The sequence below is a fragment of the Phascolarctos cinereus genome, unplaced genomic scaffold (genome assembly GCF_003287225.1).
Source record: "Phascolarctos cinereus isolate Bilbo 61053 unplaced genomic scaffold, phaCin_HiC Scaffold_3;HRSCAF=262, whole genome shotgun sequence".
Taxonomy (NCBI): Eukaryota; Metazoa; Chordata; class Mammalia; order Diprotodontia; family Phascolarctidae; genus Phascolarctos; species Phascolarctos cinereus.
In genome coordinates this window covers 116,183,747-116,244,694 of record NW_027555736.1, presented here as the reverse complement: position 1 = coordinate 116,244,694, position 60,948 = coordinate 116,183,747, and the positions used below count along the sequence as shown (strand labels likewise).

Here is a 60,948-nt window from a genome sequence, read left to right as displayed (position 1 = left end):
GGCTGGAGGGAACTCCGCAAACTTGACACGTTACACCCAAGAAACTCGCGGTTTTCCTTTTTCAGCTGAGTCACACCAGGACCTGGATTACAGTTGCATTAAGCAAGCCCTAGAGAGGTTGCGGGGCTGGAGGCCGGCGGGGCGGGAGGTAGGAGTGGGTTGAGGGAGGAGTGGGAGGGAAAGGGACGGGGACTGCGCGAGATCTGGAGGGGCCAAGCTGCGCAGGTGGGGAGCCTATTGGCTGCCTACTAGGGGGCGGGCGGGAAGGGAGGAGACGGCCCGCAGCCTGCTTTCGGGTCACAGCTTCTGGGACTGAGAGGAACCCCCTGAAAGCACGGAGCAAGGATCGCGCAAAGCACAGCGCGGCCGAGGTGGAAGCTGCTACTGAGCCCTGAACGGAGACGACCCCATCCAACCAATCATGTCCTTTATCCCCGTGGCCGAGAACTCGGACTTCCCCATTCAGAACCTGCCCTACGGAGTCTTCTCCACCCCAGAGAACGTGAGTCTCGTAGGACTGAGAGCTGGAGGAGAAGCTTGGAGACCGGGCCTTCCAAATTCCTCCTTTTACTGGTGGGGAAACTGAGGCGCAGACATCTCTGCTTTGTCGGGTGGAGGGGTGGGGTCGGGATCTGAAAGGGTCGCGTGGGCTGGAGCCAGGGAGTCTCAGGCCCCTTTTCTATGCCATCCTACCCCGATCCCCGCCCCAGTTCTTCTCCCCGAAGCTCCCCAGCTTCAGGCCTCCCGGAGCTGAGCGCTTGTGCCGCTGATCCCCGCGCTCTGTCCTGCAAAACCTACTAGGAAGAGTCTACCGTTAGTTCCTGGAGGTCTCGCAGGCAAAAGGCCAAGTCTCTTCAGTTTTCTTTTATGTGAGCCCAAGGTCCCTCTACTTAAGCTCAGCTTCTCGGCCCTCCTGCTTTGAGGTGCGGAAGGGAATAGAGGGAGGACATTTTGGGACACCTGAACCGATTTACCTGGTTGTTATGTTCTCATTCTGCTTCTGGAGGCTGACACTGGAGACGGTGGTGGATGGCATGACTCACTTGTTGGTAGTGGGGTGGGTAACTCAGGAGCATATAGCCATGGGCCGTGGAACAGAAGGTGAAAATATTCCTAGGTGTAAGGCTAAAGTCAGAACAATCAGGGATTGTGAACTGGTCCCTTTTTAAAAAGGTGACTTTTTTAAAAAACGGGCTCATTCCCCCCCCCCTTTGTAACTGTAACTTTAAAAAGCCTAGCGTTTGCCTCTATTTTCCTCCACCTTTCCTCTTTATTTGCAAGGCAAATTTGTTATTTTCAGTTTTTCGGTCTTATCCGACTCTCTGTGACCCCATTTGGGGTTTTCTTGGCAAAGATATTGAAGTGGTTTGCCATTTTATTTTCTTCTCCAGATCATTTTACAGATGAGGAAAACTGAGGCAAATAAGGTGAAGTGATTTGCCCTGGATCACCCAGATAATAAATGTAGGAGGCCAGATTTCAACTCAGGAAGATAAATATTTCAGACTTTCGGGCCAGCACTCTATCCACTGCACCACTCAGCTAGGTGGCACAGTGAATAGAATGGCTAAGCCCTGGAGTCAGGAGGACCTGAGTTTCAAATCTGGCCTCAGACACTTAACTAGCTGAGTAACTCTGGATAAGTCACTTCACCCTGTTTGCCTCAGTTTCCTCATTTGTAAAATGAGAGAACGTCAAACCATTCTGGTATCTTTACCAAGCAAGGAGTAAATCAATAACAACAGCTATTTTCAAGGTAAACTTACCTAATCATAATAATATTTGAGATACACACACACACACACACACACACACACACACTTAAATTAACGCACATTATCTCATTTGATTTTTTCAGCCACTCTGGGAGATAGGTACTACAGGCCATTATCACCCTCATTTTACAGACTAGGAAACAAAGGCAGAGAGGTGAAGTGATTTACCCATGGTTACAGAGCTGCTGAGTGTAAGAGACAGGATTCAAATGGAGTCTCTTCAGCATCCTAAGTTAAGTATTGGTACCTCTCTACAATATTTTCTAAGTGAAACCAGACTAGGAGTAGGTGAGTTAGGCAGCCACCTATCTCACAACTTGTAGGGGAGTAGGCATGCTTTTTAACATTACTTTTTATACATACACATAATTTTCTTGTAGAAAGTTTCACTCTCTGGATCACATTAGTATTTTTTTTGTGATAATCCAGGCCACATGTGTTATTACATACATTGAAGGATCAAATTTCCTTATGGACAGGCAGCAGCAACATTTTCAAACCTTGACTAGGACTCACAAATACCTTGAATAGGTTCTGAACTGGGTTAGGCTTTTAAATCTATAAAATGTTAGAACTGGAAGACCACTTCACAGGCCCATCACATCCTATGGATGATTTCATGTAAAGGTGAAGTTTCTTGCCCCATATCACATAGCTGTTTAGTAGTAAAGCTAGGACCAGACGTGTCTTTTTCTCCCAGTCCTGTCATCGCTGCAATGCCAGATCACAAGAATAAGGGTAGCTTCCTGCCAGTCAGATAATTTCACTTTGACTCCTTGCTTTATCGTCTTTGTTTAATACAATTAAATTTTATTGATATTTTGTTTTTGCAGCTGTTTTTTTGTTTGTTTTTATGGGTTTTTTTTTAAGGCAATTGGGGTTAAGTGACTTGCCCAGAGTCACACAGCTAGTGTCAAGGGTTTGGTCTGAGGTCACATTTGAACTCAGGTCCTCCTGACTTCAGGGCTGGTGCTCTATCCACTGTGCCACCTCGCTGCCCCTTTGCAACTGTTTTTGCAGTGTTGTTTTGATATGCTCTTCTCTCTCAAACCACCTCATTGAATCCTTCCTTATAACAAAGAAAAACATTTAAGCCAAGTAGATTGGTAAAGCAAACACATCGGATGTTTCATGTTGTGTATGCAACATTCTGCACTCATAGTACACACCTGTATCCAGAAGAATTTCATTTACTTTCTACCTAGTCGGGCTGAAATAGACAGATGCTAATGGCTAGCACCTTAAGGTTGGCAAAGCACTTTACAAATATTATCTCATTTGATCCTCACAACCCTGTTGAGTAGGTACCATTACTATGAGAAAACTGAAACAGGCAGAGGTTATGTGACTTGCCCAGGGTCCCATAGCTAGCAAGTGTCTGAGAATGGATTTTAACTCAGGTCTCCCTTATTCTATAACTGGCACTTCATCCATGGTGCCACCTTGTTTTGAGAAATGCTTGATGAATGAGTGAATGAATGAATGAAGATGAAGACCATTGTTGTTATGCTAGTTTCTGTGATAATAATTACCTTGATTTTGAAAGCTCTTAGGATCATTGACTTAAAGCAGTCAGGGACCCTGGAGGTCATCTAGTCCAATAGTTGAAGAAAATGAAGTTCAGAGAGGCTGTGACTTTGCCAATATCACATGATAAATGGAAGAACTAGGATGAAAAACCCAGGCTCTCACCCTGAGAATCCATTGCTCTTTTTTCCTGTTATACCATGTTAAATTACTTCTAACTTTCCAAAACTTTCAAAGACTCTGTTTACATGGAGAAAGCCTTTGAAACCATGCCTTCTGTCTTTGGTCTCAGCATCCAGCTTTATCAACAGCATGTGAGTAGGAGCTGAGGAAGCAGATAATGGTAGAAATCCAGGGATGGAATTTGATAATGGATGATGCTCAAGGGGGCTAGGGATTTGAGAAGAGACAATGTGGAGTCGAATCGTTTAACTATAAAACACAGAGAGATGGAATGATAAGAGGTTGTGGTCAGATAGAGGAATATCAGAACATTGAATCAAAGAAGTGGAACACTTAGGAGTAAGGGTGAGATTCACAGTGTTACTGTCCCTGTGTATAGTTGAGGCAGAGTAAAGGGGCCAGTCGTAGGAGGAAAGGAGTTTGAGGAACTGGGAGTTTAGGGAATCTAAGGGAGCATCAACATGAATATTGAAGTTTTTAATATAATAGTAGGAGATAGGGAAGAGAAGAAGACAGCAAATTAGGTGCTGCACTCTGAGAAAGGAAGAATGAGCTTGCAGCCTGTATCAAATAGCCACTATGATCCTTAAAGGATGAACTTTCTTTTAGTAACACCAACTACAGAAGAGGAGAGATTGCTGATTGATAGAGGCAAAGGGAAGAGTCTAGAAATGACAGTGGGAAGTATTTTGACTTCCTTTCTAAGAACAGTGTGTTGGGAGTGTAAGAAAAGGCACAGCCAAAGTGGGAGAGGTTCAGAAAGAAGGAAAGATTGTTCGTTATGGAAATGGAACTCCAGAGGACATGGTAGAAGAGGTGGGTATAGTTTAAAGTGGGAAATGAGTGGGGTTGAAGAGGGGGATGATAATGAGTTTGGGAAGTGGCGATTGGGGATCATTTACTCCTGGGCAGCTGGTGAGTAATACAAGGCTATAAAGAGTGAGGGCAGCTAGGTGGCACAGTGGATGGAGTGCCGGGCCCAAAGTTGGAAGACTCCTCTTTCTGAGTTCAAAACTGGCCTCGGACACTTACTAGCTGTATGACTCTGGACAAGTCACTTAACCTTGTTTGTCTCAGTTTCCTCATCTGTAAAATGAGCTGGAAAAGGACATGGCAAACCACTCTAGTATCTTTGTCAAGAAAACCTCCAAATGGGGTTGTGAAGAGTCAGACATGACTGAAACGACTGAACAACAACAACAGGAAGAGTTAAAGGTGGCAGGAGTTTGTTAGCAGAGTGTAGCAGATGCATTGTGATGCTCTCAGTTTCCATGGGGTGATCTTTCAGGGGAAGGGCCAAGGCTGCTAGACCTTATCTACCTTCCTGTTCCTTCTGGTTGGGTAGGGGCAGGGTGATGTACTTCCTTTTCATCTTTGCCTTTTCCATGTATCTAGTTCTATGCAAACACTTTCTGATATCCCTCTCCCCAGTTGTCAATGCTCTATACCTCCACAAGTTATCTAGTACTTTTGTATCTGTACACTTCATACCCCACCCGCAGCTCCGTAAGATACATGCCCTTTCAGGCCGAAGACTGGTTCATGTTTATCTTTGTGAAATCAGGAGCATGTATGTTGTCTCCTCTCTTAACTTCTTCAGTCCACTGGCCTGGCCCAATTGACATCCAGATGATAAGTGCCCCTCTTTCTCCTTCTTCTTCCATGGCACAGCCATAAACTAGTGGTATCCAGCAGCATAAAGAGGAAAGAAAAGCTTTTGTTTCCCTGGGGGTGGGGTCCAGTTCTGGTGTGTTATGAGCCAGGCATTTGTATATAAAGAATATTTATTAGTTGGGAGTTCACAATTAAAAAAAAAAAACCAAACCCAAACCTTATATTGTTATTCTCCCAACTTTACAGATGGAAAAACTGAGGTATAGCTTACTAATGTATAGAGCTGGGGTCCCATACCAATACACCAATGCACATTCTCTCTCTCCATATATATAAAATATATAATATATTATTAACTATATATTATATATTATCAATGCTATATTATATATTATATTATTGATTGTGTATTATATAACAGATTATATTTAAAGAATATAGATATTGGATATAAAGAGCATGTATTTTATATTATATAGAGTATAATGTAATATAATACATATTATATATGTTGAGAGAGAGCACATGCATTGGTGTATTGGTATGGGACCCACCACACTTATATACATACATATATATATGTGTGTGTATATATGTATGTGTGTATATATGTATATATACACATAACCACAGGTGTGTGTGTGTATATATATATATACACACATACATGTATATATATAATATGTATATATATACACACATGCATGTATATATAATATGTATACACACACACACACGTGTGTATCTATATGTATGTATTTTCTGTTTCTATCATACTCATTTCTGTGGGTAAAAAACAATCCTCTTCTCACATCCTACGCCAACCCTCCCTTGTGATTGTCGTTATTCAGTCATGTCCAATTCTTCCTGACCCCGTGGACCATAGCATGGCAGGCCTTTTAGGAGCAACAATTTAGCAAAGCTATCCAGTGTAGAGACTGTATCTAAGAGTATGTACAACATTCTATCTCTGCTGTGAGGAGGGATGCATGTCTCCTCTGTTTTAAGAAACCTTGGTTTTTAAATTCATCTAAATTCAACCTCATTTTAGTGATCTCTTTTCCACTGTTCGTTATCCTTCATTCCTCTTCTCTGGCTTTCGCTTCCTCTGCATCTGTTTGTTATCCCAGTGTTCTTGGCATTTGACTCATGGAACCACAGCTTCTGGGAACCTAAAGAAACCTTAGAGATCATTTTATCAACTCCCTTCTTTATTGATAAAGAAATTAGAGGCCAGAGAGGTCTAGGGACAAGCTCACACTGTAAGTTATTTGCAGAGTTGGGGCTGGAGCAAATTCCAGGCCAATATTCCTTCTGCTGCACTAAAATTTGGCTTGTATCTGTAATATCGAAGTTGTGTTAGGGGCAGCTAGTCTTGCCTGATGTACAGGAGGGTGGCCCTGCCCATTTGGAAAAGTAGCCTTATGCTTCACCACAAATCTCCGAGAGATTGAGTGGCCAGTCTTTTCTTTAGTTCTATGAGCAGTATCAGGGCTAATTGAATGAGCACCCAAATTGTCCTGAGCAGGACCTCAGTAAATGGAGACTTGTTAAAATGGCTGGACCATTCCATTACAGTAGTTAAAATATATTAGAAAAGGGAAAAGCTGCCCAGGAAGAGGTTAGGCTAACAGTTACATCACCATTGTACCCTAGTTTGTGGTCGTTTTTGGTTGGATTTCTGATCCTAATGTTGAACACATATGTATATCATATGCAATATTATAAAGTTTATATTTTCAGTGATTTACCATTAGGACTTTTCGAAGATATGAGCTTTCTTGTTACTGTGATTTCCCAACACTTTAACTATACCAGAGGTCCTTGGGATGTTGTAATGTGACAAGAAGTTAAACCTAAATCTGACAATGCAATTCAAATAGACTACCCAGTTAAAATTTAACTTAAGTTAGCCAGACACAGGCTTTCCAAGATGACCCTTCCAATAATGAACCCTGATGGTGTCTTTTTAATTTTTATCTAAGTAAGTGGCATAGTACAGTGACCACTGGTTCTCAAGTCGAAGAATCTGACTTCAAATCTTGTCACTGATACTACCTGTATGACTTTGGGTAACTCCTTTAACTTCTCTGGATCTGTTTCCTTATATATAAAATTGAGTTTGGGGAAGTACTAGATGTCGTGAGGTCCTTTTCACCTCTAGATCCGTGATCCTGTGGTCCTAATTGGACCTAATGTGAACTCTAACCAATAAGTGGGAATCAACTGCAGGAAAACCCTTTGGAGAAGGTAAAGTAGGAGTCAAGCTAGACTCTATGAGAGATGAAGTTCTGTTGCATAAATGCCTTCATTTGTCTAGAACAACCCTGGAACAGCTTTTAGGATGAGGTCTGATATCATCACACTCCTCTGATGTTCAGGTGTAGAAATGTGCTGAAACAACAATTGAGGGGAAGCCCCAAGAGAGGAAGTCTATTTCACCTCCTTTTCAGAAAAGATTAAAAAAAACCCAATCTATATTATAGTTAATTCAGAATTTTGAAATTGACTTCCTAAGGGTCCTTGGGAGTATTAGTTACTTCTTAGTGTGATAAACAGTTATAATATGATTCTTTCTCTATCTGATTCCATGGCCTCCCTTTCCTTATCTATCCCCAAACAAAAACTAGTTTGCCTGGCAATGACCATAGAAAATGTGATATTTTTGACAATCAGCATGAGGTAACTGTTAGAGGAAAAGAGTGACCTTTAAGATACAGTTGGAAAATAGTTCTGTGGAACATAGTTAAATGTTATTTAAAGAATATTAATTCGTCATGTAGCTAAGTATTATAAAAACATCCAATGTGGAGCCAGAAAAAAAATTTTTTCTAAGTGACTAGCCTTGAAGATTTCCTCCTCCCCACCACACTGGAGGACTAGCCTGCCAATAGGAAAAAGGGAAATAGATTGGACCTCTGATTTCATTGGTACAGAAAACTCCTAGGTGAGGATTCACCCTCTACCTGCGCAGGTCAGTACCTTCTGTGTAGTTTATAGTCTTAGAGCATTCCCCAGAGCACTGAAATGTTGTGTTTGTCCCTGATCACACAGCCACTATGCGTCACACTGGAACCAGGCCTTGACCTCAGGTCTTCCTGGCTCAGAAGATAGCTCTCTATCTACTACCTTATCTAAAGTAACCTAACCTGTCAAGTGAGTTATTTACTTAAAGCATATACATAATTGAGCACTCTCTGTCTGTCTGTCTGTCTATCTCCCTAATATTGTTAAGTTTTGAGGGGAAAAGTTAAAGTATTAATGTTAACTTCATATTGGTTGTTCTACTCTGTTTTTGGTATCACTGATGAATGTTATCTTTCTGGATAGAGTTGTTGTTTTTTGTTTTTTTTAATTGGATGAGTAAAGCCAGAATTTCTAGACTTGGAACATGTTGCCCAGCCCCCAGGAAATTCCATTCTATCCTGTAGCCCACACTTAATAGTGGAACCTCTTTCCCCCTTAAAGCGGATTGATCTCTTGAAGTGACTGAGTGATCCTGTTGTCCCTGGCACTATACCTCCTATCCCTCGGCCAAGAAAGGCAATTTAAAGCTCCTATATAGAAAAGACCCTTTGCCTTTACTTTTCACTTCTGGGCCCACTTTTCGGCCTTCCTTTGGATCGTAGGCATGAATCATGGAATCTCAGAGTTGGAAGATACACATAAGGATAATAAATAATACCTTGGTAATGATTTCCACTTTTCACAATGTAGTCACTAATTTCCCATATTCACAACAGCTCTTGTCAGAAAGATGACGGGCAGATCTTGTTTTCACCAGAACGTACTGAGTCATGGAGAAGTTAAGTGGCTTGCCAAGATCACATGAGTGACCTAGAGCCCAGATTAGAACCTCAAACTAGGGCCTCTTTGATTCTTTTTGTACAATCCAGCACTTGATGGATGAACAGTGAAGATTAGAGGACAAAAGTGACTTTATAGACAGGTGTTACCAATAGCTAGGGGATGATGCTGAGCTCTGCAGCTTGTTTGTGGATTGTCCCATTAAAGCGAGTCATGGGGAGGAAAAGATGAATGTGTTTTTGGAGTACTGTCAATCATCTACTTTTTTTTTTTCTTAGGCAATGGGGTTAAGTGACTTACCCAGGGTCACACAACTCGTAAGTGTTATGTGTCTGAGGCCGGATTTTAACTCAGGTCCTCCTGAATCCAGAACCAGTGCTCTATCCACTGTGCCACCTAGCTGCCCCTCAATCATCTACTCTTAAGAGCATGAACAGGCACAGATCCTCACTGAATGTACAAAGCTGGAATCTGGCAATGAAGATTGCTGAACATAATAACTCATTTTGTTAGTGCTTTTGAGATTTAGAGAGTGCTTTGCATACGTTATCTCAGCTATTGTCACCATTTTACAGATGAGGAAACTGAGATTCAGAAAGGTTAAATGCCTTGTCTGTGGTCACATGGCTGATAAATATCTGAGAGTGGATTTGAACCCAGGTCTTTCTCACTTTAAGCCCAGGAATCTAATGCAGTATGCTGTTGACACTGATAAGAGATTTGGGCTTGAATCAAAAAGCACTTTCTGAGACTTTTGACAGATCTACAAGAAAGTATAATAAAATGAGTTTTCTTTATGTTATGGAAGTAAACTGTGAAATAATTGGGATATTCTGGTGGCCCATGGAAAGTTACAGTATAGTTCCTTGGAGTGGGCATGCCCAGCTCCTCTTTATTGTAATTGTTATTGCTGTTAACTAAAAACCACAGAAATATTTTCCCTAGATGTCGGTCACATCATGATGGCTCATTCATTATGGCAGGAGGTGACCCTGAGTTATCCAAGTTGAGATTGGCAGAATGCAAACTCGGGCAGGTCTTTGATTAGGAGACAGTATGTGTGCCTGAAGTTCAGTCTAGCAAAGTTCTGAGAGGCTCATCACCAGCACCATCTCAGGATGATGAATCTTTTGGGCACAGCAGCTTCAGATAACCACCTCACTAAATTATGGAAGGGCTATCAATGGATAGGCTCACCCACTGCTTTGGAGGTAGACTTAAAGCTTTTCCATGTGTTCTCATAAGCTCAAAATTACTCTAAAAGTATAATTAAAGGATAATGAACAGGAGTAGAAATCATTGCACTCTTTTTGTTTGTTTCAAATCTTGGCCTGATTTCCATATGGTGAACGTGCAGACAGGAAAGGCTGACAGAGAACCTTTTGTAGTGAAAAGCACCAGACAAGGAGTCAGAAGCCCCAGATTGGCATCTTGGCTAGACTTGGATCATAGAACCATAGGTTTAGAGCAGGAAGGGACCTTAGAGGCCATCAAGCCAAACCTCATTATATTATAGATGAGGGAATTGAGGCACAAAGAGGTTAAATGACTTATCTAGCGTCATAAATCTGCTAAGTGCCTGAAGCCAGATTTAAACTCAGGCTTTCCTGAATCCAAGACTGGCACTCGATCCATTATGCCATGGTGCTGCCTCTACTTATTGGCTGTATGCCTTTGGGTAAGTTGGCTAATTTTTCTGAGCCTCAATTTCCTTATTTGTAAAAGAGAGGAAATAAAATAATTATCTCTGTCTTTTCTACTTTCTAGGGTTGTTCATAGGATCAAATGAGATTGTATATGGGAGAAGTGTTCTGTAAATAATGATGATGATAGCATTTATATAGCACTTTCAGATTTGCACAGTGCTTTTTGTGTATTATATCACAATATCCCTGGGAGGTAGGTGCTATTGTTATCCTTATTTTACAGATGAGGAAACCGAGGCTGAGCAGGATAAATAATGTGCCTTGGCTTAAGTGATGTGCCTCACTTAATGAGTGTTGCAGGCAAGATTCAGACGCCAGGTCCACCTAGCTGCCTGCCCATGAGCTGTCAAACACATGGCCTACAACAGTCTTGAGTATAGCCTGAACCAGATTAAAATGTAATTGGGAAATATTTAACCAAGCAATAGGAATCCAATAGAACATAGATAATGTTACTATGTGGTTTCCAAGTCCCTGTGTGGCCCACGGAGAGCTTCGCGTATTGTATGTGTCCCCATTTCTTTTTGAGTTTGACACCAATGCTGTAAATCATGATATAAATATAAAATGTTATATTTATATATTTATTACATGCTGTTTTAATAATTATACATCTGTATTATGTATTTATGATATATAATAATTATATGTCACATAATCATATATAAAATATATAAAATATATCATCAATAAAGTATCATTATTATTTTAAAAATTAAATTTATTTTTTGTTACATTTTAAGTTCTAAATTGTCTCCCTCCCTTCCTCCCCACCCCATGCTGGACCTACATACACATATGTGTGTGTGTGTGTGTATGTGTATGTAATATACATTTGTGTGTATATGTGATACACACACCCATACATCCATACATACTGTGAATACTTTTATTTATCAATTCTTTCTCTGGGGGTGGATAACGTCTTCACAGATCCTTTGTAGTTGATTTAAGTATTTATGATACTCAGAATAACTTAGTTGTTCACAGTTATTCTTCATATAATATTGGTGCTGCTGTTTACAGATTTCTTTTGGTTCTGCTCATTTCACTTTCATTATTTCATGCAAGTCTTTCCATGTTTTTCTAAAAACAATCAGCTCGTCTTTTTTTAGGGGGGAGGGAGGAAGTAGTTTTTTTAAAAAAAATAATTAATTATTTTTAGTTTTCAGCATTCTCTTCTATAACATTTTGAGTTCCGAATTTTTCCCCTGTCTCTCTCTCCACTTCCCAAGACAACATGTAATCTGTATGTTATACATGTCATGCATGTACAGTCATATTAAACATATTCCCTCATTATTCATGCTGCTAAAGAAGAATCAGAACAAAAGGGAAAAACCATGAGAAAGGGAAAAAAAGAGAAAATAATATGCTTTAATCTACATTCAGACACCATAGTTCTTTCTCTGGGTGTAGCTAGCACCTTCCATCATGAATCTCCTGGAATTGTCTTAGATCATTGTATTGCTGAGAAGCAGCTCATCATTTCTTACAGTACAGTAGTATTCCATCACAGTTGTATACCACAACTTGTTTAGCCATTCTCCCATTGATGAGCATCCCCTCAATGTCCAGTTCTTTGCCACCACAAAGAAAGCTGCTATAAATATTTTAGAACAGGTATAATTATTATTACTTGAAGCTTTAGTGTGTCTCACAGTGGTTGTAAAACTCATCTGGCAGAAATTGAAATCAACTGCCCTGAGGTCCTAGAACCAGAGGGTAAAATAGTCATTGAAAGAATCCACCAATTACCTCCTGAAAGATATACCAAATTGAAAATGCCAAGGAATATTGTAGCAAATTCCAAAACTACCAGGTCAAAGAGAAAATACTGCAAGCAGCCAGAAAGAAACAATTTAAATATCATGGAACCACCGTCACGATTGCGCAGGACCTTGCAGCTTCTACATTAAAAGATCAGAGGGCATGGAATATGATATTCCATAAAGCAAAGGAGCTTGGATTACAACCAAGGATCAACTACCCAGCGAAATTGAGCATAATCTTTCAGGGAGGAGATGGACATTCACAAAATAGGGGACTTCTAAACCTTCCTGATGAAAAGACCAGAACTCAACAGAAAATTTGATCTTCAAATACAAGACTCAAGAGAAGCTTAAAAAGCAAAAACCTGGAAACCAAATGAGTGCCCATTGATTGGAGAATGGCTGAAGAAACTGGTGTATGAATGTTATGGAATATTGCTGCTCCATAAGCAATGAAGAATAGAAGGAATTAAGAAAAGTATGACAAGATTTCTATGAAGTGATGGAGTAAGGAAAGCAGAACCAAGAGAACAATATAAACAATGACTACACTAATATGAATGACAACACTAAAAAGCTGTGTAATATATTGGATGAAGATTCTTGGTCCTGGAAATTGAATGAAACACTCCATTCCTCTCTCCTCTCAGGAGGCAAGTCAGGGACTACAGATGTAGAATGTTGCAGATATCACTTTGTTGGCTTTATTTAAATGATTTTCCTTGTTATAAGGCAGAGTTCAATGGTGAGGGGAAAGGAAGAATTTAAAGGGAAATAAGTGCTCAAAAAGAAAAAGTAAGTGCATACACACATTATAAACGAGGCAACATGGTACAGCAGAAAGTTTACTAGACATGGAGTCAGGAGATCTAAGATTAGATCTTGGTTGTATGTTGTTTCATCCTGGACACGTCACATGTTTTAAGATTTGCTTCCTCATCTATACATTGGACGTAATGATGTCCTAATGTAATATCCTAACACTAGCTACCTCACTGGTTATGTGGAAAGGACCTTATAAATCTTAGTGTAACCTAATAACAGTGATTATAATTAATAATTAATTTGGCTCATATTTCCCAAGCATTCCACAAAGTATGACAATGAATAAATAGTAGATACTTGTTAAATTGAAATACTTATTTTCAAAGTAGATAAGGAATTTATCTTAAATTCCAATAAAAGAGCCCTCTAAGCTAAAAAAAAAAGAAATTGAAATCAATTTAAAAAAACATTTATTAACTGCCTACCATATGTCTTTAGCTTTCCATTTGGGTGGTGATTTTGTGGCTGTTGTTTTTGTTGTTTTAAATGAACCTGTGATTTCAATCTGCTGGAGACCTTTTCTGGTCTCTCCCTCTACCCCCAACAGTGCTAGTGCTTTCCCTTTCAGACTACTTTTATGCACTCTGTAGATGGCTTGTATGTACCTAGCTATTTGCATGTTGTTTTCTCCCTTTAGAATGTATGTGTCTTGAGGGCAGGAACTGGATGAGTTTTCCCCCTTTTTTTTCTATTCCCAAAGCTGGGCATGTAAGAATTTAACACATGCTTATCGTCTTGACTGATCCCTTTCTCACTGAGGGCACTCTATCGGATCAGCACCTGCTTTGTAACCTATAGTCCCAGAGAGATACCTTAGAGAACTATCAGTTAATAATAATAACAACTCCAGAAATGTGTTTTGCAGAGTATTTACAACCACATTTTTAACAGCCAAAGACCATTATGGGCTTTTTATGATATAGAAAAAAAATATTCAGATTATATCGTAAACATATTACATCCATGAAATGTTGCACCCTCTCTGTCACTTGATTTTGCTTAATTGCTTTTCTTTGCTACAAGGGAGGGAAGGAGTGTGTGTGTGTGTGTGTGTGTGTGTGTGTGTGTGTGTGTGTATGTGTGTGTAGATGACTTTGATGTAAATCCAAAAGGCATCATTGCATTTTATTATTAAATTAATTGATTCATTAGTTAAATCATATCCAGGAAAAAGTCCTGATGGCCAAATAATTATTAATGGTAATGTGTTTTTGTTGGACCTTAGTTTTTTAATCAGTTTGAACAATAATATCATTCATAAATGTGATTTAGGTTGCAGTATATCTGATTCTAAGAAGTAATAGGGACAGCTAGGTGGTGCAGTAGATAGAGTACCAGGCCTGGAGTTAGGAAGGCGTGAGTTCAAATCCAGCCTCAGATACTTACTAGCTGTATGATGATGGACAAATCACTAAACCCTGTTTGCCTCAGTTTCCTCCTCTGTAAAATGAGCTGGAGAAGGAAATGACAAACCACTGCAGTATCTCTGCCAAGAAAACCCCAAATGGAGTCACGAAGAGTTGGACCCAATTGAAATCCCTGAATAACAACAACAAAGGAGTAGTAGAAGGGCCGTATTGAATCTGTCACCTGTCATATTTTCACAAATAATACTTAACATGGGGAAATAAGATTCTAGACCTGGGAGAAAGAGACCTTAGGATCATCTTCCACGTTTTATGGCTGAAGACCCAGAAGTTGTGACTTGCCAAGATCAACCAGGAAGATAGAGATGGCGCTGGGATTAGAACCCAAGCCATCCAATCCACTGGTCTTTCTACTGTCCCATAATGAGGTAACTAGAGGGCCTTGGGCAAGTCACTTTAATCTCTTTGGGGGTTTCAATCTACTCATCTTTAAAATGAAGAGATTGAGTTTGGATAATCTCTAAGAGCCTTTCTAGCTCTTTGGATTGCATGATTGTCGGATGTACCCAGTACTGATAGCATTTTTATAGTGCTTTAAGGTTTGCAAAGCAATTTGTATATGTCACCTCATTTGATCTTCATTGCAACTGTGTAAAGTAGGTAGTATTATCCCCATTTTACAAGTGAGGAAACTGAGGTTGAGAGAGGTTGAGTGACCCTCCCAGGGTTGCACAAACAGTAAATGATTTAGGCAGGATTTAGACCCAGCCTTGTATCCACTGACACCTGTTTGCCTTAACATCTGAATCCAACAGCATAATGACCTACTGTGTGAAGTGGTGAGCTCCTCATTACATTGAGCTCTTCAAGGAGAATCTGTATAATTGATCACAGGGATAAGGGATGTTGTAGAAATGACTCATACTCGGGGTGGGAGGCTAGACCTTCAAGCTTGGACAAGCTCAAAAATTCTGACTCTCTTACCACCTAGTGAACCTGGTTCATTTCCCACTTCACAGGTACGATATCCTTTCCCTGCCCCTTCCTTCTTGCCCTTTAAAAAGATATGAAATTATTTTATCTATGCAATGTGACTTATAGTATATCTTGTCATTCAGAACATATTTGATTCATAGCACGGCTGGAGGCAAATGAGTTTGTGTAGAGAAGAGGAAAAAAATGCATTTCACAGGCCTTTGGAGAGAAGCAATTTTAGGAAAGACAACTTATTCTTGAGATGATGATAATCTTTAGGATTTTTTTTTCTTCAGATGCTAGATTTGGCTTCTAATATCTCCCCAGGACTTTCCACAAAAAATAAACTGCATTTTCCCCTTATAGCCAAGACAAAGAATTGGTGTGGCAATTGGAGACCAGATATTGGATCTCAGTGTGATTAAGCACCTATTCACTGGACCTGTCCTTTCCAGTCACCAGGATGTCTTTGAGCAGGTAGGTCTATCTGCCTTTTGGATAGTGTTACTTTCTCTCCTTGATTTTAGACAGCCAGGCCATTGGAAATATTTTCCATAGACAGCATTTCTGTGGCAATTTGAGTTTTCAGAGTAGGATTGTAATGTGGTTAATTTGGGACCAATCAAGCTAGCAGAAATTGATACAAGCAGTTGCTAGAGAAGCCCAAATTTTGAAATTTAGGATCTATATACAGGGGAAACGAGTCCAGGTTAATCGATCATTCAACAAGTATTTATTAAGTACCTACTGTGTGCCAGGTCTGTAGCTGTCTGGTAAGCATTGAAAGACGTATTGGATTCTTGTGTTCATAATACAGATAAGGTAAATATACAAGTGTCTGCCAAATCACAAAGTACTACCACGGTGGGGAACCTGTACCCGCGAGGCCACGTGTGGCCCTGTAGGTCCTCAAGTGCAGCCCTTTGACTGAATCCAAACTTCATAGAACAAATCCCCTTAATAAAAGGGCCACATGTGGCCTTGAGGCCACAGGTTCCCTGCCCCTGTTAACTAGCCCACAGAGTACCTCATCAATTTAGGACAAATAAAAGAGTCCTACTTCATGTAATAGGGACCAAAATTAAATACATCATTATTCCAAGAGGGAAAGAAAGCAGCTTCTTGTAGTGAAAAGGACATTGAAATGAGAATCACAAGACACAAATTCTGGTTTCAGCTTTGTCACTACTCGCTGTGTGACCGTGAACAAATTGCTTCATTTCTGGGTCTCAATGTCCTCATCTCTAAAATGAGAAAATTGGATCAAATGATCTCCAAAGGGTCTTCCAGCCCTAAAAGTCTCAGATACTTTGACAAGAACAAGAAAGTTACCTCTAACATTGTCGCCATGAAAAGTCACTCTTGAGAATCAATAAATTCTCCTGTTCATCCTTCTTAAATAAGTTCTAATAATATGGATAATGCCTGTTTTAGTGCTAGGAGTGAATTGGGTCTTTTCTAGAGCCTAAGTCTAGCATCTGGAGTATGTACCCATTTCATTTCCATCACAATGAATTTACTTTTGATTGCCAAGATGAACTTGGAGTAATTAACTACTGCCCATAAACTGGTAACCATGAAGATATACTGGGGTGGAGGAAATTGACTCTAAGCCTTCTTGATATAATGGTTACATGATTTTGAACATCTAGCTGTGGATGAATTGAACTTCATCATTGAGAACTCTCTACTTTCTCCAAAATGTGCTGTTCTCCCTGACTCTCATCTCTCCCTGCTTCTGTTTATGCATCTCATGGCCATTGCAGTAGACTCTTCCTGTTACCAGTTTCTTCATATCGACTTAATTGATTAACAGTCTATAGTTGCTATCAATTCTAAATCTGCTTAAGGGCTTATATCACATCCCCATTTTTACTCTTCATCTTTACAACCTCATTTTTTTTTGCTTCGCTTGGTCCCTTGGCTCTAACCAAACCAACCTGCTTGCTTTTTATGGGCTCTAATAGATGAACTCTTGCCTTATCTTGTTTAGAACCAAGCCTTCACCATATTTTCCAGCCACCAGCTCCAAAACATTCTGTAGTCTCATCTCTACTCCCAGTATTTTTTCTTCCCCTACTAGAATGTAAATTCTTTGAAGGCAAGGCAGGGACTATCTTGCTTGCTTGCTTTTATTTTATTGGCACATAGTAAGGGCTTGATAAATTCTCTCTGTCTCTGTCTCTGTGTCAGTCTTTCTCTGTCTCGGTCTCTCTCTTCTGTCTCTCTCTTCCTTTCTTCTCTTTCTCTCCCCCCCTTCCTCTCTTCCCCTTCTTTCTCATCCTCCTCCTTCTCTCCCTTTTCTCTCTTCTTCCTTCCTTCCTTCCTTCCTTCCTTCCTTCCTTCCTTCCTTCCTTCTTCCTTCCTTCCTTCCTTCCTTCCTTCCTTCCTTCCTTCCTTCTCCTCCTCCTTCTCTCTGCTTCTGTCTCTTACTCTCTTTGTCTCTGTCTCTCTCCCCTCCCCTTTCCTTCCTTTCTATTTCCCCCCCCATACCCCATGACTTGCAATTCCCACATCTCTACCTTTGTTCATGCCATTAATCCTCATGTCCAGTATGCTCTTAAACAATTCATGTACATTATGGCATTTGAGACTGGTCAAACATTCTCCAAGAAACTTTTCTCCACTCCCCCTTCCAGATTCCTCCTCTGCTCTGTATTCCTCTAGCATTTTTATGGTTTATGTAGTTTATACTATATTATCATGGTTAATGTGTGGTCCATAGATTACTTGTCATTTCACTAGTTCCATGTCAGTGTTAGTCTCTAGTTCCATTTTTAGTTAGGACTATTCTTCCTTCCTTCTTTCTTTCTTTCTTTCTTTCTTTCTTTCTTTCTTTCTTTCTTTCTTTCTTTTTCTTTCTTTCTTTCTTTCTCTTCTCTTTCTTTCTCTTTTCTCTTTCTCTCTTTCTCTCTCTCTCTCTGTCTCTCTCTCTCTGTCTCTCTGTCTCTCTCTCTCTGTCTCTCTGTCTCTCTGTCTCTCTCTCTCTGTCTCTCTGTCTCTCTCTCTCTGTCTCTCTGTCTCTCTGTCTCTCTCTCTCTGTCTCTCTCTCTGTCTCTCTGTCTCTGTCTGTCTGTCTCTCTCTCTCTCTCTCTCTTTCTCTTTCTCTTTCTTTCTCCCTCATTGCTAGGAATCAATATAAGATCTCAGTAGATGTTTGTTAAGTAACTGTTGCTTTCTCGAGTATGTTAGAACCCCCATTAATAGTATAAAAGCCCCATAGATTTTCATGTACATTACTTTCTCCTTATTTTGATTTTAGCCGAACTCTTAATAGATTCATGGGCTTGGGTTATGCTGCTTGGAAGGAGGCAAGAATGTACCTTCAGAACCTGCTTTCAGCTGCGAAAGCAACTTTGAGAGATGATGCTACTCTACGAAAACGGTGAGGTGTGCTCTAGGGGAAGATGTTCAGGCAGCACAGGGGCTGGATGGAGTCTTAGTTGGAGACCCTAGAGGAGCCAGCTTCATCTTATAAAGTTTCCCCAGTCTTCTTTTCCTTGCTTGCTGGGACTCCATTGACAATGAAAGAACTGTGAATGCAGAAGAGTGCTGCTGTTGATCCTGAACACTCTTGAGCTGCTCACATCATTTGACAGGAGTAGTGCATTCATGATTCATCAAAGCCTCTAGATAGAGCACATGCGATTCTTGACCTGTTTCAGAGATGAAGGAGCTAAGGAATGGAGGCAAGAGATGACGTTTTCCTGGAGAGTAACTCCAGGAGCTAGCTCTCAGACTTGGCTTCATTTTAGCCAAAGCTCAGTCTTGTCCCCTGGTTCAGTAGCTAGCTGCTTCTCTAGAGTGTTCTGAGTGGGAACAGGATGGCCTGGGCTGAGCTTGCAGACCCAGTCTGAGGAGGATTCAATTAGACTTGATGCTTGAACCTTTTGATTCTGTATTTCAGTGCATTCACACCCCAGGCCTCTGCCACAATGCACTTGCCGGCTACCATTGGTAAGTATTGACTTTCTTTACCAAGAGATATTGTTTCATGTATCAATAGCAAAGAAGTCACTGGCCAACTAAAAAGCCATCCTCAGCTGCTCATGGTTTTCCAGGAATACGAGTTTGGGTGGCTAGAGAGAGTGAAAATGAGAGACTGTAGGAATCCTTTTCCTCTCTTTTTGTTACTTAACATTCTCTTTCTTCACTAGTTCAGAAGGCCTATGATTGTATCATTGTGTGTTCCCCTTTTACCAACACCTAGCAACCTCTCCATGCATTTTGAGAGTTGCTGTGGCAAAAACAGTCAGCATCTAGTTATCAATCTTTTTTTTTTCTTTTGGCTGGGCAATAGGGTTAAGTGACTTGCCCAGGGTCACATAGCTAATAAGTATCAAGTGTCTGAGGCTGGATTTGAACTCAGGTCCTCCTGACTCTAGGGCTGGTGCTCTATCCACTGTGCTGCCCCCTATCGACCTTTTAACATCAAGTCTCTTTGCATTTAGTTAGACCAGTTCTAAGATGGCGGACATACAATCAGCCTATACTCATCCTGTTTGAGCTTTAGTTCCATTGACATAGATTCTTTTTTTGTAAAATTAATTTTATGTTTTATTCTGAATGTAAATATAAAAAAAAAATCATTTCTGTATGCACAACAGAATGTAAAAAGAAAGTTGCATTTGAAACTATCAATCTCCTTTTCATAATGCTTGATTTTTTTAAAAACGGGTATAATATGTTCTATATCTCACTTTCAAAACTGACCTGCTTTTCTGTGCTTGATTCTGAACTTCCTTCTGGTCCCTTTTTTTTTTTTTATCACTGTTGCTTCTGTGTCTCTACTGGAAGTTATCATGAAGTTACTTTCTTCCTCTAGCCTGGAAATTGGGGCACATTTATAGCTATAGCAATTTTTTAGACTGGTGAGGCCTCCTTTGGTTTATTTCTCCTTTTAGTTTTAGTTCCTGAATGGGTACATTTTACCAGGACCTGGCTCCAACCTCTACTGCTCTTCTGGTCAGTACTACCTAGTCTACCCCTGGATTACCTGGATTTTGGGGCTGGCCTTCACTTCCTGGGTGTTAGGCCCCTGTAGATCTTTGAGATTCAGAGTTTTGGGTCTTCAGGCTCTCTGTGTGGTCTCAGGACATAGTGCTAGGTTTCTTGGAGACCTTTAGTACTTGTGTGGTCCTGTGGCCAGGTGGCACTCCTCCCCTTGCTCTCTGGGGCTTCCAAAGCCTCCCTGGAGATTGTGACCACCCTGAGACTTTCTGATCACCCTTGGGATTTCTTGGGGAAACCCTCCATTTTTGCTGCCTTTGGACACAGAGCCTTGTAGGCTCATGTTGTATATGACCAGTCTGTGTTTGAGCTGGGAGGTTGTTTGGAACTTGGATTAGTTTTTGAAAACCCGTATTTATCTCTCCTGTGACGACTCTGAGACACTGGAGTAAGTCTTTAGCGAAGGACTTCCTACTTTCACCACATCATGTTTACAAATATTGGAAATAATATTCTCTAGTCTTTAGCGAAGGACTCCCTACTTTCACCACATCATGTTTACAGATATTGGAAATAATATTCTCTAGTCATTGTGACTCCATCATCTAGAAAGCCAAAGCTTTCAAGTAAGAAAGCATAACTCAAGTTAATGCTGGCTCTGTCCTCCTCTGAGAACTGAGAAGACATATGGAAAGCAAGGGATAAGGATTATCCCTGATTTCATTGGTTTCAGGAACTCTGGAATGAGGAAGCTCCCTCTTCCAATGCAGGTTGACATGCTCTCTGCCACTGATAGTCTTAAAGAGTTACCTACAACACTGAGATGTTAAGTGACTTGCCCAGAGTCACACAGCCAGCATATGTGAAAGGTAGGTCTTGAACCTCGGTCTTCCTGCTTCTAGGCCAGCTCGCTATACATTCTGCCACATTATCCAAGTGACTAGTGGTCTTTCCCAGGTCTCAGTTTACCCATTCAGTAGTTAAAGGCTAGGTAAGAAATGAGGTAAAAGATGGCCTACTTTGCCTTCACAAAAGAGTCCATCAGGGAGGGGAAGGCCCTCAGAGTTTCTAGCCAGAATAGAAAGGATTGCTTTTTACCCCCTCTGAGCCATCAAAACCCAAACTAGGAGCAAGTGAGGCTTGGGCTGGGGCCTTTTATGGGCCAATCCTGGAGCCAGAGTGATTTGGGTTTAATGGTATGGTCAAACAGGCATTATCCCAGTCTGGTTTCCCACGCCCGTGATAATGGATCTGACCAATGGATCTGCTTGGAGATCTCCAAGGAGAAGAGAGTCTACCACTTCTTGAGACAAGTCATTCCACTTTTGGACAGCTCTCATTGTTAGGAAGTTTTTCCTGATTCTAAGACTAAATTTGCCTCTCTGAATTGTGCATTTGCTGTTCCTTGTTCCACCCTCTGATCCCAAACATAGCTGCTCTCATTCTTGCTCTATGTTACTGTTGCTCAAATACTTGAACATAGCTCTCATCCCACCTTGCCATCCCTTACTCCAGTCTTTTTTTTTTTTGCTTGGCAAAACATGCCCAGTTCCTTCAACCAATATTCCTAGGTCATGCACCAGTGGTCCTTCACCATCCTGGTTGACCTCCTTTGGACACTCCGGTTTGTTAGTGTCCTTAAAATATAGTTCCCAGAACAATATTCCAGATAGGATCTGAAGAGGATAAAGAGTACAGAGGGATTATCACCTTCTAGGGGTATTATGAGGCTCAAATGAAATGATGTAGGTAAAGCATTTTACAAAACCTTAAAGTGCTATATAAATGCAATCACTGTTTATTAAGTACTTGCTATGTGCCAGGCACTGTGCTAGGCAGTGAGGATACAAAAAGAGGCAAAAGACAGTCTCTGCTATGAAGGAACTGTGGTAGTAGTAGTGGTAGTCGTAGTAGTAGTAGTAGTAATAGTCCTCTAGTCTGGTGATGACTTCCTTCCCTGAGCCTTCTACTGCACTCCTGCTGAGCTCAAGCATTGTTTATAGAACAATACTGGGGTGTCCTGATATGTGATATTTAACAACTAGGTTGCAAAGGGGACAGGAATGTACACATACACATTTGAATTTAATCTGCATTCTTAACGCTTTCTTAAATCTAGGCAATCAAAAAAACAATACAGCAAGCCCTGCTTTGCAGATTGCTGAATTCTGTGCAGTAAATGTTCACACCGAGAATGTAATAGTGGGGTTTTGAGAAGCTGTTTAGAGCTGACTCCAGCACACCTTTGATTCACCTCCCTTTTCTTGGAGGTTAAGCCTCTCTGACGTCTGTCAGATCTTGATCGTGTTAGTTATTGTGGCTGCCACAATGCTAACTCATTGATCTTGTAGTCCATTAAAACCCGCCAGTCTTTTTTTCTGAACTGCTGTCTGTCTATGCCTTTCCCATCTTATAGCTGGGTTGACTTTTTTTGGTACCCAAATGCAAGACTTAACATGTACCTCGTGAATTTCATTTTATCATATTTAGCACAATGCTTTAGCCTGTTAAGATCCTTTTGGATCCTGACTCTCATCTATTAGGTTAGCTATCTTTCTCAGCTTGGTGCCATCTGCAGACATTATCCCAGTCATTGATAAAATTGCTGAATAGCACAGGCCAAGCCCAGATCTCAGGGCTACTCTACTGGAGACTTGACATTTAACCTTTAACCTTTTAGAGTCAGACCATCTAAACTTTTGGGCAGCTAGGTGGCATGGTGGATAGAGTGCTGGGCCTGAAGTCAGAAAGACTTATCTTTGTGAGTTCAAATCTGGCTTCAGATACTTACTAGCTGTGTGACCTTGGGCACTTAACCCTGTTTGCCTTAGTTTCCTTATCTGTAAAATTATCTGGAGGAGGAAATGGCAAACCACTCCAGTATCTTTGCCAAGAAAACCCCAAATAGGGTCACAAAAAGTTGGACACAACTAATAGACTAAAAAACATCTAACCCTTACTGAATTCATCTTACTGTATTATCCACTAATCCATATATTTCCATTTTTTTCCCCATGTGAATATTTTGAGATACTGTATCAAAAACTTTGCTAAGATCTAGGTAAACTGTATCCTCATTCCCTCATCTATTACTAGTATTCTCCATTTTCAGATCTTTTCTAGACGACTTGCCTTTGGTTAGTTAACATTTTACTTTCCTGGTTGTCCCCAAAGCACTTTGACCTGCATCAAATCATCTTATCTCCTTTTCTGTTTCTTCATGCATTTTTGCATTAGAGATACCCTCATTGATCTCCCTGCCAGAAGTCCCTCCTCTTGAGAATCCAGAGTCCACGCAAGCTGCCAACCACATTCCTCACAGATCTGACAATGTCACCCTCCTACTCTAAAAGCTCCATTGGCTTCTTGCCTTCCATGTAAAGTACAAATTCCTCTGTTCTGTATTTTAAATGCTTCACAAGATTACAAAGGTTCCCAGCCTACCTTTCCCAACTTATTACACTTTACTCCCCTTTGTGAACGTTTTATGTACTAGCTGCTTATTTACTTACTCTTCTTTAGACATAGTGTTCTATTTCCTCAATACAAACCACGTAAAGCCCTATTTTCATCACTCTCGTTCCACCCCAGGCAGTTTTGCTCTCAGATTCTCTAGTTTTGTCCCTAAGAAGTTTTTGCTGCATATCCCCCTTCATTTTTTATGGGATTGTAAAGAATTTGCAAGGTCATGTTTGTGACCCTTACCTCTACCAGGCTGCTCTTGATATAGATCTGCTTAGTGAGGCCTTAAAGAAATTAAACTTTCAAATTTGTATGTGGTAGGTAGATTCCCACACGTGTGGCCAGCTTTGGAACTTTGCAGCCTTGAATTGTATGATGAGTGTGAATTCTGATTTCTAGCTTTGTTGTGGTTGTTGTCTAGTCATTTCAGTTGTGTCGGACTTGGGTTTTCTTAGCAATGATATTAGAGTGGTTTGCCATTTCCTTTTCCAACTCATTTTACAGATGAGGAAACTGAGGTGAACAGAGTTAAGTGACTTGCCCTGGATCACACAGCTAGTAAGTGTTTGAGGTCAGATTTGAATTTACATCTTCTTGGCTCCAGGCCCTGCGCTCTATCCAGTGTGCCACCTTATCTCTAATTTACTTTTTAAAAAAATTAATTAATTATTTTATTTTTAGTTTTCAACATTCACTTCCGTAAGATTTTGAGTTTTAAATTTTCCCCCCTCCCACTCCTCTCCACCCCCCCAAGACTTCATGCAATCTGATATGGGCTCTATTTTATACATTCATATTAAACGTATTTTCCCATTAGTCATGATGTAGAGAACAATTGGAACTAATGGGAGGAACCACAAGAATGAAGCAATAAAACAAAACGACAAAGGAAAAGGAGAGCAAATAGTATGCTTCCATCTGCATTAAGACTCCATAGTTCTTTCTCTAGATGTGGATCGCAATTTCCACCATGAGTCTTTTGGAGTTGTTTTAGATTCTTGCTTTGCTGAGAAGAGCCAAGTCTATCAAAGTTAGTCATTGCACAGTGTGGCTGTTAACTGTATACAATGTTCTTTTGGTTCTGCTCATTTCACTCAGCACCAGTTCATGTAAGTCTTTCTAGGTTTTTTTTGAAGTCTGCCTGCTCATCATTTCTCATAGCAAAATAGTATTCCATTACATTCATATACCACAACTTGTTCAGCCATTCCCCAGTTGATGGGCATCCTCTCAATTTCCAATTCTTTGCCACCACAAAAAGAGCTGCTATGAATATTTTTGTACATGTGGGTCCTTTTCCCATTTTTATGATCTCTTAGGGATACAGACCTAGAAATAGTATTGCTGGGTCAAAGGGTATGCACATTTTTGTAGCCCTTTGGGCATAGTTCTAAATTGCTCTCCAAAATGGTTGGATCATTTCCCAACAATGCATTAGTGTTCCAATTTTCCTACATCTTCATCATTCATCATTGTCCTGTTTTGTCATGTTGGCCAATTTGATAAGTGTGATGTGGTACCTCAGAGTCGTTTTGATTTGCATTTCTCTAATCAATAGTGATTTAGTACATTTTTTCATATGATTATAGATAGCTTTAATTTCTTCCTCTGACAACTGCCTGTTCATATCCTTTGACCATTTGTCAATTGGGAAATCTAACTTACCCTTGATGTAAATTTTCAACCTGCAGTCGCGCAGGGGTGGATTGGAGTCCATCGCAGCCTGCATTTTTTTTTTTTTGCATAATCTCAAGCATTATTTCAAGCAAATGCTGTTGAAGGGAATGTTTCCAGATTACAAATGGCATGCAGAGATTTGATTTTGTTTTGTTATCTTTGTAGTATACAGCTGGCAAAGCAAGAACTCACTATCAAGGTAATTTGCTTATTTTTGTCAAAAAAGCCAATCTCCATAACTTTGAAGGACACCCTGGATTCTCTCGGCATGTGTCACTTAATATATTTGGACTTTCCTGTGTGGAAGAAGCCGGAGATTGAATTGAGGGGCCAAATTGCAGTCATTCCTAGTTACTCCTCCCTCTGAATTGGAGGGAGTATGTAGAGTGGTCATCTTGCCTAGGAACATACATCAACACCCATTTCCTCCTTCTTGGGGAAGCCTCTTTATCCCTAACCCTTCCCCATTCCTATACTGACTGGCATAAAATCTTTCCACTTTTTCCCCTTTTCCTTTTGATAGCCTATCATTTACTAACCATGTGACATTGGGCAAGTCCCTTATCTTGAGTTGTTTTGGGGCGTAAGTTGTCTCATCTGTTAAATGAAGAAGGCCTTACTTTATCTTCCTAAATTCAGGGGGCAGGAGGTCTTTCTCATTTTTGAGATCTACGATTTAATGATTCTATAAAAATAAGATATTTTCAAGGAAGGCAGCTTAAGCTTTGGGAATCCCTTTCATTCCAGGATCAAATTTTAGAAAAGCTTGTGACCTTTTTATTCTCACAACCAATCTGCTAACTCTATTCCTACATCCATTTTTTTTTCCTTTTTAAAATCGAGATTTTTGCCCCCCATTTGTAGGTCTCTTTGTTTATTTTTACTTTGTGATACATCCAAAACAGCCTGTGCTAAGGGTGCAAAAGAGCAAGATGAGATGATGTGTGTATGTATATGTATGTATTTGTATCACTCATACACACATATATCTCTTTAAGCTACAACATTACATATATAGTTTCAAAGATGGGGCAGTTCAACATCATTTAATCCCTGATATAGATTGCTAGACTATTAAACTAATCTATAAGGTCTCACCTCTCTTGGCTTTTCTTCTCATGCTATTCAGTTCGACAAACAAGTCTTTGAGGTTAAAAGGGACCTTTGGGTCCCACCTACTGTAAGAATTCCCTTTGTATGATACACCAAGTGAGCCATCATCAAGTCTCTGCTTGACCATTTCCAGGATGGGGAACTCCCTCACCAATTTCAATTTCTTATGATTTTATTTTACCCAATCTGCTTTTTTCAGAAGAAACACAAGAGGGCAGCAGAGAAATTGTCTGAATAGATTCAGAACTTGCCAGGAGTGGAGAAGTTGACCCAAGAAGAACTAGACCATAGGATCATGGATCTAGAACTGGAAGGAAGGAACCTTGAAAGCTCTCTAGACCTGCCCTCTCATTTTACAGATGAGGAAACTGAGGCCCATGAAGGTTACGTGACTGACCAATGTCACCTAGGTAGTAAATTTCAGAGGTCCCATGTCCTCTGACTCAGAAGCCAGTGTGTTTTTCCCTATTCCATACTTAGGCAGATGATGAAATGAGCTTCCTACTTGGTGAACTTACAAAGGATATTTGCCTAAAACTGGAAACTTTATTTCACAAAATTAGCTAAACATTTTGATATTGACGGCCTCTGTTTCTTTGAAAGTGTTGACTATTTGTTCTTACTAAGTTTGTGTTATTGAGTAAGTAACTCCTGTTTTAAAAATAAAATTCTGTGTATCTTTTCCCATGACTTCTTCTCCCACCAGTCCCTGGAGAGGTATGCTATTCTCTCGTAGCAACTGGAGTGCTTTATCATTGATGGGAATTTTTCTTTTCCTCTCCCTTCTCAAGGAGACTACACTGACTTTTATTCTTCTCGACCACATGCTACCAATGTTGGAATCATGTTCAGAGGGAAAGAAAATGCTTTGATGCCTAACTGGTTTGTATTGTCTTTAGTTCTTAGGTTTTTTCTTTTATAATCATATAATAGCCTTTCTGTTTTTTAGTGATGCTTTCCTCATAGGGGATAAAAATGATCCTAAGAATCAAAAAGAAAGAGAAATTTTAAAAGCTCTATAGTGAATTATGAATTTTTTTTAAGTTTGAGAAAATAAGGTACTTTGGGGAAGAGGGAGTTATACTTGAATTCTGAAGGCAGGATTTGTCAATATTTCATACTTAGAATTTCCAAACTAGAAATAATCCTTTGCATGCATATGGTGGTTCCTTCTTTTCAAAGTGCTCTCCCAAACATTATCTCCTTTGATCTCTGCAGAAGCCCTGTGAGGTAGGTGGAAAGGGCATAGATGATCACCTATATCTTACAAGTGATCAATTTGAAGGCTCAAAACTTGCCCAAGGTCACAGTTGATGTCAGTGTGGCTGGAATGGGAACCCAGGCCATGTGACCCTTCACCCAGGCCCTCCTGCTGAAAAGGTCCTTCACCTCTCCTGCCCTCAGTTATCTGTAAAATGAGGTTATTATAGGTCAGAGTTGTTAAACAGGTGACTGAGGTAGCACTGGCTGCCACACTCCAGAGTAATCAGATTAAAATATAATTGGGAAATATTTAACAAAATAAATCAAAATACAATGAAACATAGATAATGTTAATATATGGTTTTCTAAGCCAAGCCACCTACAGGGGATCCTTATGTATGGTTTACTGGCCCCCATTTCTATTTGAGCTTGACACCACTGCTGCAGATGTCCTCTGAGATCCTTTAAAACTCTAAATCCTATGATTCCAAGTGAAAATATTTCAGATCAGTCAGTACAGAAATGGGAAAGGGTTAGGGAATCAGTGACCAAGACAGGGAGAAAGAAGAGAGGAAGGAATCATAGAATATTAGAGCTAGACGGGATAAAATTGGGATTGTGGATATCCGCTGGAAGGAATCTTAGAAGTCATTTAGTCCAATCTGGAGGAAACTGAGGCCAAGAAAGGTAAAGCTGCTTGTTCAAGGTTACCCAGGAAGCCAATGGTAGAGCCAAGATTTGAACTCAGGTCTTCTAGTAATATGCTGCCTGTTAAGAGATCTTAGAAGTCCTCTAGTCCAACCTCTTTATTTTACTGATGTGGAAACTAAGGTCCAGAGAGCTTTAAGTGTCTTGTCCAAGGTCATACACATAGGCAGGCATAATACCTTAAAAATATTTGGCATTTGCTCTCTTGTTTTTAAAGTTTATATTTTTTTAAGTAAAGTTTACTTTTTAAAAATTAAGTTGTTTTAGCTTCTTTAAAAATTAAGTTCAGTTTTTAAAAAATTATCCTTTGTGGTTGAATATTCAATAAATGTTCACCTTGAAAAGAAAAGAATAAAATAAAATTCCCTGGTTGCCACACTGACAAAATGTTATTCACACCTATGGTCACATGCCTCTGTCATGGCTGGGCCAGGACTAGACCCTCACATGTTTTTTAACTACCGGACCAGGTCTCTTTCCTGATCTTATCTGGTACAATAGAACCACTGGAGAAGGCAATATTCCAGGTTTGAGTATTCTAGCCCATACACCACAGTGACGCAAAAGGTCTCTGCTTGCTTTTTTGGGGAAGGGGGAGTGGGGTTGGGAGGACATGTAGAGCTAGCAACTGCTGGATCTTGAATATTGGCTATGAAGACTCAGAGTTTGCACTGACTTATAATTGTGACTCTGTTATACTCATCCTTCCCCCTCTTAACTGCCGAGGGCCTTCTTTTTCATTTAAAGTTAATTTTTTTCCATTAAAAAAATCTATTTTCTTTCTTTCCCATATCTCCCCCCACCCCAACTTCAGTTGAAAAATCAAAATCAAAACGAAGTTCTTGTAACAAATTGGCATAGTCGAGCAAAACAGATTTTCACATTGGCTTCTTCGGAGTATCCTTGTCAGGGTTGACTCAAGGATGATCTCCCCCACTTCTCCACCCCCAGCCTCCTAACTCCCTAGGACTTAACGAACTGTACATTGGCAGGCAGTAGTGAGGAAGAAAAGGCAAAGGAAGAACCTGGATTACATATATTTAAGCTTGATTACCAGCCTCAAAAAAAAAATCAAATATTAACCATATGAGGCATTATTGTGTGAGAATTATGACCATCTGTTCCCTGTCTCTTTTGGGTAGAAGAACAAATCGGCATATTTGAAAGTCTGAGCCACAGGGGAGGTTGTGGAATTTCCTTCCCTCGGGACCTTTAAGGAAATATGTACAACTGACTCACTAGGCTTTGCAGAAGAAGCCAAAATAATTTGACATTAATCATAGGATCACAAATCTAGAGCCGGAAAGGGCTTTGCAGGCCTTCTTGTCCAAGCCCCTTATTTCCTCTTGGTCTCACTCTAATTCTGTTCTGTTTTGATCCCTGTAATCCATTTTACCTATATCAGCCTTCCTTTTTTTTTAGGCAACTGGGGTTAAGTGACTTGCCCAGGGTCACATAGCTAGAAAGTGTCAAGTGTTTGGTCTGAGGCCAGATTTGAACTCAATTCCTCCTGACTTCAGGGCCGGAGCTCTATCCACTGCACCACCTAGCTGCCCCAGCCTTCCTTTTTAAAATAAAAAATCCTTATGCCTTTTTATTTTTATTTTAAATATGTTGTATCTTTTTTGGTTTTTATATCACCTTTATTTCCCTTCTTGTTCTACCCCATCCCCACCCCCAGCTATTCCCATATAACAAAGAAAAGTAAAAAATAAAACAGTTCAGCAGAATCTATCATCAGTCAACAAGCATTTATTAAAAACTTTCTTACCATGGTAAATATTGGGGACATAAAGAAAAAAGTAAATACGGTTCTAATTCTAATGATGGAGACAATGTACGGGTACAGTACTTAAGTATGTTCAAGATGCATAGGCAGATACAAGGAAACCTGACAGGGGAAGGCATGAGCAGCCTGGAGGATGAGAAAAGGCTGTTGCTGAGTCTTAGAGAAAGCTAGCGATTTCTAAGAGGCTGAAATGAGGAAAGAAAGCCTGGAGGGCAAACAGCTCAAAGGTGCAGAGGCCGGAGATGAAGATCTAGGAGCTATCTACGTAGAGATGATCATTGAATCTGTGAGAACTGTTGATATCACCCAGTGAGAGAATGTAGACTATGGAAAGAAAAGTGAACAGGGCATAGGACAGACCCTTGGGGTTACATGCAGGGTTACAGTTTGGAAAATTAACCAGTATATCGAATGAAGCTAGCTATGCAGGTGTAGTGCCATGCCTATAGTCTCACTCTTCTACAAACAAAGGAAGGAGCTTATGTCTTTTTTTTAAATACCAAAATGATTTCCCAATACGTTGCCTTCCTCAAGACACTGTTGAATCTTTTCTTGTAAAAAAGAAAAACTAGATCAAAACCTAACTCAAATTTGGCCCCAAGCAGTACATTTCTGACTTGACCTGTGCTCCAATGTGAGATACTGGTTATTATTGACAAGTGTTGTTTCACACGTATCATTTGAACCAGGCTGCACTTGCCGGTGGGATATCATGGCCGAGCCTCCTCTGTTGTGGTGTCAGGCACACCAATCCGAAGACCTGTGGGACAGTTGTGCCCTGATGAAAGTAAGTTCCCTGATAGTCACTCTAAATAGATTTGCCAATGGCACAGCCATGTGGATGCCATGAAGTATGATAGTTCTTTCCAAGAGAACTTTATGAATAATAGCAATCTGTTTTGTTTGTCTTTTAATTTTCCAGCCAAGCCTCCAGTACATGGTGCTTCCAAACTTTTGGACTTTGAATTGGAAATGGTAAGATATATATATGCAATTTCTAATGGCTGCTTACGTAAAAGACCTTTATTTTTCTAAGAATCCCAGTAGTGTTTAACCCCTGGTGGTAGGCATCTTGACATTTTTCATATGTAGTCAGTCTGAAAACAATCTCTTTGGGTGGCAGATTTGATTCTGAAAACGTTTTATAATTTGTCAGACTAGTGGATTTTAATCACTTGAAATGTTGGTGGTTTTCTGGATTTTTCTGTAGTTTGTATTGTGGCTCAGTTTATTGACACTGCATTAGAACTAACCAACATGTACCCTCCTTAGTGCCATAGCCTGTTAGTGATAATCAAATGCCAGCTTCTCAATTCTCACTGATATTTTCCCCTTCTACATCAGGCATTCTTTGTAGGCCCTGGAAACAAACTTGGAGAGCCAATTCCCATTAACAAAGCCCATGAGCATATTTTTGGAATGGTCCTCATGAACGACTGGAGCGGTAATATACCTAAATGTTCAAAGAACTGTGAGAAAGCCAGTGTCCTTCTACAGAATCAGTAGAGATTGTGGTCATTGTTTAGCGTTACCCAGGAAAACTGTGGTAGAGTATTTTCATTTATTATCATTATCTTATTATTAGGGTCCAATGAAATTGAAATGTTTAAGGCATTTATATTATTAATGATGATTATGATACTATTTAATATCTATGAATTTCCCTTCAAAAAGCAGTGAATCTTTTATTTTTTTTTTTGACCTTGCCTCGAAGAAAGTTTTAGAGTGAACCACACGTGTCCTTTTTTTCCCCACTACAGCTCGGGATATCCAGAAGTGGGAATACATTCCTCTAGGGCCATTCTTGGGGAAGAGCTTTGGAACAACCATCTCCCCATGGGTGGTGCCTATGGAAGCACTCATGCCCTTCACATTGCCAAATCCAGTTCAGGTAAGCATCAGGTAAAAGGGACTCCTCTCACTGGTATGTTCCAATGGGGAAAAACCTGTTTTTTCCTGCTGGGGACTGCTTTATGTAGAGGTGTAGCATATAATTGCATGCTAGCATGCAAAAACAAATCCATTGAAGATTATCCAGAATTAAAAAGGATATTTCTTTATATATGTACTTTTGCTTTAGAATGTGTGGATCATAAGTTTTACTCATCTGGTGTTTAAGGATAGAGGCTGTTTTAAAAATGTTTAAAATATATGTAAATTCCATATGGTAGCCATTTAAGGATGGGGGAAAATGAAATACTCAGTTCCAAGGTTAAAGTGTTTGCAGAAGAAATAACCAAACTGTTGAGTACTGGCTGCAGAAAGTGATCAGTGACGCAACAACAGGGAGCCTTATTCTGATGCAAGCATCCTTTTCTGACATTCCAATGCTCTTTGGCCCCAAACGATACGTTAAAGGTTTAACACAGGTTAACACATAAGCTAAGTGTTTGTAGTCATTTCTACTTTAAAAAAAATCATTCAATCAATTAATTAATTTTTAGTTTTCAACATTCACTTCCGTAAGATTTTGAGTTCCAAATTTTCTCCTCCTCCCTCCCTTCCCTTCTCCCTAAGACAGCATGCAATCTGATATAGGCTATACATATGCATTCATATTAAACATCTTTTCACATTGGTCATGTTGTAAAGAAGAATTAGAACCAATGGGAGAAACCATGAGAAAGAAGAAACAATAACAAAAAAAGAAAAAAAAAAGAAAAAGAACAGATAGTATGCTTTGATCTGCTTTCAGACTCCATCGTTCTTTTTCTGGATGTGGACAGCATTTTCCATCATGAGTCTTTTGGAGATGTCTTAGAATCTTGCAGTCATTTCCACTTGTACTCCATAGGTCTCTTCCTTTGTCCTTTGTGTGTATGTCTGTTTGGGGGGAGGGGGAGCCAGGGTGGGATATAAAGCCTTACTCCTAATAGATCCTGTTGCCCATTGTCTGATCATTTTCAAACAGTGAAGAAACAAGGTTCTTTTTACCTTCAGATTTAACCTAGATAAAAAACTCCTAGCAACCCACTGGCATTCTGAGTTGTAATACTTCTCTATCTCTGTCTCTGTCTCTCTTTCTTTCACACACACACACACACAACACACACACACACACACACACACACACACACACACACATCTCCCTGACCTCTTCTCACTCTTTCCTGGGCACACAGCCTGTGGGTAGTACCTGGGCACTGCTCCATTTTCTCTTTTGATTTTAGCCTTTGAGTGCCAGAAGCCCCTTTGAATGTGAAACTCTCTTGCTGTCTTATCCAATTTCTCTAAAAGCTTCCTTTTATTCATCCACTTACCTCCTCCCCTTTTCACCACTTCCAAGAATACACATATCCTGGGCCTCCCAAGTGTCTACTCAGCACAAACTTTTTTTATTTTGGGAATGGGCCTTGGTTTCAGCGGTATGAGAAATTCCCAGTATGAACTTCCTCTGCCAATGTAGGTTGACAACTATTTAATCTTAGAGAGTTGCCGGGAAGCCCTGAAAGTGTGAGGGATTTGCCCAGGGTCAGTCAGTGTGTGTCTGAAGTGGGATTTGAACCCACGCCTTCCTGACACCAAGGCTGGTCACTACATCCCTACTACCTCTCAGTACAGATAATATCAAGTCTAATAAATTTAATTTATGTTTCCATGATTCATCAGTAGAGGTACCCCCTCCATTAATGTGGATTGCAACCCTTCTTTGCCTTAGAAGGCAGTTTTTCCTATTGCCATGGCTGAAAAATTCATCCACAAGTTGGTGGGACTTTTCAGAATTTAACTAGTTAGGCACATAGATCATCATGAGAGGTGTATGTGAATCCTTTGTAGTTTGGTAGGATTTGCCAAAGCCTGGGTTTTCCTGACACAGCCTTCAAACCTGTATGCCACAGTAAGGTGTCAGAGTAAGACTTGAGGGGAGGAATGAGCCGCACATTTGCAGATCTTAACTTTGGCTGTGGGGAAAGGAGTTACAGCCTAGGTCCACAGTAAAAGGGGGACGGGTGAAGAGGTGAGGGAGCATAATACTCCTGTGAGTTAAGGAGAAGGAAATGTAAGAAACTGGTACCTTCTCTGCTACTAGAGTCTCAGAGAGTTTGCCTGGGGACCAAACAGTTACATGACTTGCCTTGGGTCATGGAGCTAGTACGCTTCAGAGGTGAGACTTGAACCCAGGGCAGCTGGACTTTCAGGACAGCATTCTATTCATATTCCCTCCAAATAACAAGAATGACTCACATATATATATATAGTACTTTAAAGTTTATAAAGTGCTTTTTCCACCTTTCTATTCAGCTGGGCTGTGGGTTTCAGAGTAATACCCAATAAATATTTTACTGAACAAATAAATAGCACAATTCCTGGCACATAGTAAGAGCTTAAAAGTGCTTCTTGACTTGACTTACTTATATGGAAGGAAGGAAACAAGCATTTATTAAGCCTCTACTGTGTGCTAGGCCCTGTGCTAAGCACTTGACAAATGGTAACACATTTGATCCTTACAACATTGCCACGTCATAATAACAATAACATAATGATACCATTTATATAGCACATACTGGATGGAAAAACTGAGGGATTAGCACAGAGTGATTTACCTCTGGTCCCCTACCCTGCAAGTCTTAGAGCAAGGATTTGAACCTAAGTCTTTTAATTCTTTCCACCATATAACACTGATTTCCTTATTGCCTTCTGAGTAAAGTGCGGGCTTTTTTCACCTCGCATTCAAGTCTCTCTACAGTTTGGGACCAGCCCACCTCTTCAGCCTTGTTTCTACCACTTTCTGCTGTATACAGTGTGCTTCAGGGAGAATTCATTATCCTGTTACACATATATACACATGCATGCACATACATGCAAACACACACGCACACACATGTATGTACACATGCATACACACATCACACACCCTTTGTACTTTATCATCTCTGCATCTTTCCTCAGGCTATCCTAGGTTTTTGCAGCATCTTCCCATTCTTGAATTCTGATCCATTTATTTACAGCATCATCCATCAGCCATAGAGATTCATCATTTAGAGCAGATCTTCTTCAACTTTTTCTACTTGCAGCCCCTTTTTGTGTTTTGGTAGCATCAGCTGGTGCTGTGTGGGCTCAAGAGCGTGCTATGCAAAGTATGCATGCTTTGTGTTCAGAACCAAGGCTGTAATGAAGTTGCTTTATGCAATACAGGCTGCCAGAAACACCTCAGATTCATTACATGTTTGATTTTGAATTAAATTTTGTTTGTTGTGTGTTCAGAAACCTTTTACTATTGCCAAATTTTTCATGACCCCATGTGGGGTTGTGATCCATAGTTTAAGAAGCACTGATTTAGGGCATAACTAAGATATTTCCTCTTCCATGAAGCCCACTCTGATCTTCTTCCTTTTCCCTCCACCCAAATAGTAGCAAACTATTTCTGTCCCCACCAGCCCACAGGACTTTTATAGCACCCCTCATATATACAAAGTGGAGCATTATGTCATTATCTTGTATGTGCCCCTTCCCTATACCAGACTGGAAAATAATGAACACAGAGATGGTGCCTCATCTTAACTTTTTATCCTCTGTAGTGATGATCCTAGCATAGTGCTTTGTATATGTGAGGTTTTAAATAAATATTTATTGAATTATATAGCATGTCCCAAAAGTCTTAGTGTGGTTTAAAACTATGAAAGCTTAAAACCACACTAAGACTTTTGGGATGTGCTGTATTGTAAATACTTAGAGAATGGAGAACTTGTCTTATTTTATTTCTTTGTCTCCTTAGTACCTAGCCCCATGTCCTGGGTATAATAAATACCGAATAAGTGTTTGTTGTTGAGCAGTTTCCTGCTAATTTTCTAAGGTTAAGGATGTTTCCAAGCATGATCTTGAAGAAAGTTCTAACTTTGTAGAATGTAAGCTTCTTGAGGGCAGGAACCATTTTGATTTTTGTCTTTATCTCCCCAGTTCCTAGCCCTGTGCCTTGCATATAGTATAGACACTTAATAATTGAATTAGGGGCAGCTCAGGGGATAGAACACTGGACCTGGAGTCAGAAGACTTGAGTTCAAATCTGGCTTGAGACTTATTAGTTATATTGCCCTGAGCAAGTCATTTCACCTCTGTTTCAGTTTCCTCATCTCTAAAAAATTGGGGTAAGAGTAGCACTTACTTTCCAGGGTACATGAGTTAAGATAATATTTGTAAAGTGCTTTGCAAACCTTAAAGTGCTACATAAATATGTATGTAAATGTGATGATGATGGGACTGAGAAATTTGTCATGAACTAAAACTTACGTTACATGTTCCCTTATAGGATCCTAAGCCTCTGCCTTACCTCTGTCATGAAGAGCCCTATACGTTTGACATCAACCTCTTTGTTGCCTTGAAAGGTACTTCGTGTACTTGTGCTGGGTTGGAAGCCAAGCTTTGGGAGGGTTGATCTCCTTTTTCAACACTCTATCCTCTATCAGAGGAGATGGGACGGGCTGCCTGATCACAGCTGCTTCCACCGGTGGGTTTAAGGATGGCAGGTAGAGTTAAGTTGTCTGCCCCCAAATGGTGGAAGCTGTGGAGGTGACAGAGGGACATGGCACAGCTAAGCTATAATAGCCAGAAATCTAAAATGTAGACAGTTCCCACCCCCTTACCCTACCATTATAATGTGTGACCCTTGATATTCTCCTGTCATAGATCTAGAGCTGAGGTTATCTCATTCTGTAACCCCTTTATTTAATAAACGAGGACTAGAGAAAATAATTAGCTTGTCCAAGGTCATGTAGATAATAAGTTGAAGAATTGAGATTTGAACCTAGGTCCTTTGCTTTGAAGTTTAGTGTTCTTTCTGCTGTGCCATATGTTTTCTCCCTCTTCTCCACTGGGAATGCTCCGGGATTGGGCCAAGGGAGGCGGTACAGCTCAGAGCTTCCTGCTGCTTAAACTCAAGGTGTTTGTTTAGTAGAAAACCTATAAGTAAAAAGCCTAGTGCCATTTTCAACGCCAAGTCGGCATTCTTTCCTCTCTCGTGCATCATTACCTTATTTTCCTGGCTACCCTCTCTTTTGTACTTTGCACACCCCCTGTACTTTTGTTCTTTCCCACCTCCTTTTGTGCCTTATGATTCTCAGTTCAAAGGTATTGGCCTCTTCCCAGGACAAAGCTGTTGGCAGGAGAACAGCCCCCCTGATTTGCCCATTAAACCAAGTAAGGGGGAGCTGATTCCACTCCACGGTGAAAAGTTAACTTTGGGAAGTCAGTTGAATATGGTATTACTGCTCTGGCCTCCCTCTGAAATTAAAATCGCCCAAGAATTCAATTAAATTCAGCTCAATGTACATGTGAAAAATGTCTTCTCAGTGTGTGGCACTGTGCTGGGCTCAGCTCAGTGGCTTGCAGGTAATCCTTAACCCTTCCATAATATGTCAGTGTAGCAGAATCAGGACAAACTATTGAACTTGCTGTCATTTGCAGCTGCATCCTGCTTGTCCTACTATCCCTTTGCTAATACTCCACCCCCAGTTTCCTGAATTAATGTAATTCTGATTTTTACATATTAAGTAACTGAATTTTACCATCAGAACACTGCACGATCATTTCAGTAGTAGACTCTCCTTCATACCATATTGTATTGTCAGTTGGAAGAATGTTATTTAATCAGTCACTGATTTATGTTTTTTTGGGAGGGGGGCTATGCAATGGAGTTAAGTGACTTCCCAAGGTCACACAGCTAGTAAGTGTTGAGTGTCTGAGGTCATATTTGAACTCAGGTCCTCCTGACTGCAGGGCCAGTGCTGTATTCACTGCACTACCTAGCTGCCCCCTAGTCACTGATTTTTAGAAAGGAAATCAATCAATCAAGAACCATTTATTAAGCATGTATAATATGTTAAGACTCTGTGCTAGGTATTGAGGATACAGAGACAAAAAGTGAAAAAATTCCTGTCCTCAAGGTGTTTATAGTCTATCAGGGCAGACAACATGTACAAAGGTAATTATATACAAAATAAATAGAAGGCCATTTGGAGGGGAGGCACCATCAAGAGATGGTGCTTGAATTGAGCTTTTAAGGAAACTGGAGATTCAGAGAGGCAATGATGAGGAGGCAGAAAGACAGTTTCTCTGCTCAAAGGTATAGAGTCAGAAGATGGAATGCCTATGTGAGGAAGAGCAAGAAGGCCAATTGGATTGGGAAGGGCTTTAAATGCCAAACAGAGAAGTTTGTATTTGATTCTAAAGGTGGTAGGGAGCCAGTGGAGTTAACTGAGCAGGGGATTGTCATGATCAGACCTATGCTTTTAAGAATGAGTGATCTCTGGCAGCTGGGTGGAGAGGGGAGACAAGAGTCCATAGAGACCTTCTATGCTAATTAGCTCACTTTAGTGTTGAGGAAAGTGATCATAGCTTCAGAGCTGGAAAGGATCTTAGAGAGCATCTAATCCTAACTTCTCATTTTAAAAATGAGAAAACTGAAGTCCATAGAGATTCAGTCCAAGGACACACAAATAGTGTCAGAATTAGGGTTTGAATTCAGGGCCATTTCTTCAAATCCAGTATTCTTTCAGCTGTGCCATGATGTTCTCTCTGAAAGGTTGATCAGCTTGCCTAGGATTTTCCACTGAGTTTAAAAAAGGATGTTTTGCTCTAAGAGGACAAATGATATGGTGATACACACACACACACACACACACACACACACACACACACACACACACACCACAACCACTATTCTTGAAAGCAAGCCAATTTCCTACCAAGTATATTCAGTCGTATCTGACTCTTCGTGACCCCATTTGGGGTTTTCTTGGCAAAGATAGTGGAGTGATTTGCCATTTCCTTCTACAGCTCATTTTACAGATGAGAAAGCTGAGGTAAACATGTTTAAGTGACTTGCGTAGGGTTACCCAGCTAATAAATGTCTGTGATGAGATTTGAACTTGGGAAGATGAGTCTTCCTAACTCCAGGAACAGTATTACCAATGCCTAGGTGCCCCAAACCAATTTACCAATGATATTCCTGGTTGTTTTTTTTTTTTATGTAGGGGAAGGAATGAACCAGCCAGCTACAATATGCAGATCTAATTTTAAGGTAAGGTTTTGGACCATATCCTGTTTCTATGTTTTAGACTCATTCTATCAACAGAGATTTATAAGGAACTACGCAAAGCAATAGCAATTATTAAGACTATGCAAAGCAATGGGTTAAGCCCTGAGTGGGATATAGAAACAATTGGAATACATTCCCAGCTCTCATCTTACTTGAACTCTAGCACCAGACATACAAACACGCAATTCAGCAAAAACTAAACAATAACTATATTATAGAATAGTATATAGCAAGAAGCCAAGACAGTTTCCTCAGCACCAGCAAAGAAATCCCTGCAATCCTCCTCTGATCAGCCACTGAATTCCCTCTCCATCTGTGGGCCAAGCTCCGAAAGCAGTGGCCACCCCGGAACTTGGCGGAGACTGGGGCTGGGACTGAGCTTCTCTGTCACTGAGGTCACAGACCTTTCTTATTGACCTTCTAAGTTGTCTTTGGCATTTGTGGGTTGAGAAGTCTGGAAACCACCACAGCCACCTGTGATTCAGTCCTCTGAGGTCTGCTCCAAGTTCGCTGAGGCCTGGTCTTTGCCTGCATGCCCACGCTGAACTGTGTTTCTCTCCCAACCCCGTGATACACCTTTCTAATCAACCATCCAGGTTGTCTTGGGCTGGAAATTTGTTTCACTCTGTCGTTTTGTGGGTTCTGCTGCTCTAGAATTTGTTTAGAGCCATTTTTTACAGGTATTTGGAGGGGTTTGGGGGAGAGCTCAAGCAAGTCACTGCTTTTACTCCACCATCTTGGCTCTGCCCACCAGGCCAAGACAGTTTCAAAATGCTTTGTGATAGAGAAGGGCGGAAGATCAGTTCTAACTAGGAGAACAAGAAAGACTTTCTGGAGAAGGTGGCTTGTGACCTGGGTTTCTAAGGATGGGCAGCATTTCAATAGGCAGAGGTTATGGGGAAGGAGTTATAGGGGTTGAGGAGAAGAGGGAAGGATGTGAGGAAAGGCCAAGAAATCAGAAAGGTCTGGCAGGAGAAGCATAGCATGTAAACCAATCGTGCATCAGGAAGGGAGTCATGAGATAATCTCAAATGCTGGAAAGACAGAGAAGCACTAAACTGTGGGTTATGGTTTACAGGGATCCCCTGGAAGATGAGGCTTTTGCTTTCCTGCCTAAGAGCAGCCCACCAGTTGCATCAGCATCTGAATTAGATTGATAAACCCCATGGGCAAATGTGGTAGATGGAGCTGCAGTGTCTTGGCATGCCTAGATGTGCCTCGGTTTCATGCTTAGACTCTGCCCTGGGCTCTTCACAGAAAAACTTGCCCTCCAGCTTGTAAAGTGACTTTTCTCTCTTTGCTGCTCCTAGAGAAATGTGTATACATGGGTGTAGTTTCATTGATTTTTTTTCCCCCAAGGAAAGTAAATGCTTAATGTAAATCACACTCAGTGACTAGGATTTTGGAACATATTCCATCTTTCCTTGAGAGTGCACTCTTAGAGCAAGGGCTGCTTAATCTTTTTGGTGTCATGGGCCCCACTGGCAGTCTGGTGATACATATAGAGCCCTTCTCAAAATAATTTTATATACGAAGAATAAGATACGTTGGATCAGAAAGAAAACCAATTCCATTGAAATAGTTATCAAAATACTTTTTAAAAGAAATTCACAGGCTCCAGGTTATGAATCCCTGTTAGGTTATTTCATTTAAAGCCTGGATTATCATCACCCCACTCTCCCATCTCAAGGAATGATACTGTATTTGGGAAGAGGAAGTGTTCTGACATTGTTCCTTTCTAGGGAACCAACACATTTTCCATCTCTTTCCCTTCTAGTTGGGTGCTGTCCTGGGCTCCTGGCACGGGGCTCCTTTTCTGGTGCATCTCTGAAAGGTTTCCTCCTATCAGTTTGACTTTCTTAAGACATGTGCTTTTTGGTCTGGTCTCACCAAAGTGCTCCCCATTTTTCAGTGTCCCATTCCCTTGAAGTAACAAGAAGCATGATGGTGTGACGTTTAAAAAGCTCTATAGACACAATTTCTGGGTAATTAGTCATTTTATTAATAATGCTAGAATTTTGATAAAAGAGGCCAATGACCCTCATGGCTTGGGCTCAATCATGGCTTATATGGGCTTGAAAAAGTGGGTGTTCCTGTAACCGATCAACTCTGATTGGTTAGCAAGTAATGAGAGAGAATGAATGTTACCATGAGAGGCTGGACCTATTCTAGTGAATTTTGATGATGTCATTTACTTATAAATTACCTCCAGCCTTGGGCCATCTAATCAAAGAATTTATCCCTACCCATACCTGAATGGAACACAGTGGGATTACATTTCTTGTAAAGTTGGGTGGGGTCTGACCAAGATTGAGTAGAGTTATTCAATTTCATTATCAGTAATGTCCTTCAAGAGACTGAACTTTGAAATGAGGACTATAGAGAAAGGATCTCCCCAAATCACTGGTTATTAATAATCATGTCTCTTAGTGGTAGGAGATAATTTGTTGTGTCCAACTCTCAGTGACCCCTTTTGAGGTTCTTGACAAAGTGGTTTGCTGTTTCCTTCTCCAGCTCATTTTACACATGAGGAACTGAGGCAAACAAGGTTAAATGAATTTTCCAGGGTCACCCAGGTAGTTAGTGTCTGAGGCTAGATTTGAACTCGGGAAGATGAGTCTTCCTGATCCCAGGCCCAGCACTCTGTGCAGTATGGCACCACCTAGTGGCCCCTATGCGATATTGGAAGCTCTTAATTAAAAGCAACAGGAGCAAATTGCTGCTGACATCAGGTCTTTCTGGGTGGTCTGGCCTGAGTGTGCCTTGATGCCTTTGTTTTTCTTGCTGCCTGACTTCCCTTTAACTCACCTTGAGTTCTTTTGGTTCTGGGCCTGAGCTTATTTTTATGGCTTTTCACAGGGTAATGAATGAATCATTTGACAACTGTATTGAATGTAGTTGAAGGTGGTAGAGTGAGTGATCTAAGAGATCCTGCCTAAGAGATGCTTACAGTCTAATTGGGTGAGAAAAGCCCCATAAACATGGAAAAGGTTTGTGAATATTTACAAAGTGACATGCACATCACTTAAGGTGAATCTTTTGCAAACTGAGGGGTCACAGAACAGTGAATTTAGTGGCAGGGTACACCTAGGGTGGGACAACTGGAGCTTTGTCCCTGGGGACCACAATTTAGTCAGTCAAACAATTAGCATTTATTAAGCTAGCATTAAGTGGATCAGGAAGGGCTTCTTATAGAAAATGAGATTTTAGCTGGGACTTGAAGGATGCCAAGGAATCCAGGAGGTAGAGGTGAGGATGAATCATATTCTAGGAAGGGAGAACCAGGGAAAATGCCTGGTCTGGAGGTGACATATCTTGTTGAAGGAACAGCAGAGGCTGTGTGTGTGTGTGTGTGTGTATGTGTAGGGGCAGGGGGGAAGGGAGTAAGGTATAAGAAGACTGGAAAGGTAAGAGGGGGCTTGTTGTGGAGGGCCTTGAATGTCAAACCAAGGTTATATATTTGATCCTAAAGGTGATTAAGCACTATCCCTGGGCATGCTTCCTGCCCTAGCCCCTCCCTTCCCATCAGTGGTCAGTCCTTAAGTAGTGTGGAAACTATCCAATATCTCAGACAAGTGCTTCTTTCCCCTAGTGCCTACATTGTGAGCTCTCTCCACCCTGTGTTCTCTTAACTGGTCCCTAGTGCAAAAATTCCTTGGTATCGTTCTGTCACTAACGGGTCTCCGTTAATCTTGAAAGCTTCTGGGAGGTGAATTTTGAGTAATGTTTTGGAAGATGGGATCAATTTGAATTGGTAGAGGATGTGTTGTGAAGGCTGCTGCAGATTAAATGAGGGAACTGGGATCCATAAAGGCAGATAGGAGAGTAAGTAAGACGTATACAAGATTAGAGGATGGGCAGTCATTTTCTTGGGGAAGTTGTAAAAAGGATCCTGTTTGAATAGGAACAAGTCTATGAAGCCTCAGATTGGGGAACTGCCTGTTAGGGGAACTACCTCCTGGTTGAATCCCTTTGCCCACTGGACCATGCTGCAGTTTTGATTCTCACTGTACTGCTCTTAGACTCTGAAAGTGCTTGATTGGTCAGGTCAGCTTTAGCAAGCTTGTGCTGTTGAGGAAAATGGAAAGTGATGGGTGCTAAGGAAAATGGAAAGGGTTGGGTGAAGAGCAAGGTCTTAAGAGTGCTCCCTTCCCGACTTACACATCTCTCCTCTTCCTCTCAGCACATGTACTGGACGATGAAGCAGCAGCTTGCTCACCACACTGTCAATGGCTGCAACCTCCAACCCGGGGATCTCTTGGCATCTGGGACCATCAGTGGGCCTGTGAGTATTAGGTGGCTGTGGCAGCTGTCCATCAAACAACAGTCCGCCTGAGACATTTGGATGGTCTTGGACTTACCCTCAAAACGATGCTTCTATACATATCCTTTACCATTCCTTATCTCCTCACAGGTCATTCTTATTGGTTCTCTTCAGTTTTCTTCTAGATTCAGATGATAACAGTAATAACAGTTAACATTCATTGAGTGCTTTGAAGGTTTCAAAGCTTTTGTATCTTTTTATATCCTTTATCTTTTTACATCTATTTATTTTTTATATCCATTATCTCATTTGATTCTTTCCCTCTGTGACCTGTGACCTTGGATGTGTACATGACTCACTGATGTCTACTCTGTTTCTGGTATAATAAGTATGGAATTCTATTTGATATGAGGATTAGAAGAAAAAACAACCCCAACAAAATCTTTTTCATCTCTTTAAAGAAGACTTAATAATAAACAAATGATTTTGAAAATTTAAAACGACCCATGAGGAGGAAACAGTTCCTAGACATTGTCCTTAATCAGCTACTCTGGTGATAGCGTATAATAGAGTATAGAACTGAAAGTTGGATAGTCTGAGTACTATGGCCAGCTCTGCTGGTCAGTTCTTAATCTCTTTGAACCCAAATTTCTTCATCTATGCAATGGGGACATTTATTATCCCTGTCACAGAGTAATTGTGAAGACCAAATGAGATTAGATATATTAGAGTACTTTGAAAATTATAAAAGGCTATGCACATGTACTTTCTGGGTTTTTTTTTTGTTTATTTGTTTTTAGGCAATTGAGGTTAAGTGACTTGCCCAGGGTCACACAGCTAGTAAGTATCAAGTGTTTGGTCTGAGGCTGAATTTGAACTCAGGTCCTCCTGACTTTAGGGCTGGTGCTCCAACCACCACGCCATATAGCTGCCCTTAGGCTGTGCACATGTGAGGGATGATTATTAGATGACATAGGCAAGAAGAAAAGAACGTTGAGTCATACCAATGTTGTTATTCTGAGATGAGCCACTGCCATGCTTATTTAGGGTACATGTTTAGGGTATGCTTCTTTTTTTGTTTTTTTTTGTTTTTTTTTTTTTGTCAGCCAAAAACAAGATTTATTAAAGATCCTCCATGTTAGCCAGACTCTTAAGGAATCTGAGCATCTGTGAGCTGTTGGCTAGATTGTAAAAATCTGAGCAGTGGCTAGATTATAAGAATCAGAGCATCTTAATGGAGACAAGATGGACCTTATACACAGAAAGACTGTGGGAGGGATCCAGGAATGGCCAAGTAGTCTTGGGGCAGGGGGGAACTGTGAGGTAATAGAAAGCAAGGGACTTGGACCACATGGCCAAGGGACAATGGAGCCTAGCTAGGATTAAAAGTGGGAAGTGGCCATAGGGAGGTAAGAAAATGGAGGGCTAGGCTAGGTTAAGGGTAGCAGAATTGGGAGATTGGGTGTAGCCACAATGAAAGGCTAGTTGATGGGATTACAGCCTCAGGGGAACTACAGAGATTCGGCCATGTGGGAAAGTCCAGAGTTTTTCCTTTCTGAGGTCCAGATCCCAACCCCATCATTCCCCCCTCAAACAAATGGGACCCAAATTCTTTTGGGGTGATGGGGGGGTATGCTTCTTTAGAAGGCTGTCTCTAGTGTTGGATCATGTATCCTGTGTCCATCAGCCTGGGAGGTGGAAGAGACCTTACTCCCATAGGGTAAGGAAAAATGTTTGCCTGCACCAAGGGGTGTTAAGAATATTGACATAGTTTGTTCATTTTTCCCTATTTGCTGTAAGGATACCAGACCCTTGGAGTTAGTTCCAAGGATTTAGACCAGTCAGAAGAAACTCGTCATGTTTTGTATTTACTCTTTGTAAATAGAGATTTGCAGGGTACATTATGCAATCTTTTATAATTGTGAACTCCTTTAAAGATTTTCATTGGACAGTTGGTCATATCTTGATAGCCTTGACCCAAAGCACAGTCTTTTCTTGTGGGAACTGAGTGCCCTGAAAGTTTACTTTGATTTTATAATCTCAGAATCCAGAATATGTTTTAGTTCTTTCTTAATCACATCCACCATCCTGTCTAAGAAGTACATGATGCCTCTCTGTTACTTTGGGCTAACAACTCCATTTGTAATGGTTTGCCTACTTATCTGTATGCTTGTAGAATTATTCCAGGGCTTAAGTACTGCTTTTCATTTTGGATACAGTCCATAGTTCATATTCTGTACTACTTGGAGTTTAGCTTACTTGTACTTAATAACGAACTGCTATCCCTTTGTAATGTGCTTCAAGATTTTTTGATCCTCTTTGCCTTCTTCCATGAGCCCCTCATTCTGGGTATTTATTGAGTGGTAGAACCTCAATAATGCCTAAAATGGATGACTTATGCATCATATTAGGACAGTGCAACTTATATTTCAAACCTGATCAATGCACCAATCATAGGATCATAGGATTATAACTAAAAAGGATTTTGGGGGTCATTTAGTTCAGTCCCCTCATTTTACAGATTACTTAAGTCCTTCTTCCTCATGGTCTATAAATAAGAGTTGCACTGGTTTGAGTCCTTAAACTGGAGTCAAGAATTCTCGGTTCTAGTCTTGGCCCTGTTCCTAGCTGTATGAGGCTTCTTAACCTCTCTAGGTTCCTGTTTTCTCATTTGAACAATGAGGATATTGAGCTACTTAACCTCTGAGTTCCTTTCCAGCTTTAAGATCCTATGCTTCATTAACTCTGATATTTGTTCTAGTATTATGTACATACAAAGGATTCTCAGGTGTAAATAACAATGTGTTAAACACTTGGAGTGTAGGCAAGGATGTCTTGCTAAATACTTAACAACTGGCTCTCCAGAAAAAGAAATGTATGCATGACACATTTTTAAGTATGTTCTGCATTATTCACATTTTCTCTATCCCTTTCTTAAGTCTAGACAACGAACAAAACAGTAAATCAACCCTTGATTTGTAACATTTGCTGATTTCTGAGTTGCAAGTGCTCACACTGAAAGTTTAACAATAGGCTCTTAGGAGCCAGCATGAGCTGCCTTCAGCGCACCTCTGAGTCTAGGATATGGTTGCATATCCAAATGACAGGAAAAAAAAAAGGTGTCATGATGACATAAGATGGATTTAGTGGTTCAGGGAAGAGTATCATAAGGCAATGATGGAATCCTTACTGTGATGCTCCTGTCCTATTGTCTTCCAGGTTGCAGCAAATGAGATAGGAAGGAACAGAGCAAAATTGGCCTTGGTATTCTTGCCATAGACCTTCCTCCTTCTTCACCTGTGTGCCTCTTTGAGTGAATGAATGAAAAAGCATAGTTAAGAGTTTACTTTGTGCCAAGCCCTAGAGATACAAATAGAAAAGTAAGATGACCTCTGTCTTCAAGGAGATCACATTCTAATTGGGGGAGGTAGCACTTACAGGTTCCACCAAATAAATGGAAGGGCCCAGTGGTCCTGCATCAACAGGGTGGATGACACAGGGGGTGCATTGGTAGGTCAGATTTTGAAGCACCTGAAGAGTCACAGGCTCTTAAAAATGCTAGCATTTGTCTGATAGCGCATATATTTGGTACACTTCCATCAAAATGAGATCCTTTTATTGAATAGAATCATATAATTTAGACTTAGAAGTGACCTTAGGTATCTTTTTGCTAATGTTATTTTCAGTCATGTCTGACTCTTCATGACCACATTTGGGGTTTTCTTGGCAAAGATACTAGAGTGGTTTGCCATTTCCTTCCCTGGCTCATTTTATAGATGAAGAAACTGAGGCAAACAGGGTTAAATGACTTACCAAGGGTCACACAGCTAGTAAGTGGCTGAGGTCAGATTTGAACTCACAAAGGTGAGTCTTCCCAACTCCAGGCCCAGCACTCTGTCCACTGTACCATCTAGCTGCTCACTTTTTCTTCCTTCCTTCCTTCCTTCCTTCCTTCCTTCCTTCCTTCCTTCCTTCCTTCCTTCCTTCCTTCCTTCCTTCCTTCCTTCCTTCCTTCCTTCCTCCCTCCCTCCCTCCCTCCCTCCCTCCCTCCCTCCCTCCCTCCCTCCCTCCCTTCTTTCTTTCTTTCTTTCTTTCTTTCTTTCTTTCTTTCTTTCTTTCTTTCTTTCTTTCTTTCTTTCTTTCTTTCTTTCTTTCTTTCTTTCTTTCTTTCTTTCTTTCTTTCTTTCTTTCTTTCTTTCTTTCTTTCTTTCTTTCTTTCCTAATACCATATGGCAAATGTAGGAACAGAAGTTTAACAAGGTTAAGTGATAAAAGATTATATATTTAGAACTGAAAAAGATTTTAGAAGTCATCTCATCCAACACTTTTATTTTACAGATGAGGAAATTGAGGCTCAAAGATTATGAGTGACTTGCCCTTATTCAGATCACAGGGTCACACAGGGAAGAAAGGAGAATAGCCAGGATTTGAATCCAGATCTTCCAGCTCCCAAATTTAGGACTCTTTACCCTGTACCACACTGTCTTCTGCACTTGTTCTGGAACATTGCAAATTGAGGATGTTAAACTGAATGTGTTTGGTTAACTGCAGCCTCTAGAGTATAATGGGAGAGAGTATGTTACAGTAGAAAAAATACCAGACTAGGAAGTGGAGCACATTAGCTCTAATCCCACCTCTGCTATCTGCTCACTTGGATAAGTTGCTTTACTCCTTAGCCTCAGTTTCCTCATCTGTAAACTAGGGGTTATAATGCTTTTATGTGGGGCAGCTAGGTGGCACAGTGGATAGAGCACTGGGCTTACATTCAGGAAGACCTGAGTTCAAATTTGGCCTTAGATACTTATTAGTTATGTGACCCTGGGTAAGGGGGATAATAATAGCACCTACCTCCTGGAGTTGTTGTGAAGATCAAATGAGATGATAATTGTGAAGTGCTTAGCACATAGTAAGTGCTTTATAAATGTTTGTTGTTGTTGCTGTTGTCATGACTTGTGAGAGTGTCCAAAGAATGGGACTTTTCCTTCCATACACCCCACTTAAAAAAAGAAAAAAGAAAGAAAGAAAGAAAGAGCCACAGAGTGCTTTTCAGGTTACAGAGCGCTTCTATGACATTATCTCACATACTCTATTCAGTAGCCCTATGAGAAATCCAGTTTATGATACGCCAATCTCCCGAAAATAAGAGAACGCCAAGTGTGAACACTTACTTCTCCATCCCTAAGGATCGAGTTAATACAGGATGTGTTGATGATCAGGTCTTTGACTCTCTGTTTCATCTTGTGACAAAAAGATACCTAAGGTTGCTTCTAGGTCTAAATGATATGATCCCGTTCAATAAAAGGATCTGATTTCGATGAGAGTGTACCAAGGGGCTCCCCTTCTAGGGCAAATCAGTGACTTTGATTTGTAGGAAGTCCAGTGATCCCTGAGTGTGAACCATACCTATTATTATCAATAAAGAAGTACTCAATTCTGTCAGCTTTTATTAAGCACTTTCTATATGTAAGTGACTCTGCCTAACAAATGGTATTTCTATTCCTGTTCCCAATTTCCATTGTTAAGAATCCTGAAAACTTTGGGTCCATGTTGGAATTATCGTGGCGGGGAACTAAAGTTGTTGATCTTGGGAATGGGCAGACCCGAAAATTTCTGCAAGATGGAGATGAAGTCATTATAACAGGTAAGAACACCCTGATCCCTCCATATGTTGCCAAGTCAAGTCAACAAGTATTTATTAGTGCCAGATCTTTTGTCATGCACTTGTATGATCATTCTTATCACTGCAAAAGTTCTACCCTTTCCCGTTCTCCACCCAGTATTCCATTATTGACCTTTTAGACAGCTATATTTGCAGGCTTGTTTTCTTTTCCACAGTATCTGTGCTTGAGGAACAAAGTGTTTTGTTGTTTTTTTTTAAACAGCCGCTAAATAATCATAACAGTGATATAACATCTGCAGTAATATATGAGCAGGAAAGGGATGGCTTGTATTATTTGCTTCATGTTTATCCCTTGATTCTAAAGCAGTTTTGAATGGTTTGGAAATATCACTTCCCACTCTGTTTTTCATAGAGAGTGTAGTGTGTCGTAATGTGGAAAGACAACTGACCTGGCTCCCTGTCCTTGCTCTGCCATTAACTTACTGTGACCTTCCATATGTAACTTCACTGTGCTAGGTCTCCTTTCCTTCATCTGTTTGCCCCATGAGGGAGTTGGGTCAGATGATCTCTAATGCAGGGGTTGGCAAACTATATTTAAATTAAATTAAATTAAAAGTTGTACTTTAAAAATGTCAAAGCCATTCTTACAAAAACAGGCAGCAGGATGGATTTGACCCACAGGCTGTAGTTTGCTGACCCTTGTTCTAAAGCCCCTTTCAGTTCTAAGTTCTGCAACTTAAATGAATTTTTCAGTTCCTTTCTGTCAAAATGATATGTAAGTGAAAATAAACACATAAAAGTTAAATTTAGAAGGCTTTAGATGAATTAATGGAATATTAAAAAGGAAGTTAAGATTATTAGGGCACATCTCTGTCCTGTAAGGATAAGGTGGCCAAGTGATTAGAGTTCAAGGCAATTAATTGACTGAATCACACTATTTCTAAATAACACTAAGAATTTTACTAAAAAAATTCTGTTTTAATAAGGAAAGTACTGAATGTGTTTTTCTGTTTTTCATTATTAATAGTAAGACTATCCAGAAATTCACTACAAATAACCTAGGAGGCCTATAATTTTCATTAGGCCCCTCATTATAGGTGGGTATGACTGTATGGCTGGTACCTGCTTAGTTCAGGATGGATGTTAGGATGAAATGAAGCACTCCTAGGTTATTCAGCAATGAACGAAAGGAGATTTATGTAGCCATAGTACAGAAAGGATATTCAGCGAGGATTACTCTGGCACTTAGCTCTGGTACACTCAGCCCCTCTTATCTCTGTATGGAGACTATCTGGTCAGCAGGGCGGGTATGGTGATTCATTCCATCTTGAGGCATTTGCCAAGTCTAAAGGGCCTTGACCCCACATGGGTGGCCTTTTTATCCCCTCAGAACCCACATTGCTGTGGACAAAGGCTACCAGGAGCCTGTGTCCATACAGATACAACTCGGGGCTTGGTTAATCAAGTCCTGTGGACAGTTTTATCACCTTTTAAGGAAAAACTAATCTAACATGTTATGGAAGGGAGGGAATTTTGGCCTATCACACCCCTCTTTTCTATTCCTTTTCATTTTGTAAAACCAGCATTTCTATGAAAAGGGGATTTTATAAAAAATGCGATTTTGCTGTAGTTTGTCATTATTGTAGCCTTTCTATCCCTGCAGGAAGAGGTTTACTTGTAGACGAGGTAAGAGTATGTAATTAGTGGACTAAAATAAAGAGCTTATTATATTGCTTTGACAGAACCACAAAAGCACAACATTTTAGTGCCTCAAAGAAAGCTTCAACTGCATGAATTTATGCCCCTTGCATGTCTAAAATCCTATTAGTTTTATAATTCTCTTTTCTATGTCATAGCAGCATTCTGGAGTTTTTGTTTTTGACATGTTTATTATAGTTTATGTCCCCTCCAACACTCCGTTTCTATGATTCTACAGTCAACTTTGGCTATTCAGGAGTTTATTATCCAGTTTGGGGATTTTCCATTTCCTTTCATTCTGTTTTTCCCCCTTGTCGCCTGCCTGTGGGCCTTTCACCACTCATTAGCTCTCTGAAGCAGTGGGCTGGTAACTAACAGCAGTGACATATCAATCTTATTACTCGTTGTTGCCTCATAGCTTATTCGAGTCAGAAGTGACTTTGAGATGATCTAATTTCAGGTCCTTTGTTTTACAGATAAAGAATTGAAACCTTCCTAAGTGACTTACTCAAGGTCATACAACTAATTGTTATCACTGACAAAATTAGAACTCACTTCTCTCAAATCTCAGATCAGTGCTTCCCCCCTTTGCCAGGCTGAGTGGGACTCGTTTGTTTGTAAGCCAAGCTGTGATAGGCTTATTTAATAAGCATCTACTTTGTAAGGTGCCTTGGGAATACAAAGACATAAAAGGAAATGGTCACTGCCTTCAAGCTGACAATCTTTCTCAAGAAAACAAGTGGTGAGAATACAGTCCCTGGGACCATACAGAGAGAGGAGCTTTGGACTTTTCTCCTTGAGAACTAGGCTGGCCATATTTTTAAGCGTGAAAATTTCGTGCTTATGAGTCATGGCACTGTTTGGGTAATAATGGAAAAAAAAAAACCAACCCATGCCCCCAGCCTCAAAAACCCAAAACACTGTACAAGAAAGACAAGAGGATTGTATTCTTGTCCTAACTCTGCAACTAACTAGCTGTGTGACCTCAAACAAAACTTAAACCTCAGAACCTCTGTTTCCCTACCTAAAGAATGAAGGGGTAAGATTAAATGATTTCTAGGGTTCTTTGCAGCCCTATAATCTGTGATTTTATCACTTTTCTTTTAAAAAAGAGTTTTATGGATGTTGTTTCTTTTTGCTTTTCAATTGTCAATGTCAGTGACTCTCTCCATCACCTTTTTTTCTCCTGACCAAAGGAGAAATGATTACATTCCGGAACAAGAGGGTGAAGTTTTAAATTTTATTTTTATCTTTAGTTAATAATAATAGCTAATATTTATTTGTATCTTCCTGAGTTCAAATCCAGCCTCAGATACTAACTAACTGTATCACCCTGGGCAAGTCACTTAACCCTGTTTGCCTTATTTTCCCTATCTGTAAAATGAGCTGGAGAAGGAAAAGGCAAACCACTCTAGTATCTTTGAAAAGAAAACCCCAAATGGGGTCACAGAAAGTTGGGCATGACTGAAACAGCTGAACAATAACAACATTTGTATAATGTTTTAAATTTAAATTTTGTAATGCATTTTACATATGTTCTCATTTGATCCTCTCAACAACCCTGGGACATAGGGTGATATTATTATCCCCATTTTATAGCTAAAGAAATTTAGGCTGAGAGGGGTTAAATGACTGAGTCTGAGACAACATCTGGGCTCGGGTCTTTGTTTCCAGCACTGTATCTGCTATGCCATCCAGCTGGTCAAGAGAACTCAACTCATCGAGGCACTGTGGCTGTTACCTCCTGTCCTTTGTCATTAGGTGGCAACAGATTTGGCATTAAACTCAAGATAAATGTGTTTTTCGTGTCTTCCTGCAAAAAGTAGGGTTTTCTTTCCAATATGTGTATCTCACAGTTTAATGATTGGCTTCCTAATGCCTTGAAGATCTGAAAGAGTCAGTGCTTTCTCAAAATACCCAGTTTAACAGTCTAGGAATTACCTGCCATGCAGGAGGATTTATGAAAGTGTTCAAAGAAAAGTTTTTCTTATGTAATATGGATCCTTCCCCTGTCTTAGAGAAAACTGCTGTTCTAAGTTAGTAATTTTGATACATTATTAATGTGTTTCAAACAAAAAAACCCCCAAAACCTCTTACTTGATAGGATTTTCCCTGGAATGGATCTTCTGAGCATTGTAATTCAACAATGACTGACATAAAAATAATGAAACTGAACAAGAGAACAAGAAAGAACTTTGTCTCTTGAAATTTTGTCTTGGTGAATTTGATTTAAACCAGAGTGATAGACGACAGAGCTTGGTGTCAGGCTGAAATGAAGAAGAATCTGGGAAGATAAAGAATCGGGATGTGATATTGATTTTGAAAGGGAGATGAATGTTTTGGTAACAGAAAATGTATGCTTTAGAGACTTCCTCTCGAGTGGCCCAGTTTGCATTGGTTGTGGTGAATTGCCATAGGCCAGGATACGGAGCCCAGGGCGTTAGAGTCACTGGTGTATACTATTATAGTCTTTTAAGAAAATGATTCTAGGATATGTTGGACAGCCTGGTTTGCTCAATACTTTTCTCATCTTGGAAAAGCCTAGAGAACTATTAAATTTGGGATAGAATTTCTACTGACTTTAAATGATCTATTATTTTCTTCTCATTTGAGCTAGTGTATCAGGACTCAATAGTGATTAAGAGATATTATGATTCATGTATATAATCAATATCAAATTGCTTGTCTTCTCAAGGAAGAGGGAAGGCTGAAAGGGAGAGAGAAAATTTAGAACTCAAAATTTGAAAAAAGAATATTAAAAATTTTTAATATATAATTGGGAAATATTTAATGAAATAAAGATATATTTTTTAAAAGAAAGATTGTGTTTAATATATTTTTCTCTAAATAGTTTTCCAGTCATATCACTTAAATTATTATGTAGTTTATTTGGTAAACTAAATGTTGCCTGAAAGCAGTCTTTCCACTTAACAATTTTATTTGAGTATAGTGATTACTTAAAGTAATAGAACCACAGATTGTTTAGTACTGGAAAGGATTTTAGAGATCATGAAATCCCCTTTTCAGATGGGGAAATTGAGGCTCTGACTTCAAGTTCAGTGCTTTTCACACTGTATCATGCTATTGGTCCTTTTGGTAGATTGGTGGTTTAGGTCAAACATACATGAGGTCTTTCTGAAAAAGACTTAGGACATTATTCGACTGAAAACTCAGTATGAGCCAACAGTCTGTGGTAACAATAAGACTAGTATAAATTTAGAGTGCGTTCGTAGGAATATAATGTCCGGAACCAGGAAAGGAATAGTCAATCCCCTTATACTATGCATTGGTCAGATCTCATTTAGAATATTATGTTAGATTTAGGGAATGACATTTTAGGAGGGAAATTGCTAGATTGGGGCTTAAGTCTCTTCCCTGGCTACCTAACCTTACATGTGTTGCCCTCTTAGAGGCAGCCAGGTGGCACAGTGAACAGAGCACTGAGCCTAGAGTCGGGAAGGCTTGAATTCAAATCTAGCCTCAGAAACTTACTAACGCTGTGATCCTAGGCAAGGCACTTTACGTCTTTCAGCCTTAGTTTCCTCATTTATAAAATGGGAATGATAATAGCACTTACCTCACAGGGTTATCCGAATCAAATGAGATAATGTTTGTGAAGTACTTAGCGTAGTGCCTGGCACGTGTTATTGTCATTGTTCAGTAGTGTCCAACTCTTTGTGACCCCATTTGGGATTTTCTTGGTAATGATACTAGATTCTTTTGCCCTTTCCTTCTCTAGCTCATTTTATAGAGAAGGAAATTGAGGCAAACAGGGTAAAGTGACTTTCCCAGTGTCACACAGCTAGTAAATGTCTAAGGCCAGATTTGAACTCAGGAAGAAGAGTCTTCCCAACTCCAGGCTCAGCCCTCTAAACATTGGACCACCTAACTATTTGGCACGTAGTTGATGCTTACTAAATGCTTGTTTCCTCCCTTTTTCCTCCATTAGAATGTAAGCTCTTTAAGGACAGGGAGCCTTTGTATTTGTGTCCCCAGAGCTTAGTATATAGTGTTTCATAAATGCTTCTTTGTCTTAAAATTGTTCATTTGTTGGTATCCAGAGAGAATTATTTGGGATAGTAAAAGGACTGTATCCATGCTGGATGAGGAAAGGTTGGAGAAAATGGGGGATGTATGAGAGAAAAGAAGACTTTGATGGGCAAAGGGTACAAATATAATAGCTATCCTCAAATATTTGAAGGACTGTCGTGTGGAAGAGGAATATAAGACTTATTCTCCTTAGCCTCAGAGGGAAGAAAAGGGTTAATGTGTATAAATTATATTGAAGAAGATTTTGATTTAATATAAGAAAGTACTTTATAAAAACTAGAGCTGTCTGAAAATGAAATGGACTGCCTCATTAGGTAATGAATTCCTCATTTTTGGAAGAATTCAAGCAGAAATTGGTTCACCGATTATCTGGAATGTTGTGGAGGAGTTTTGTGTTTCAGTTAGGAGCTGGGCTACTTGACCTCAGATCTCCTTCCAAATGGTGGATTCTAGGACTTGTGGTTCTGTCCTGTACGATCCAGGTCCTCACAATTCTTGGGTCTCATGAGTGGCATTTGGTCTCTCTCCCCATATCTCCTGATCATGCTGTTTCTGGTTTTTTCAGGAAACCCTAAAGGCTCTGTGCCCTCAGCACTGGGCTATAGGCATTCTTTTAAAAATAGATTTTTACTTATATCTTTTGTTTTTAAAATCTCCTACATTCCCACTTGTGTCCTTCTGTTTCTTGCTCCCATAGAGCTATCCCTTATGACATTTTCTTAAGAAAGAAGAGAGAAAAAATTTCAGCAAAACCAATCAACACATTGAATAAATCTAACATTATGTGCGGTGTTCCACACTCATGGACCCCAATGGAGCAAGGTGGGGCGATGGAGAGGGGAAGAAGTATTTCCTTGTCTCTTTATTAGGGCTAATCTTGTTGATTTGGTTTGGTTTGGTTTTTATAATGTTGCAACGTTAGGTTTCAGCTGTTTTGTGGTGCTTGTTCTTTCTATTTCCATTGTTGTGGCCATTGTACATATTGTTTTTCTGACTCTGCTTACTTCAGTCTGCATGTGTTCGTGTAGATCTTTCCTACATTCATCATTTGTCATTTTTTTATAGCACAGTAATATTACATTACAGTCATGAACCACAGTTTGTTTAGCCATTCCCCCATCAGAGGCACCTCCTTTATTTCCAGTTCTTTGTTTCCACAAAAAGTTGTTCTATAACTATTTTGGTGTATGTAAGGACTTTCTTTTTATCAGTGCCCTTTTTGGGGTATATGCCTAACAGTAAAATCTCTGAGTTGAAAGATATGGACACTTTAATAAATGGACTATTAGTCACTTTATTTGCATAATTCCATATTTCTTTTAAAAATATCTACACCAATTAGCCCTTGATGTATTCTTTGTTCTTGTATTACTGGTAAAATATGTCTTTAAAAATAGTCCAAAGGTGAGAGTATAGAATTCGTTTTCAAAAAAGTGATTTTTTTTCATTCACTGTCTGATCAAATAGTGGCCATTCAGGGAGTTTTCTATCCAATTTAGTGGTTACTGATAAATCAGGGGTAAGTGGCTGATCTTCTTTGCCTCTGGTTTTGTGTTTCTTTTGTGACTATTTTTAGGAAGAAAGAAGAAAGAAAGGAAAAAAGCAAAGAAGAAAAGATAGATCTTTAGGTCTGCCTTGGATGACTCATCTTGGAACTTTAGCATGATTTGAGTGGGAAGAAGCACTGGATTTGGAGTCCAAGAATCTTTATTTGAGTCTTAGTTCTTCTCCTTATTAATTGTGTGGCTTGGAGCCATTTGATTAACTTCTCTATGCTGCAAGTTTTCTTATCTGTGAAATAAAAGGGTTGGACTTCATAGTCTCTGGAGTAGGTTCCAATCCAAATCCTTTTGTCCTATTTTACCTCCTGGTTTATCCTCAAATATTCTTAAACTTTCCTTTTTTTCTCCTACCTTCCCAAAATTGACTTGCAATATTTTACCTACATGTTGTTTTACCAAACAAGCTTGGAGGTTGTAATGATATATAAAAAAAACCCTAAAGCCCAACTCTGCTAGCCCATTTCCACCATGAGCCACTACAGGTCACTGTTTCTCTTCCTGTCAGTTGTGAAAAAAGGATCTGAGTTTATAAGAGCTCATTTAGCATGATCCTCTCTAAGCCTTTGAAACCTAGGTCTACTTCCTGTCCCTACAAGTTTTCCCCTTCACCTGAGAAAGTGTGGTGATACTTTCTTCCATTAGGGCATGGCTCAGACTAGATGGCAAGTGTAGATGAGGTCTCTTACAATTAAGAAATTCTGTGATTCTGTGAAAATCCCAACCACTCTGTGGCTCCACTCAAATGCCACCACTCCTCCAAAGAGCCTTTCCTAATTCCCACATCGTCCCCAGCCCAAAACAGTTCTTTCCTCTTAACTCCCATCACACTGAATTCTTCTCTTATGACACATCACATTCTGCTTCATGTATAATTATTTGTATATTAGTCTTAACTCTCCTACTAGATTATAAACTGTGAGGGCAGAGTGTGTATCTCACACTTACTTCAGTTCTTGTTACTACTAAGCCCTGTCCTTGTGTTAGGTCTAGGGCTTGCAAACATTCTGGGCTTGATAGAGCATTCTCAGAAAGTTGCCATATCACAGGATTAAAACATAGTCTTGTCTTAGAAAGGCCTTATCATCAAATTTTCACCTATGCTGGAAGGCTAACCTCTAGCCAACAGGAGGTACCAAGTGTAATTATACCCCACAGTACACTCAAGAGAAGGGGAAACACTCAGATGGATCCTCTAGCTGCCTTCCCAAGGGTTAATATATCCAGAGATAACTATATGAAAATACCTATCTTGGTTAGGAAGCTTCCCACAAATCCCTTCCTTTCCAAAATTCCAGCAGGGGTGAGGAACCTATAGCCTTGAGGCCACATGTGGCCTTCTAGGTCCTTGGGTGTGGCCTTTTGACTGAGTCCAAATTTTATAGAATAAATCATTTTATTAAGGGGATTTGTTCTGTGAAGTTTGGATTCAGTCAGAGGGCCACACTTGAGGACATAGAGGGCTGCATGTGGCCTCAAGGCCACAGGTTCCTCACCCTGCCCCAGAAGCTCAACTGAGTTAGACTCATTCCTGTTAGTGGTCAATATATTAACATTTACTGAGCACTTATTATTTACAAGGCACTATACAAAATACTGGAGAAATACAAAGATGAAGAAAACATAGTCTCTTCTCTCAAAGAAGTTCCAGTTGAGTCAGGGAGATAGGATATGGACAAACTATAGAACCATAACACAGTGAAGCTTGAAGTAAGTACCATGGGAATTTAGAAGGCAGAAAAACTACTTCATATTCTTTCAACATCTCCCAAGTTTTTGTCATATGATATTTGTTATGTATTGTGAATCTTAGTTTTCATCTGAAGAGGTCATAGGGTCCTTAGGTCCCTTAGATCAAATAATTTACCTTTCCATTTAACAGATGGAGACTGATGTTGGGATACTAAGTGACTTGGCCTAAAGTCACACAGTTTGTGATGGTTACTGCCCAAATCTCCTGAATCCTAGTTCAGCATTCTTTCTACACTTTCCATAAAATGCTTAATTTCAAATAAATTATCGCTGCTTTGCACACATCTCATCTTCCAGTTTACTTATTAGCTTGCTTTGCGGTTGACTGCAACAGCAAACTTAGTTGTCTCATTCATGAGCCTTTTCTGTTTTTCTTTTGTAGGATACTGCCTCGGTAATGGTTACAGGGTTGGATTTGGACAGTGCACTGGAAAGGTACTTCCAGCACCTTCACTCTTATAAAAACTTCACATCTGACCTAAAGATGAAATAAAAAGAATTCTAGTCTATCTTTCAGTGGTGTCACTGGTTTTACTTTTATTAATCACTATCTAAAAAAAGAAACTCTTCTTTATGTATCCAAGTTTCAAGCTATTACTTAAATACAGCAGCACCTTTGCTTTACCATAATTCATCCTTACACTTGAAAGCCTGGTGTGAGTGTAATAAAAAGAAAGTTTTACTGCCAAACACGGAGGCGGAAGAGGACACTTGTGGTACCTTGCTCAGCACACGGTAGATTTCCTCTCCCAGAATACAACTGCCCTGCTGTTGGAAGAGAAGCATTGCATTGATGCTTCTGCTGAATGGTCAGGGGAGCCAGGTAGTGGGAATAGGGATCAAATAGCCCATGTAGATTATTAAGCAGACTGTGTGCTGAGAGGGAGTAACATGAGCGATTCAGCTCAAGCACCTGTCCTGTTGGCGCCTGGATCTTTCCTTTTTGTGTCTCCGTTGTGGGTAGTGGAAGGTGGTATTGATGGGTAGCTTTGCTAGCCCCAGGGCATGACTAATGCTGCTTTAGGAATCAGACATGCCACACAACAGAATTGGAACAGATTATGATCCTTTGGCCAGATCCAGTCTAGAGCTAACTGAATTGTATCAGATGAATTACTGCCAATCCCCTATCCCTAATGAAGATGTGTACAGTGGTGAGCATCAGGGCATAATGCCTGGTGTGTATGAGTTATTAATATTGAAAACATTTTATCTCCTTTATTTTCATTTTCATTTTTTCTTAACTAATTTAATTCATACATCTTATAGTAATTTATATATTTTATAGTTTTCAATTTTCCTATTAACTTTTTCTGTTCAGACACTTTTAAGTTGTCGACACTTTGAAAGGATTTTATTAATTTGGGAAGTTACCTTTAAAAAAAGATACCTTTTAGGGTATTGAGTACTGTGATTAATTTTAGCTCTATATCTTTCTCACCAAATTGCCATTTAATTCTATTTGGTTTGATAAGCAGATAGTTGGCATTCAATAAATACTTGCTGAATTAAATTCTTCCCTGAAAATCAGAAATACACCTAGATCAATGGCAGCTTATATTCTGAGTGTATTGATCTCAGAAGAGGAAGAAAGACGCTTCATTCTCAAGCAAATATACTTTTCCTGCTTTCAAAAAAAAATTTAACTAGATACACACAGGATATATACAGAACAGATGAATGGTAATCTCAGAGGGTAAGTCACCAGCAGCTGGAAAGCACGGGGGAACCAGTTAAAGCCTTTTGTAAAATTTGGGAGTTGAGCATAATGTTAAAGGAAGCCAATTAAACGAAGAGGTGGAGGAGAGGAGAGAGTGCACTCCTGGCATGCAGAAGAGCCAGGTAAAGCAGACAAGTGTTGGAGTGTCCTGTACGAAAGGCAATAAGAAGGCCAATGTCTCCAGACTGTAGTGTGTGGAGGGAGGTAGAGGGCAAGTATATGGGAAAGGTCAAAAGGGCCAACCTATGAAGATTAGATGAGAAGCATAGAAGCTTATATTTCCATTGGAATTTATTAAGTGGGGCAGGGGAGTGACTGATCTATACTTGAGGAATGAAAACTGACTGGGGGATAGACTGGAGTGGGGAGAGAAGTCAGGGATACCAGTTAGAAAGGTATTGCAATAGTCCAGGGCATAGGTAATGAGAGCATGAACTTGGGGGTGGTAGCTGTGTGAATAAAGACAAAAGGAGGGCATATTTTTGTTGTCATTTAGTTGTTTCAGTCATGTACAACTCTTCCTGACCCCATTTGGGGTTTTCTTGGCAAAGATACTGGCGTGGTTTGCCATTTCCTTCTCCAGCTCATTTGATAGATGAGGAAACTGAGGCAAACAAGGTTAAGTGACTTCTTGCCTAGGGTGACACAGGCAGTAAGTGTCTGAGACCAGATTTAAACTCAGGGCCTGACTCCAGGCTCAGCATTCTTTCCACAAGCTGCCCAAAGGATTATGTGTGTGTGTGTGTGTGTGTGTGTGTGTGTGTGTGTGTGTGTGTGTGTAAATAAATAAATATATAT

At 40.1% G+C, this 60,948-nt stretch overlaps 1 protein-coding gene across 1 annotated transcript; it reads left to right on the top strand.

The window, feature by feature from the left end:
• The first annotated feature begins 261 nt into the window (after positions 1-261).
• FAH (fumarylacetoacetate hydrolase) lies at positions 262-58,939 on the top strand. The gene is made up of 14 exons (XM_020965809.2): positions 262-502; positions 15,918-16,024; positions 18,814-18,936; positions 19,459-19,508; positions 27,545-27,635; positions 31,143-31,240; positions 31,376-31,428; positions 31,798-31,897; positions 32,214-32,344; positions 36,701-36,776; positions 39,423-39,469; positions 43,671-43,772; positions 49,275-49,392; positions 58,813-58,939. Exons 1-14 carry the CDS (start codon positions 422-424, stop codon positions 58,890-58,892), a joined length of 1,257 nt encoding a protein of 418 aa, XP_020821468.1. The 5' UTR covers positions 262-421; the 3' UTR covers positions 58,893-58,939.
• Positions 58,940-60,948: the final 2,009 nt, after the last annotated feature.

Excerpts from the sequence above, each read along its gene's own strand:
- FAH (XM_020965809.2), top strand. The coding sequence starts at position 422 with ATGTCCTTTATCCCCGTGGCCGAGAACTCGGACTTCCCCATTCAGAAC. Across the intron at positions 16,025-18,813 it reads AGTCACCAGGATGTCTTTGA|CCGAACTCTTAATAGATTCA; the intron begins GCAGGTAGGTCT and ends TTTTGATTTTAG. Across the intron at positions 49,393-58,812 it reads AGATGAAGTCATTATAACAG|GATACTGCCTCGGTAATGGT; the intron begins GTAAGAACACCC and ends TTTCTTTTGTAG.